The sequence below is a fragment of the Hordeum vulgare genome, chromosome 1H, assembly GCF_904849725.1.
Source record: "Hordeum vulgare subsp. vulgare chromosome 1H, MorexV3_pseudomolecules_assembly, whole genome shotgun sequence".
In the NCBI taxonomy this organism is placed as follows: Eukaryota; Viridiplantae; Streptophyta; class Magnoliopsida; order Poales; family Poaceae; genus Hordeum; species Hordeum vulgare.
This window is the reverse complement of record NC_058518.1, coordinates 379,889,546-379,961,634: the sequence shown is the minus strand read 5'-3', so window position 1 is coordinate 379,961,634 and position 72,089 is coordinate 379,889,546. Positions and strand designations below refer to the sequence as shown.

General features: G+C 45.6%; 3 pseudogenes; all 3 read left to right on the top strand.

Moving 5' to 3' along the window:
* The first annotated feature begins 37,487 nt into the window (after nt 1-37,487).
* LOC123399403 lies at nt 37,488-57,355 on the top strand (annotated as a pseudogene).
* Nucleotides 57,356-60,286: 2,931 nt separating this feature from the next.
* Nucleotides 60,287-61,547, top strand: LOC123411576 (annotated as a pseudogene).
* A 1,989-nt stretch (nt 61,548-63,536) lies between these two features.
* Nucleotides 63,537-64,787, top strand: LOC123399392 (annotated as a pseudogene).
* The last annotated feature ends 7,302 nt before the right edge of the window (nt 64,788-72,089 follow it).

Genomic DNA, 72,089 nt, shown 5'->3' with positions numbered 1-72,089 from the left:
ATCTAAGGTGTTTGATGAAATGGCCAGCCCAGATCTGGCCTCCTCTATTGCTATGCTTGATGTGTTGTGCCTCCGTAAGGTGTTTTGTTGTTCACATCTACGATAAACATAGCAAGAGATTACAAAGAAGTTAAACATTAGACAACTACAATCCAAGGGTATCTGGCATTACACTTTTCATCCGAGAACTCACAAATAAAGTACGCGGAGGGGAGAGAAGCCGAAATGAACTGGACTGCAGTTTCTCAGGGTCTTTTTTTCGTCACTGAATCTGTGGGGTAGCTAAGCTTAAGCCGTTTCTGAAGAACCTCCAACGTAAAGAAGTGTGCCCTAATTTTCTTTTTCCTTCTCACTAGTGGAAAACGGGCCTTTGGCCTGGACCCTTTAGTCCCGGCCTGCCTCTGGGCCGGGACTAAAGGCCCGGCCACGTCGCCCCAATTCCCAATGCCTCCTTCGAGGCTTTAGTCCCGGACCGTAAGGAGCCTTTAGTCCCGGTTCGTGTCCCAAACCGGGACTAAAGGGCTACGCGGTGGGCAGCCCGCATGTGCGCCACCTTTAGTCCCGGTTTGTGTCTCAAACCGGGACTAAAGTCCTCTACCTATATATAGCACAGCCCCCCTCTCCCCTCTTCCTTGCATTTTTCTTGGACGGAGGATTGTGGGTGGGTGCTTGCTCTCCACTTTTTTTCATGCACTAGAGGTGTTTGTTGAAATGTGTGTTAGAGCGATGACGCTTCAGTTCACCAAACACAACTACGATATGAGATGCCTGAGCCATGCTTAAACCTCTTCCTCTTTATTTCTACTTATTCTAAAAGGTTAGCAACTATATTTCCTCGTTTAGACCGTGCGGTACTAATTTTTAGGATCATGATTGTATTTGATATACTGTCATATAACACAGATGAGCCATCCATGGATGTACGGTGATCGACGCACAACCGCTTACAGAGAAGGCGTGCATTCTTTTCGAGATGCAGCCGATGCGAACAAGCATGGTGGTGGCTATATGTTTTGTCCATGTGTTGAATGTCGGAATGAGAAGGATTACACTTCCTCAAGAGTCAGTCAGAGCCACCTGCTTCGGTCCGGTTTTATGTCGAGCTATAATATTTGGACCAAGCACGGAGAAAGAGGGGTTATGATGGAAGACGACGATGAAGAAGAAGAGAACGATGATGACAACTACTGATCTATGTTCCCTGAGTATATATGCTGATACCGCAATGGAAGACAATGAAGAAGAAGATCAGGATGAAGAACGGGAACCAGATGAGCCCGCTGATGATCTTGGTCGGGTCATTTCTGATGCACGGCGAGGTTGCGACACAGAAAAGGAGAGGTTGCAGTTCTAGCAGATGTTACAGGACCACAACAAATTGTTGTACCCAACTTGTGAAGATGGCCAGAAGAAGCTGGGTAGCACACTGGAATTTCTGAAGTGGAAGGCAGAGACCGGTGTGACTAACTCGTCATTCGAAAAGTTGCTGGTACTGATGAAGAAGATGCTTCCAAGAAAGAACGAATTGCCCGCCAGCACATACGAAGCAAAGAAGCTTGTCTGACCTCTAGGATTAGACGTGCAGGAGATACATGCATGCCCTAATGACTGCATCCTCTACCGTGGTGAGAAGTATGAGAATATGGATAAATGCCTGGTATGCACTGCATTGCGATATAAGATCAGAAAAGATGACCCTGGTGATATTGAGGGCGAGCCACCCAGGAAGAGGGTTCCTGCCAAGGTGATGTGGTATGCTCCTATAATACCACGGTTGAAATGTCTGTTCAGAAATAAAGATCATGCGAAGTTGTTGCGATGGCACATGGAAGATCGTATGAAAGACGATAAGTTGAGGCACACCGCTGATGGTCGGCAGTGGAGAAAAATCGAGAGAGAGTTCCCGAGATTTGCAGCTGACGCAAGGAACTTATGGTTAGGTCTGAGTACAGATGGCATGAATCCTTTTGGGGAGCAGAGTTGCAGTCACAGCACCTGGCCCGTTACTCTATGTATCTACAACCTTCCTCCTTGGTTGTGCATGAAGCGGAAGTTCATTATGATGCCAGTGCTTATCCAAGGTCCAAAGCAACCCGGCAACGATATTGATGTGTACCTAAGGCCATTAGTTGATGAACTTTTACAGCTATGGGCCGAACCAGGTGTACGTGTGTGGGACGAGCACAAACAAGAGGAATTTGACCTTCGAGCGTTGCTTTTCGTAACCATCAATGATTGGCCTGCTCTTAGTAACATTTCAGGACAGTCAAACAAGGGATACAATGCATGCACACACTATTTGGATCAGATAGAAAGTATATATCTGGACAAATGTAGGAAGAATGTGTATCCTTACAATCGTCGTTTTCTTCCGCCCAAGCATCCCTTAAAGAAAAAAGGCAAGCATTTCAATGGCAAGGCAGAACCCCGGGGGAAGCCTGTCATCCGTACTGGTGCTAAAGTATTTGATATGGTCAAAGATTTAAAAGTAATATTTGGAAAGGGTCCTGGCAGCCAACCTGTTCCTAACGGCCCTGATAAGCGCATACCCATGTGGAAGAAGAAATCTATATTTTGGGAGCTATACCCTACTGGGAAGTCCATGAGGTCCACTCGGCAATCGACGTGATGCACCTGACGAAGAATCTCTGCGTGAATATTCTAGGCTTCCTGGGCTTGTATGGGAAGTCAAAAGATACACCGGAAGCACGGGAGGACCAGGAACGTCATAAAGGAAGAGATGGCATGCATCCAGGGCAGTTTCAAGGGCGTGCGAGCTACGCTCTTACTAAGGAAGAGAAGGAAATCTTCTTTGAAGTCCTTTTCAGTATCAAGGTCCCGACTGGCTTCTCGTCGAATATAAAGGGAATCGTAAATATGAAAGACAAAAAATTCCAAAACCTAAAGTCTCATGACTGCCACGTGCTTATGCCGCAATTGCTTCCGGTTGCATTGAGGGGAATTCTACCGGAAAATGTTCGCCTGGCAATTGTGAAGGTATGTGCATTCCTCAATGCAATTTCTCAGAATGTAATCGATCGAGAAAGTCTATCAGGGTTACAGATTGATGTGGTCCAATGTCTGGTCAGCTTTGAGTTGTTGTTCCCGCCATCCTTCTTCAATATAATGACACACCTCCTAGTTCACCTAGTTGAAGAGATTAGAATTCTCGGTCCTGTGTTTCTACACAATATGTTCCCCTTCGAGAGGTTCATGGGAGTCTTAAAGAAATATGTTCGTAACCGTGCTAGGCCAGAAGGAAGCATCTCCAAGGGCTATGGAACAGAGGAGGTCATTGAGTTTTGTGTGGACTTTCTTCCTGACCTTAAGCCGATTGGTGTTCCTAAATCTCGGTATGAGGGTAGGCTGACAGGAAAAGGCACACTAGGAAGGAAAGCAAAAGTATGTATGGACGGGCATTCTTTCTCTCAAGCACACTACACAGTTCTACACAATTCCATCGTGGTGGCTCCGTATATCGTGAGACACAAGAATATTCTACGCTCCGAAAACCCGGGGAAGGCTGACTCTTGGATTAAAGGGGAACACAAGAAGACTTTCGACAGTTGGTTGCAGACACATCTCATGAATGACGACACCGTTGGAGATGAGTTGTACTGTTTGGCCAGGCCACCATCTTCGACTATATGTACTTTCCAAGGGTATGAGATAAATGGTAATACATTTTACACGATTGCCCAAGATAAAAAGAGCACCAACCAAAATAGTGGTGTCCGCTTTGATGCAACAGACGAGAATGGGCACTGTTTGGAAACATATTACGGGTACATAGAGGAGATATGGGAACTTGACTATGGACCTACTTTTAAGATCCCTTTGTTTTGGTGCAAATGGGTGAAGCTGGCAGGAGGCGGGGTAGTTGTAGACCAAAAGTACGACATGACAACAGTGGATCTCAACAATCTTGCGTACATGGACGAACCATTTGTCCTAGCCAATGATGTCGCTCAGGTTTTCTATGTGAAGGACATGTCTACAAAAACGAGAAAAAGAAATCAGCAAAAGAAGATATCGTCCGATGAGCCAAAACGCCACATAGTTCTTTCAGGGAAAAGAAACATCGTGGGAGTAGATGACAAGACAGACATGTCAGAAGATTATAATAAGTTTCATGAAATTCCGCCCTTCAAAGTGAAAACTAACCCAAGCATCCTACTGAATGATGAAGATTCTCCATGGCTACGACCCAGAAGAAAACAGAAATAATAGATAGGAATATTGGTGCAATAATGTAATAATGTATTAAACCTTTTATGTAATGCATGTATGGAATGTACTAAATTTCAAACACTTTTCATTTTCATAGTATCCATGTAAGAGATGAGTTCTCGTTCGAAACCCTGATACTTCGAGAGAGATTGTCCGTTTTGTACACGAAGTGCATCCAGTTTTTGTCGTAGCCCTCTCAACTTTTTAACACATGCTATGTGGGTGAAATTATGATAGCATGCCAACTTTCAACATTTTCAGAGTTCATTTGTAGTGCTTTTCAATTTCAGGGTCAACTAGCTCAAAAAAATAAGTAAATGCACGAAATATACCAAATGAAGTGAGAAATTGTTGAAATTTTGTGATGTGCCTTTGAATGGTGCATTTTGAACACACAAAAAGTATGGAGTTCAAATAAGTTCAAAAAATGAAATCCCTTTGTAAGAGATGAGTTCTCGTTCGAAACCCTAATACTTCGAGAGAGATTGTCCGTTTTGTACACGAAGTGCATCCAGTTTTTGTCATAGCCCTCTCAACTTTTTAACACATGCTATGTGGGTGAAATGATGATAGCATGACAACTTTCAACATTTTCAGAGTTCATTTGTAGTGCTTTTCAATTTCAGGGTCAACTAGCTCAAAAAAAAAGTAAATGCACGAAATATACCAAATGAAGTCAGAAATTGTTGAAATTTTGTGATGTGCCTTTGAATGGTGCATTTTCAACACACAAAAAGTATGGAGTTCAAATAAGTTCAAAAAAATGAAATCCCTTTGTAAGAGATGAGTTCTTGTTCGAAACCCTGATACTTCGAGAGAGTTTGTCCGTTTTGTACACGAAGTGCATCCAGTTTTTGTCGTAGCCCTCTCAACTTTTTAACACATGCTATGTGGGTCAAATGATGATAGCATGCCAACTTTCAACATTTTCAGAGTTCATTTGTAGTGCTTTTCAATTTCAGGGTCAACTAGCTCAAAAAAAATAAGTAAATGCACGAAATATACCAAATGAAGTCAGAAATTGTTGAAATTTTGTGATGTGCCTTTGAATGGTGCATTTTGAACACACAAAAAGTATGGAGTTCAAATTAGTTAAAAAATGAAATCCCTTTGTAAGAGATGAGTTCTCGTTCGAAACCCTGATACTTCGAGAGAGATTGTCCGTTTTGTACACGAAGTGCATCCAGTTTTTGTCGTAGCCCTCTCAACTTTTTAACACATGCTATGTGGGTGAAATGATGATAGCATGCCAACTTTCAACATTTTCAGAGTTCATTTGTAGTGCTTTTCAATTTCAGGGTCAACTAGCTCAAAAAAAATAAGTAAATGCACGAATTATACCAAATGAAGTCAGAAATTGTTGAAATTTTGTGATGTGCCTTTGAATGGTGCATTTTGAACACACAAAAAGTATGGAGCTCAAATAAGTTTAAAAAAATGAAATCCCTTTGTAAGAGATGAGTTCTCGTTCGAAACCCTGATACATCGAGAGAGATTGTCCGTTTTGTACACGAAGTGCATCCAGTTTTTGTCGTAGCCCTCTCAACTTTTTAACACATGCTATGTGGGTGAAATGATTATAGCATGCCAACTTTCAACATTTTCAGAGTTCATTTGTAGTGCTTTTCAATTTCAGGGTCAACTAGCTCAAAAAACCATTGCAGAACATATGACCAAATTAATACAAGTTCATCATCACATTAAAGCCAAAGAATAGTAGTGATCAAATGTTATTATTGCAAAAAATAAATACATGAAGTTCTCTCATAAAACAACATACAACTATGTAAAACATTTAAATGCAACAACAAACGCGATCAAAATCGCAACTAAGGTAACAATTGACCCAACAGCATAATGATACCAAGCCTCTTTATCAATGGCATATTTTCTAATATTCCTAATCTTCAAGCGCATTTCATCCATCTTCAAGCGCATTGCATCCATCTTCAACCACATCGCATCGATCTTCATCTTGCGATCATCGATGACATCGGCGACATGCAACTCCAGTTCCATATTCTTATCCTCAATTATTTTCAATTTTTTCTTCAAGTATTTGTTTTCTTTTTCAACCTAATTTAACTTCTCGACAAGAATTTTTATGTGGGTTGGAATTTCCAGTTCACATACCTCCTAGGTTAAAAAAATATGTGTCATGTTGGTCGTCATAATTGTCATAAACACTAAATAAAACAAATAGTTATAAAAGATAATATATACCACATCCGAATCATAGACAAGACGAGGGCCGACGGAGGAGGATACCAAAACCATCGCACTATATAATAACAAAAAATAATGAAAGTGAGTAATTTATACAAGTATGTATCTAAATCTTACAAGTAAGATTTTTTTTCTTTTAAAAAGAAGATAAGAACAAGAGGCTCACCACGGTGGTGCTCGCGACGAGATCGGCACGGGGCGATCGACAATGGTGAGGACGGGCACGGGACGACACCCTACGCATGTGCAGACTCTAAGAAGTTAATTTGAGCATTTGAAATGAGGTACACTAGCAGTGACAAATGAAAGGATGAAGTAGCTAACCTTTTAAAACACTTGTGCAGTTGGTGCACGGCCAAACCTAGACAAATATTAAGGAAAATGGAGCTTGGAGGTCGAGCTTGGAGAGGAGAAAGCTTAAGTAGAGTGGCTCGGGAATTTCATCGAACACGTCATGTGCATGAACTAGAGTGGCAAGAGCATGGCATGGTCACACTTCAACAACCAAAAAACAGGGGATATGGTGGGCAGGGGCGAGGGTTTATATAGGCAACACTTTAGTATCGGTTCTTTCCATGCCTCGGGACTAAAGGCCCCTGCTTCCCGCCTTCTGGTCTGACGAAAAAGGGCCTTTAGTCCCGGGTCGTGGCTCCACCCGGGACTAAAGGGGTGTCTTTAGTCCCGGTTCGAGCCACGCCCTGGGACTAAAGGCCCCTGCTTCCTGCCTTTTGGTCTGCCGAAAAAGGGCCTTTAGTCCTGGGTCGTGGCTCCACCCGGGACTAAAGGGGTCTTTAGTCTCGGATCGAGCCCCGAACCGGGACTAAAGATCCACCTGTATAAGCGGGAGTTAGAAAATTTCGAACCCAAATCGTCCATTTCTCTTCTTCTTCCTCTCGTTCTCCTGCCCGGCGCGGCACAGCTAGCGACGAACTCGACGACGCCGTCAGGCTGCCCGCCGTCCTGCTCGCCGCGGCCTCCCGTCCTCCTCGTCGTCGCCGTCGTCCTGCTCGCCGCCGCCGTCCTCCTCGTCGTGCGCCGCCGTCCTCCTCGCCGCGCGCCGTCGAAACCTCCGGCCGGTAAGCCCCATGACCCCTCATCCCCAACACTCCGGCCAGCACAAGCAAAGAAGAAAAAGGAGAAGAAAAGAAGAAAAAGGAGAAGAAAGGAAGAAAAAGGAGAAGAAAAGAAGAAAATGGAGAAGAAAGGAAGAAAAAGGAGAAGAAAGGAAGAAAAAGGAGAAGAAAGGAAGAAAAAGGGAAGGAGAGAAGAAAAGAAGAAAAAGGAAAAGAAAAGAAGAAAAAGGAGAAGAAAATAAGAAAAAGGGAAGAAAGGAAGAAAAAGGAGAAGAAAGGAATAAAAAGGAGAAGAAAGGAAGAAAAAGGGAAGAAAAGAAGAAAAAGTTTTTTTTTTGTTATTTAATTCCTATTGTTATTAGGTTTGTGCTAGATTATTAGGGTTAGTAATATGTAGAATTAGGAAAAAGGAAAATAAGAAGAGGAGGAGAAGAAAAGAAGAAAAAGGAGAATAAGAAGAGGAGGAGAGGAGAAGAAGAGGAAAAATATAAGAAGAGGAGAGGAGAAGTAGTACAAGAAGAGGAGAAGTAGAAGTAGAAGAAGAGGAGAAATAGAAGAAGAGGAAAAATTAGTGTAGGGTTACAAGAAGAAGAAATATATTTTTTGTCATTTAATTTTGCTATTGTATAGTGTTTATGCTTAAGTGTTAATAGTGTTTCTTAGATTATTGCTTAATTTTGCTATTGTATATGCTTAAGTGTTAATAGTTTAATTTTGCTATTGTATATGCTTAAGTGTTAATAGTTTATTTTTAGCAAGAAAATTAATAGAACTAGTTTAATTTTGCTATTGTATATGCTTAAGTGTCCGGGACTGGGCTCCGCCCGGCTGGTATGTTAGAGTTTAGGTTCTAGCCAAGACCCGGGACTAAAGGTCCTCCTATATAAAACGACACTTGGAAGTTTCCAACCCCTCTTATATAGTTTGTTAGTTTATTAGTTAATAAAATTTCTTTTTTGCAGAACTATGGATCCACATATCAGGAACCTCGAAGAGGAAGAACTTCTCGAAGATATAATCAAAGACGGCCCCGACGTTGAACCAGCTGAATCTCCGCCGTCATATCTAAACGACTCCGGATATGGAACGGAGGTCGAGCGACACGAAGATGAAGCCGATGGGGCAGGAGATAGGTCCAATGACGGAGAAGGTGATAGCTCCACTGATGGAGAAGTCGGTGGAGAAGCCGGTGAAGAAATAATAAAGTCCGGCGAGGTATACATATGAAGTTCGACAATCACTTGTAATATGTAAAAAATATTGGAGATATCTCTATATTGGATACATATACATTCATTTGACGAATGTTTCTCCCTCTTAGGCCTCCACATCGAGCAAATCTACGAAACGAGGCTCGACTAGAAAGTTGGATGCACGGACCCATTACACCTTTGAGGTGATAATGCCTACGGGCGAACCCAAGCTTCCTAAGAATGCTGCTGACACATTCAAGAAGCAATGCGGAGTTCTCGTTAGGGATCACGTCCCGATCAACGTTCGGGAGTGGAACAAGCGCAAAGGGGCATCCGATAGTGACTATGTCGCCGAAAGGTACAAAGATAATCTTTCGAATGATCTCATGTCACATTTCAACCTGCCAGAATGTGAGAATGAAGACGCCGCAGACAAACTGAGGGCCAAAGTCAAGCAGTGGACTCTAAAAAAGATGGCCGAACTGTTCCGTAGCTGGAAGAAGAAGCTATGGAAAAACTATCTGAAGACAAAGAAAGTGCCAGTATTCGAGGGTATCTAGCCAAGCAGGAAAATCACTCGAAGGAATTTCAAGAGTACAAGGAGTCAGAAGATGCCCAGGCATTATCAGAAAAGAACAAGATAAATGCCGACAAGAAGAAATGTCACCACAAGCTGGGGCCAGGGGGCTATGAGACTGCCATCCCAAAGTGGGATAAGAAAGAGCAAGATCTGATAGATAAAGGCATCGTACCTGAACCACTTCGTGATGAGTGGGAATTAAGAGCAAGAAATTGGTTCCTTGCGCACGGTGGGTCGTACGACGAAACAACAGGGGACCTCATGTGCAATGACAATCTTAGGATACCCAGGGAGAATTGGAAAAGGATAGTGAAAGAAATTAAGGAGGGACAAAGAAAGTTCACTGCAGATAGAGATAAAGATTTGCTCACACTGGTCCTCGGCAATGACGAACATGGAGGACGAACGCGAGGCTTCGGTCCTTCTTACCCATGGTGGCTTGGGTTTGCCAGAGACCAAGACACTTACAGAAGCCGAGAGAGAGCAAAGAAGCGGCAGCAGGATGAGGAGAATGACAAGTTCAACCAGTTGCTTGCCAGGATTAATGAGCAACAGAAGCAGATTGATGAGCTTAGAGCAGTACCGCGCCAGGAAGATCCTGCACTTGATATTACCGGCGCCCCATCTAAGCGGAAAAGAAGCGTGGCTGAATCTGAGGCCCCGCCCGACGATGAACAAAGAATGATAGAGGGCGGTCCCGGCTACCCCGTGGATGGAATCAAGGAGTCAACATCATGTGAACTCCATCAGAAATTCAAGAACATATCCATGAAGGTGGCCGTCGGACAAGATTTACCTTCTGGCCCTGATGCACGCTGGCATGGCCGTGAGATTCTAGCTGGCTTTGCTAAAGTTAGGGTGGATGAAATCATGACGGGGTTTAATGATATGGAGCTCGACATAGCTGGACCCGAAGATGAGAGGACACTCGGAGAAGTACTCGGTGGAGTCATCCTATGGGACAAGAACTACATCAAGCTTCCAGGCTCGGCCCCAAGGACAACACCGCCTCCGAGTCGTCGCAGGTCACCTACACCTCCATTACCTCCACGCCCTCCACATGACGTCGGCGAGCACAACACGAGTCCATCTCGATCACCGCCGCCGGAATTGGGTCGTCCGTCTCTGCCGCCGCCCGCTCCGGATACAAAGCGGGAGCGTGCCACCAAGAACGCTCCACCGACGATTCCTAAGCCACAGAGCACCCCAAAGCACAAACGGTCGCCCCTCCCAAAGGTACGTCATGCTAATCTTCCTATCAGACCTGATGATCGTACCCCCGAGGAAAACGCCAGGATAGCAAAGGAACATCATGATGCGCAGATGAAAAAGAAGGAACCCGAGCCCCGCCCGGAATACACCGAGAAGCAAATAGCATTTGCAAAATACTTCACGACCCTTCCATCACAGTATGACTTACACCATAAGCCTGATGACTATACACGCACATTGCAGAAGGAAGTGAAAAAGAGCAGATCACGTGCAAGCCCTTCACATGACGTCGGCCAGCACAACACGAGTCCATCTCGATCACCGCCGCCGGACTTGGGTCGTCCGTCTCCGCCGCCGCCCGCTCCGGATACTAAGCGGGAGCGTGCCACCAAGAACGCTCCGCCGACGATTCCTAAGCCACAGAGCACCCCAAAGCGCAAACGGTCGCCCCTCCCAAAGGTACGTCATGCTAATCTTTCTATCAGACCTTATGATCGTACCCCCGAGGAAAACGCCAGGATAGCAAAGGAACATCATGATGCGCTGATGAAAAAGAAGGAACTCGAGCCCCGCCCGGAATACACCGAGAAGCAAATAACATTTGCAAAATACTTCACGACTCTTCCATCACAGTATGACTTACACCATAAGCCTGATGACTATACACGCACATTGCAGAAGGAAGTGAAAAAGAGCAGATCACGTGCAAGCCCTTCACATGACGTCGGCCAGCACAACACGAGTCCATCTCGATCACCGCCGCCGGACTTGGGTCGTCCGTCTCCGCCGCTGCCCGCTCCGGATACTAAGCGGGAGCATGCCACCAAGAACGCTCCGCCGACGATTCCTAAGCCACAGAGCACCCCAAAGCGCAAACGGTCGCCCCTCCCAAAGGTACGTCATGCTAATCTTCCTATCAGACCTTATGATCGTACCCCCGAGGAAAACGCCAGGATAGCAAAGGAACATCATGATGCGCTGATGAAAAAGAAGGAACCCGATGTCACATCCCTAACCCTTAACCAAGATAGCATTGTGCTCATGTCTTCTTTGCATTTGCATCCAAGAAGTTTCAACAAAAACAACAATGTGGCAAAGGAAAAACTAAAAACCCTAGCCACCATTTCAATTAAAGGAAATTTCAACTAGTTCAAAATCAATGAACCCAAAATGGCCTCAAGAAATGTTCAAACTTTGTGATAAATCATGAAAGTAAAAGAGCATTGGAGAAAACTATTTTCTTGACACTTTAAGCATTTTAAATAAATGCAAAACCCACTGGTTTCAAATTTAAAATTTGAAATCAGAAACTATAATTTTCCAAAAATGTTGAAAGTCTTGGAAATGAGTGGGGATATTATAACAAATATTACAGGAGGTCTAAAATAGTTTTTACTTTTTGTTTTGGAGCTGAAATAATTAGCAAAGCAATAAATAGCAAAACAGAAAAACAAAAACAGAGGAAATGGAAAAAGACTTACCTGTCGCCCAAGCCAGGCCCGGCCCATCTCCCCGCTCGTCCCCTCCCTCGCGCCAGTAGGCAGCAGGAGGTGGCCGCCGCCTCCTCCGGCGCGGCCACGCACCTGCGTGCCTGCCTGGCCGCCAGTTCGCGCTGGCGACGACGGAGATAAGCTCCCCAGAGCTTCCCCTATCCATTCCCCGCCTCGGTTCTTCCCCTCCTCCCGGATCTCCTCCTTCTCCCTGCTGCCGCCATTAGAGCCGAGCTCGAGCTCGAGCTGGCCGTGCCCCTGGCCATAGGATCCCCTCCCAGAGCACGCCATTAGCTCCGCCTCGTCGCCCTGGTCGTCTCTGCAGAAGCCGAAGCTTCCTCGAGCCCTGCAACGCCCGCAACGCCGTCGTCTTCCTCCTCCGGCCGCCGGACCTCTTCCGTCGATTCGTCGCCCCCAGGCCTTGCCCGAGCCGTCTGAGCTCTGCTCTGCACTCCCTGTGAGCATGCGGTCGTTTCCCCTAAGTTTTCCCCGTCGATCCCCTCCTCTAGCCCTAGTTTCACCGGAGCCCGACGAGGACCGCTGCTGCCGCTCGTCGCCGGTAGCCCTCCGATGTCCAGCTCGTCCTTCCGAGGGCACCAATAGCTCCAGGACGACGCGTAGATGCCGTAGCAGCTAAGAACCGAGCGTAGATCCCTCTGATTCAAAGACCCCGATGACGCCCGAGCCTTGGCCGCCGCCAAGCTCGTCGCCGGCGTCATCTCCGGCCAGATCAGCCCCGGCTAGGCGCAGAAATGAAGCTGCGGGAGACGTGTCGTTCCTCTGGTGCTCTCCGCGCAGCATTTGGCCCCCTATGCGCCGTTTCCGAGCCCCTCCGCCGTGCTGGTGGTCGCCGGAGGCTCCCCGCCGGCGAGGACGACCTCGCCGCCGGTGGAGGTCGACGTGGCAAGCTAACCCAGCCGATTAGTGACTTAATCACTCGCTGACAAGTGGGCCCAAGGCCAAGTCAAACCTCAGTTAGGGCTGGTCAGCGCGGGATTAGTCTCAGAGAGGCTGACCAGTGGGGCCCCCCTGTCAGGTTTGACCTGAACAGGTCGGCTGACCTGCTGACGTCAGCCTGATGCAATAAATGGAATTTCCAGTTTAAAACTAATTCAGGAAATTGCTAAAATTGCAAAAATCATAGAAATTAATCTGTAACTCTAATGAAAATAAATTATATATGAAAAAGTATCAGAAAAATTCAAGGATTCTGATTATGCTATTTTCAACTATCTTTGAAAAAGTTACAGGACCCTAATTTGTGAAATAAGGAATAATTCAATTCTTTTAATCACTTTATAAATGGAATTTGCAAAAATATCCAAATTTCATTATAAATGCAATGATCACACACTTCCCTAGATATAAATCAGTACCATAACATGACATTTCATGCATGTTAACATTAAGTTGATCTGAGCATCAGGTCGAATCAATTAAACCGGTATCCGAGAATACCCGTTTGAATTGCTATTCGAATGTGATTCAAATCAACTCTAAACCTAAAACATCTTGATTATAATAACTTATCACTTTGCATTCTCATGCCATGCTCATGCATCATTTTGATTGCATATGATTGTTATTGAATGTTGCCATTCATTTCGGTAGGCTCCGCACCCCCGGATTCCACCGAATATCCGTCTGACGGATATCGTTCCTCCTCTAAGCAACAAGGCAAGCAACCCTTTTGATCATCCCGACAAATCCCATGTTCTTGCTCCTGCACCTAATTATTGCATTAGGACCAAATGCTTCAACTGCTTTTGCCACGATAGTTGAACCCATTTCCTTTGCATGACTTAACATTGTCACAGTAAATAGCCAAACCTTGCAACCTAGCATACCTGGTAGTTGCCTGAGCTGTGATGTGCCTTATCCTGCTATGCATGCTATGCTTAGAGTTGTGTATGGTCTGTCATCTGGGAGATGAACAGAATTGTGAAATGTGTTTGGTGAGCAAAGGTTGTGTGTTGAACTTGATTTGGTAAAGGTACCGGTGAAAGGCTGTGTAGGAGTACATGGCGGGTTGTTTCATTGGAACCGTACTTAGGAACTAAGTTTCGTATATGTAATCCAAGACTAGATACTACCACATGCTGGGCCCTGAAATATGACCCCGCTCGGCCTATTAATCGCGTAGTACTCGGTCCAGGAGTTGCAAGTAGTTTCTGGTGTTTATAGTAATGCTGGAGGCCGTGCATGGTGCTGACCTGAGAGGTGGACCGTGATGCGGTAGGCAGTGGCACGGTGTACCAAGTGGCACCCGGATGGTGGGCTTGGGAACCCTACGCACATCGTTTGAGGCCGTGGCGGAAAACTCGGCCGGACTTCCGTACGGGTTACTCTCAGATAGGCGATAAACCTGGACTAGGTACTAGTGTGGTTAACGGTCGTGGCCGACTCCCTCGCTGGGCTTCCGCTTGAAGGTTGCCGAGGTGCATGACGTGCACATAGCGATAAGTGGCGAGAGCGTGTGTGACGAAGTACACCCCTACAGGGTTATGATCTATTCGAATAGCCGCGTCCGCGGATATGGACTACTTGGAGACATATGTTGTTCATAGATAACTTCAATGGCTACTCATAAAATTGTCAAGATAAGCGTGAGTGTCGTGGACGGCATTTCTGTATGAAGACGGAATGATTCCACGATAGTGTATTGTTGTGGTGTTAGTGGACTCGTGTGCGAGAAATCAAGTTGTCAAAACTAATTTCAAAATGCAAGTTGTCTAGCCACGAGTCAAATGTTGGCTTTCCGCATGAAACCCCACAACACCTTTTGATACCTTGCATGAGTAGTTAGTTCTCCTAAAGTCTTGCTGAGTACCTTCGTACTCATGTTTTCTTAATAAATGTTGCAGAGGTTGCTAATGACCCTAATGGAGGGTTCTTCGTAGACATCGACGACGACGAGTAGCTGGTATCCCAGCTACGATCTGGCCCTACGTCGGCTCTGTAGTATAGTCAGGCCACATGCCTACTAGTTGCCCTGTCTGTACCCAGACAGTTTATAACTCTTCCGCTGGCTTGTATTGTATGACTGCTATTATGGGTCGTGAGACCCTTAATGTGTAATATTCTGTGTGTGGCTCTTCCGAGCCTCTTAAATAAAGCTTGTATGGTTATGGTTATGTTGTGATGCCATCGATGTATCTATACATATCGGTATGCCATGCGTACGTGTGTCTTACTTGATATGTATGGGGTTCGAATAGCTAGTCGTGAACTTTAGTAGCACTCCTTACAAGGAAATGCCCCTTTGTGATCCAACGAGCCTTGGTAGTTCGCTACTACTCTGGACACATTGGTTGACCGGCATGTGTCCTTCTTAGCTGCTGTGTCTGTCCCCTTTGGGGAAATGTCACGCGACGTAATGGAGTCCTTGTAGCTTTCTATGACTCGTCTACGTTCGTTGATGACCGACACCTGCTTTGTTGGGTCATGTATGCCTGTCCTTGTGCGGAACTGCCACTTTGGTTTATGACTAGACATGTCGATCCGGGTTCTTTGACATTGGTTTGCTAGCGACACTATCGCATACGTGAGTCAAAAGACGCAAACGGTCCCGGCTAAGGTAAGGTTGCGGCCGTGGAGTTAACCGTGCGTGAGACCACAAAGGGATGCGATGTGTTACAGGCTGGATTCCTATGGCTTAGGATCGGGGTCCCGACACCCGAGCCCCGCCCGGAATACACCGAGAAGCAAATAGCATTTGCAAAATACTTCACGACCCTTCCATCACAGTATGACTTACACCATAAGCCTGATGACTATACACGCACATTGCAGAAGGAAGTGAAAAAGAGCAGATCACGTGCAAGTGCAAGTGGGAGCAAATCAAGTTCAACTACAAGCAAGAAAAAATTAGACGTTCCTCAGCTTGGACAACAGGCCAAACAGTCGATCCCACCCCTCAAGGTGTTAACCGAGAATGTTCCCCCTCCGGTGCAGGGGCTAGCTTTTGAAAGAGCAAAGGAGTTGGCGGCTGCATGTGGTGTCTCGGTTGAAGAATTGCTGTCTTCCCAAGACGACAGGATACCCAAGGCTGTGGTAGCCCCTAAGCCACAGTTTGTCATGGGTTAGCCTTTGGTCAGCAAAGATGATCTCCCAACAAACATGCGTTACTTGCATCAATGGTACTTAAGTGAATCAAAGAATGGGAGAACAATGATCGTGTTGAGTGTCCCACAGGAGTACTATGGCCGCCCCGAACAAATCCATATCGACTTTGATGAACTCTTCCAGATGTACAATGGTGACGCCCTCGACAAATCGCTTATGAGTTGCTATTGTGTGTAAGTTTTTCAATTTGTTGTCTACATATAACTTGTTTAGTTATTTCAATTCATTGTCTATATATAACTTGTACTCTATTATGCAGAATGAAGATTCTGGATTGTAAAAGTAAGAGCATCCTAAATATTGGGTTTATTAACCCAGATAAAATACATATAGCGACACTAACTAATTATCCCAAGGAGACGGAGGAAAACCTTCTAAGGTTTCTAACAGATCAAATTTTCTGTGACCACATACTGTTTCCATACAACTTCAGGTGAGGGTCTTTACTCTGTTGTGTCCATTCACTTATAAGTGTAATTGATAAGTTACTGACACACACACACACACACACACACACACACACACACACACACACATATATATATATATATATACATGTGCAGCTTCCATTGGATTCTGTTGGACATTCAAATTGATAAGGGAAGAGTTGATGCCTTCGACCCATTATCGAGACCCTTGGAACAGTTCCAAAGCCTGCAGGACATGCTCCAAGGGTAATTTCAATCATTCTTGCGCTCTATCGGTCTCTTTCGATGATTTTATGATATATCAATTAATGAAAAACTTACCAAATCATTATCCTTGTCGGGCAGGGTTTGGAAGCGGTTCAAGTGCGTGACTCCCGGTATCGAGCATGAGAAGCTGACCTTTAGAGCGGCTCAGGTAAGTGGTAGTATGATATACTTCTATTTTCAATACATTTATGATGCTAGATTATTATTTTGATTATATATATTCTATTCTCGTAAAGTGCGACTAGCAGCCACGGGGAATGCATCTATGCGGATACTATGTTTGCGAGACCATTCGCACGTTTACCTCTGAGCACAAGGATCACAGATTCGACGTAAGCAATGAACATTCACACCTCTATTTTTACCCGTCATTCTTTGTTATCCTGATTGATATTCATATTCATCTCCTCTTCTTATATAGCACACGGCCATGACGACGAAGGTCCTACTAGAGCAACGCGCGATTGCTGTTGCAGAGGAGCTTGCGACCTTTCTGAGGACGGAAGCTATAGATGACAAAGGACGATTTAGTGTAGCTAGGGGCCATTACTGATGTTCGTCCATGTAATCAAATAGACGGGCTCTAGTCCCGATAATTCAGATCTCCATATAATTGTATATATATGCTCGCTTGTAAGATAAGTTAACCTTATATATATATGCATAATTATTTCTTTTTAAATTATATGAAAACTAATTCCCGAACACCAAACGAGGCATCACGTTAATCTCCCGAACACCTAAACCCTAAAACCCTAAAACCCAAAAATAATTTCATTAAAAAAATCCGGAAATAAGCAAAATCTGAAACTCTTTAGTCCCGGCCCGTGTAACGAACCGGGACTAAAGGTCCTGCCCGTGGGGCGCTACGAGGCGCCCACGTGGAGCACCTTTAGACCCGGCTTATAATAGGGCCGCGACTAAAGGTTAGCCCTTTAGTCCTGGTTGGTGAACCAGGACTAAAGCCCCTTACGGGCCGGGGCTAAAGGCCCCGTCCCCACTAGTGTCTCTTGTGTGCAATTTATTTACGATACTTATTTCCCACCTTAGTTAAATGGGACAAGGGGAGAAAGATTCAGCTGATAATTTGGTCGCTCCATCTGATGATAGGAATGAGCTGCAGGTGGAAGGTACGTGCGTCGAATTTGTAAGATAGAGCAAAAGAATAATTGGATGCATGTTTATTCTCATCCAAAATAGAACAAAAGAAACCAGTAAATTGGAAATCCAGATCGTCAATGAAAAAATCTATTTATTTTGCAGACTTTATATCTCCATAGTACAGAGAAGTTCGTGAGTCCAATAATAAAATATTTTTTTTGTCTGTCTGACATCAATTATGGCATTCTACCTTATTAGCTGATTAACATTTTGTTTTTCCCATGTTATAGTTTTGCTCTCCTGTTATCTTGCAAACATAATGCCAGCCTTTTCTCGATCACCTTGCACCTTGCACCTTTGTATAGCTTTTCTACCAATGGGACTTGGGACCCCTTTCTATCCTACTGCATATTTAATTCCATCCATTAATTGACTTTCCCTCCTATGCTCTGAGTTCCAGTATCGATAAGAATTTGAGTTCTTATTATTCTTATGTTATACCATACCAATTCGTTATGTATGGATGATGGATGAAATTCCATGGGTAGAGAGCCAGATCAAATAGACTTATGAAACGTTCCCATTGGTGTGCATCCAGCAGGATTTGACTTATGGAACGTTCCCATTGGTGTGCATCCAGCAGGATTTGAATCCGCAAATTTACCAATTATGAGTGGGGCACTTTAACTATTCATTCATGGATGCTTAACAGGGATCATCGTACATCGTAAATAACCAATTTTCATATATAAAGACAAGTCATAGAAAAATGAAATCGAAAATATTTTGAGATGGCAAATATTCGGAGATGACTATGAAAACACCTCTCTGGACCCTCGAATTGAAACATAAATTGAGAGGGATCAAGAATCTTAATTCTCACTCTTTGGAATGGATCCAATTTTGTTGAGTCTGACTCATAGTGATCATTTCTCTTTAGCAAAAAATAACCTTAGTTGGAGTTCAGTTTTAGTATTTGGATACATTTTCATGAATTTAATAACTCCAGGAGTGACTAAAAATACCTAAAACTACGTGTCAATGTTTTGCAAAATTTTGTGTTTGCCGTGCATCCGAACTATTCCAGTTGAGCCAGCACGCTGGAATTTCTTTATTAAAAGGAATTTTTATCTTTTAAAATAGTACCACCTCAACTACTTGCATGTAATAACAGCAATTTAAATACCTTCAAAACCTGCACATATCCAGAAGTTGGCTCATGATTTCTAGGTATATGATAAAAGAATGGATGCAGCAGAGTCTCCACGAGAGATACGGTGTTATGCCGGGACAATGCAAGACTTGGCCGATTAAAAATACCCAGGCAAGAGCCGATTGTCCACACATGTGGAAGCATGTCCACGAATGATCAAGGAACCGACCTTGATGTCTACAAGAACAACATGGAAAAATTGTCGGGAGGATCTTGTACACGAATGATCAGGAGCCGACCTCGGTATCGACAAGAACAACACGGAAAAAGTGGCGGGAGCGGCCAGCTATCGACGGGAACCAGCCAATTTGATCTGCCGGTTGCGGATGAATGTACACAAATGATCAAGGAGCCAACCTTGATGTTAATAGAGGAGGGCCGTGCAAGACGACGAGCCTGTGGCATGGAGCATCCATAGGTGACGACGGAAAAAGGCGATGTTATCATGTGTGTCCGCGGCTGCGAGAAGACAGCTCAGGTGCGTATAACCGATGCCTGCTACGTATGTACACATGGCAAGATAATGTTGACACAACGTCAATTCTACCGTGTTTGTATGTTTCTATTGAATAAATAGTTTAATCAAAACTTTGCCTATTCCCGTGTGCTGTTACAATGCTGAAGATATGCACTGAAAATATGTATAAGTGTGAGGAGTTGTCTAGATGCTGACATGAATGTCTTTTGTAGGGTTTCCTACATTTAGAGGTACATTTATACTTTTCTATGTTTTCTTACCTTTAACATGATCATACTTGAATAATTTATTAGATAAAGTGCTCAACATGTCAATCTTATCAGAAAGGAAACATGAAAAATAAGGTGATGCCTAGACAGAGACCACAAACACATCGAGCAAAATAGGAGAGGGAGATGACATTGTAAACCTTGAGGTCAGGTCCATAAGGTTTTTCAACATCGCCGCCATCATGAGCAGTTTCCTCAAACATTCATGATCGGCCTCGAAAAGCTCGACAGTTTATCACAACTATTTCATAACCTCTTAGAACAGCTCATCATGTGTTTTAGCTAACGTGTAATTAAATCTACTTTTGATATGATAACGGCTAAGTTGCAATTTAGCCGATGTCAGCATATGGCTTATTTCTAGACCAATATTCTCTTTAACAATCATAATCTCATGCAACCCACCTTAGCAAACTTGATGGATAATTGTAGTGTTATTTGTAGATATCCCTTATGATGTGTGTACATCTATATCTCCCTAATAATAAAGCAAATACTGTTTCTCGTCGTCCGTCGTGGCATTTTTTGTAAAAAGGCCCCTCCATTTTCAGTTAATAAAACCGCAGTCATTTCTTTAGTGAGGAAAACGTTTCACTTTTATGAATAAGACCCTATGTTTACCGAGGAGAGGAGGCATGGCGGCAGCAGACGGCGCGCCCGCCAGATCCAATCGACGGTGGCACGCGACGCAGCTGATGACGGGCGGCGCGACGGCCGGGCGCGGGGGCTTCGGCTCGGCGTTTCTGGCTGGGGGAACGGGCGGCGCGACGAGGTGGTCGCCTGGGGCGCGGCGTGCGGCGGGGCGGCGGCGGCGCGAGAGCTTGAACGACGGGGCGACGCTCGGGAGGAAGGATTAGGCGGAGCATCTGGCGGTGGAGGAGATCCTCACCGACGAGCGCCGGCGCCGCCCAGGCCCCAAATCGAGCTCGAGTTCCTCGGGGTAAGCCCTCGACGGCATCCGCTACTTCCGGCCTCCGGGCGGCGAGTGTTTAATTGACTTTCTGTGCCGGGCGCCGACGGGTCATACCAGGTGGAAAGGTCAGCGGTGGTCAACAGCGACAAGCTCCTCCGAGACATCATGGTCGAGAACAAGATCGAGGTCTACGCGACATACGTGAGCCACCCTCCCTCACTACCCTCCGCACCTTCTCTGGCTCAATTCCTATGCAGATTTTCCTCTTCCACTATCTGTTAATTAATGGTTCCTGGGGCGCGCGCTGCAGAGGAAGCTGATGAACTGCGGCGACGGCGGCAGCTGCGGCACCTGCATCGTCGAGGTGCACCACTCCCTCTCGTCCTCAACTAACTCGCTGCATCATTTGCAGCACTGCAACTGAAAATAGCACGCTATCTCGTCGTGCACAATGGCTCCTCTGAACTGTAATTGATGCCACAAGAGTGTGAACCTTTGTGGCGCAGATAATCGATGGGAAGGAGCTACTGAGCCCGAGGACGGACGCCGAGAATCGTTACCTTAAGAAGGCACGCAACAGTTCGTTCTGAAATTCTGTGCTACTGTCTCCACTATGGTTCACAAGGAGAGGAGCTGTCGGTTAACTGTGCTCTCTCCATCGCGTTGCCTTTGCCAGAAGCCGGAGTCGTGTAGGCTGACCTGCCAGACGATCGTCGGAAACAAGGAGAACTCCGGCAAGGCATGATCTCACTAAGGCTCACGCACCGTCTCCGGCTTTCTTGTCATGACCGCCATTGTCTTCCTGAAAAAAACTGTGGTTCTTCTTGTAGGTCGTCGTCCAACGGCTGCCTGAGTGGAAGAAATGAGCGAACAATCTTGCCTGCACATTCGATGTTCTGTACTGACAGCATGTGGTCGATCCAATGCCATGTACCTCCTGCTAAGAAGTGTTGAGCGAAGACGTCTATCCTGGCAACAAGTTACTGACAATTTAAATGTGCGGTTCTTCACTCCAGGGATGAACAGAAGAACACATCTGTTACTGCTGCTCGCATCAGTTACACAAACCTCTTCTTGGCATGTAATCATCATTAGCGAGCAACGAGTGGCTTCCAAACATGAATAATTCCTCATATTTGTTTGCCAAAATCATATGAATTTTACATATTTTACTTATTCCAAATATGAAAGCAACTTACCATGGTTGATTCTTCATAGGGGGTTCCCGTGGGAGATGTCAAATGAGTTCAGTTTGATGAGCTATTTGAAAAACACACAGGAAACTACATGCTGCTTTTAAAGCTCAAAAGAAACCGTTAGAACATCATGTGAACTCCCGGTAGATAAAATTTACATAATTTTGTTTCTATATGGTTTGTTGTGCTTCGCCTACTATCAGTAGCAAAGCAAGCTGCTAATTGTTTGGGATAATGAGTACTCTGTGCACGACTACGTTGTGACTTGTGAGCACCATCCACCCAAAGCAGAGAGTCTCGCTCCTACCTTTTGTTACAAAAGTATGCTGGTCTGTTGAAGAAAGACCAGCTAGATTACCCACCAATGCCACCTATAAATAACGTTTTGCAGGGAATCCTCACATGGGCCGGCCAAAACATAGGGACCACCTATACTATGCTCTGCTCGCTGGAAAATAAACAGCACACCCATTTGGGCCAGCCCATGGGCGGGGCCTTTTTTTAATTATTATTTATCTGTTCCTTTTTATTTTTTCTAATTTAATAAATCAAAAACAACTTTCGCAATTCAAAAAAATATATTTACATAAATGTTTGATAAAACATAAAATGTTAGCGTATTTGAAAATTGTTCGGGTTTTTTTTGTAAAAATGTTTGCATATTAAAATAATCGTAATTTTGGAGAAAACATTCGTGAATAAAAAAAAGTCCATCATTTTGAGCAATTTCTTTAATGCAATTAAAAAATGTTTGATAATTCAAAAATTGAATTATTCCCCAATTCACAAGAAAATACTTGAAAACAGTTCGCGATATAAAATATTGTTTGGAATTTTAAAAAAATGTTTATAAATAGTAAAAAAAAATCTCGATTTTAAAAATGTTCACGAATGATTGAATGTATGTAGTTAAACAGTAATGCTTGTGTGTCTTTCTGATTATATACCTGAGTGAATTTTGAATAATTAATTGTCAGGGTGGATCGAAATATTATAGTATATTTTAAAAAATGTTTCTTGAAATTCAGAATAATTCTTTGAGTTACCAAGTTTTTTGACAACCATGATATTTTTAATAAAATATAAACATTGTTTCAACTTGTGAATTGTGAATAAAATTAAAACAAGAAATTTTTTCTTGCATTTGTGAACAAATTTTTAAAATCATGCGATAAGATATGAACATAATGTGGTCATCGTCATTAAAGATGGTATTTTTTTTCTCCCGTTGCAACGTATGGGCCCTTTTACTAGTTGATCACTAATACGAGTTACTGGGATAAAACTAGTATCAAAAGGTTGGAGGAGCCACACATGGCGTCCCTCACCCAGATGCAAAGCATGTATTAGCTAAGTGATGAGCTTCCATATTGGATAATCTACCTTCATGAGCAAAAGATATGTCTTGAAAGTCATTCGTGTCGTCCTTGATTTCCTTGATGTTAGGGGCAGTAACACCACAAGATCCCGAGTTGATTTCTTTTACCACATTTAGGCAATCAGACGCTACTGCTACCTTCAGCAGTAAGAGATCCCTTCCCAAAGACTGTGCTTCACGACATACTAATGTTTCCAGGATATGAGGGTCCGTTAATCCATGGAAAACAACAGCTGATGAACCCAGGTAGAGGCCTTGATCATCTCGGCATACTGCGCTAACAGCGCCTATGGGGGGATTTTTGCATACTGCGCCATCTACATTCACCTTTGTCCATCCCGCAGGTGGCGGAATCCATCTTCGAGCAGTAGATTGCACCGGTCTTGCATGTGATATAGATGTTTTTGCCTTGGTCACTTTCAATTCAGCTATGAATTTGTTGACAAAGGAGTGTGTTGTCCAAGGGCTTTGGTGTTCTCCTTCATGGATCAATCTCCGTCTCGCGAACCAGGTAGCCCATAGTGTGATCGTGATCTTGACCAACTCCTCCGTTGAAACCGGAGGAGTTGGTCAAGACCACGATCTCCTCCGGTTTCAGCCAGATCAAATACAACAGATGCAAGTGGGCTATCCTTTTTGGTTGGGCTTACGTGGACGAGAGGGGATCTTTAGCTACCTTGAGGATTGTGTGCTTCTGTAAACTAGATGATGCTTTGTGCGTTGTGGCAAACAACTTGCTAAAATAATTGTATGTGTGCTAAAAAAACAGATAAAATGAAAAAAGAAATGCAAGAGGGTTCTCTCTTGCAAGCGCACATATAACTTATGAGTCACATGCACGCTAGGGTGGCATGATTGCATGATTAAATTAATACAGAATAGTAACTTATGATTGATGTGCATAACTACTTCCTTCGTTTTAAATATAAGTATTTTATAGATTTTAATATAGACTACGTACGAATATATGTAAACATATTTTAGCATATATATTCATTCATTTTAATTTGTCTGTTGTTCATATTAAAATCTCTAAAAAAATACATTTAAAAACGGAGTAATATGCATGGCTTCATGGCTAGGAAATTAGGTAGTGAGCTGCATGCAAAAAAAGTAACTTGCGATTAACATGCATGACATGAGTACATGCTTATAAAAATTATGTAACGGGCCATAGATATTTTGGAATAGAGAACTTGATTGTTGTTAATTACCGAATTCCAGGCAGTCCATGCTATCCTAGCCAAAGTATAGGAGGTTCTTATCATAATTTAAAATACTGGACATGACCGGCGGTCGGACCGAAAAACTCGGAACTGGTACCCTATTCGGTTTTTAAGCTAAAAAGACCGACCTGCAATTGGACCGACAAAAATCCTATAAACGGTCGGTTTTTGTCTGAACCGGAGGTATAAAACCGATGGTTCAACCAGTGTCATACAAAAAAAATAGAACAATAACCTACATCAAAGGAAATTCAAATCCATGATGCTATGTGTAAGTTGCACCTTTGGACCAATAACCATCTTGGAAAGCCAACTTTCTTGTCAAATTCAAGTAAATGATTGTATTTTACATCTATTTAGTGCAACACTAGTACACAAATTATATTATTTATGAAATAAAAAATCATACATTGAACCCACTAGTCGGATTTGTCCTTAACTTCGAAGCCTGCTCAAATTTGCCCCTCTGTCGTCAAGTGCACTTACAGAATTATCCTTGTGTGTCGTCTCCGTCCGGTCAACGGGATTTGACCGTTTTATGAATAGTAACTCGGTGAACAATAAATTCAAAAAAAGAGCAAATAAATTTAAAAAATTCTTAAATTTTGTGGGATCAAAGATACTCGGGTGCGCAAGGTGCTTGCAAATGTTTGTTCTATTTGGACATTTTAGGAGCTCATAACAAAGGAAAATAAAATAAAATTGTAGTCTGTAAATAGTAAATTCGAAAAATAGCATGAAAAAATTAAAAAAAAATTGTATTTCTTTGGCATCTAAGATGATTGGGTGCGTAAGGTGGGTGCAATTTTTTGTTGCGTTTGGACATTGTAGAAGCTCTCCGAGAAAAAACAAAAAATTGGCTCCACAACAAACTTTGAAAAAATGCACTATTTTGTTTTTTAGAGCTCCTTGCATGCCGTTTGATCACAAACATTTGCACGCACCTTCCGCACGCAAGCATCTTGCAAGCCAAAAAAAATCAGAATTTCTTTTAATTTTCTTGCTATTTTTTTGAATTTACTGTTCACATGCATACAGATTTAATTTTTTTTTCCTTTGGTACGAGTGCCTGGAATGTCCAAATAGCTTAAAAATTTGCACGTACCTTGTGCACCCGAGTATATCCGATCCCTCAAAATTTCATTTTTTAAAATTATTTTGTTTTTTTCTAATTTACTGTTTATCTTGTTACCGTTCACGAGACGGTCAAAGCACGTTGACCGGATGATAACGAGACAGAATGACATTTCTATAAAGGGACTTGACAGCAGAGGGGAAAATTTAAGCATAGCTCAGAATTAAGGGTAAATCTGAGTAGATGGTACGAATTAGGGATAGAAATGCAAATGGTCCAAAAATATATCAACACCTATAGTAATAAAAATGTTTCATTCGTTTCATTACGAACTAGATATTTATATTGCATATATTTGATGGTGTGGATCTTAGTGGGGTTTTTGTATACTTGGTCAAACCTGGAAAGCCTTGTCTTACCATAACGGATAATCCTAGAATTTGAATTACTCCCTCGTAGTGATAAAAACGTCTTATAGAAGTTTACACAGTGAGTAGTTTGAAGCAGAATGGACCACATAGTCAGCCTTCTTGTTGGGCACAAGGAAATGAGATCTCTATATAGTATAGTATAATCTATGGCACACACGTACAGGATTTTTCCCGAAAGGAAGAAGAATAAGCTAAGACGATGGTGTTATAAATTAGGGTTTGTGGTCTACCCCCTATTCCTCTGCGCTTATCCATGGTGCCGCTCACAATCGTATATCTGAGGCTAGGGGGTAGGGACCTTCTTATACTGTCTTTCCAAAGAGTCCACCTCTTATACAGATAAGATTCCTAGTCTTTTTAACTAGTTTTCCGTGATAGAGTCCAGATCAAATTACCAACTACGATCATATTTGTCTGTTAACGGATTCTACCCGTTTATGTCCCCGGAGCACACGCTTGTGAGCAACGCGCCATAATAGAGTGTAAATTCCTCTAATTATGTAGATCAACATTAGGGCTGTAATCTAACTATACGATCTAGCTCCTTCCAATTATCAGCGCGTACCTGGGTAGTCTTTCCAATATATAAAATATATTGTATTCCATCGATTATTGACCAGCTTCCTTAAGTATATAACTTAAGTATTCCAACAAGTAATAATTCCATGATAATCATGTAAAGTAATTCCATGTATAAATACATGTATGATTCCATAATGAGGTATTCCGAATATTAGCAATTTTTATTATTTGAATATAGTTGCAAGACACATAATTCCAACATCTCCCACTTGTCCAAAATGATCATTCAAATATTCATAAATCCATAGCCTAAATATGCTTGCCAAATACCTCCTGACTAAGAAGCTTAGTCAAGGGACCAACAATCATATTAACACTAAGTTGAAAACTTTATAAATATATATTATGATATATTCCTTCAATATGTTTCCTTGTTGTGACCCCTAAGATCACTCGAGACCTTAGTTTTCGCCTAATTATTCCAGCATAGCTGTCTTCGGCGTCTCGAGTATTATTTCCTCGAGTGCAATTCCACCTTTATAGGCACCTTGAGTATTTAGTTTCCTCAAGTAAAAATTCCGCATCATTTATTTTCAGTCATATATATCAATAATATGAATAATTTCACATTGAGTCAAAATATATAATAACCATGATGAATAAATTTTCAAAACCACATAAATATCAAATCCAATCAGTAAATGAAGTTCCACAAGTAACCTTGTTTGAATGAAATTCCTAACTTTAGTCAGTGAACCTCTACCATATTAGTACTACAAAAAATAAAATTGAATATATGTACCTGGACTTATTTCTCATCTCGTAGATACGATAATTGCTTCCTCAATGTATTTAAAATAAAGTGACTTGTCCTGATGCACTTTCCACAATCTAATATGATGTGTGACATTCCCTTAGCTTCTTGTATTTCTTTCCACTACTTGAATGCATCATAAATTCTGGAAGCTAAGGTGCGATTGTATAACGAAGATACAGTAAATTTCAACACCATCTATTATGCCTTTTTCCTCGGGAGTTCAAACATAATTCCTCACCGAGTTTGGTTTCAGGTACTTTAACAAGTTTGCAATTTTTCATAGAAACATTTCAAAAACATGTCTTATGTGGTTCCACTCCCAAAACATAGGAAACTTCAAACGTTCCTTTCATATGAAAGTTAAAACACGACCAAGCTTTCACTTCCATCAATGTGACTCTATCATTGCAAACAACAAAATGATGTGAACATATACAATAATAATGAAAAATATTGTATACTTACATTTGTAGATGACCTCCTTGCTTCATTTAGAAAACCATATGATGACCCTTCCATTCCATTGATGTGAAGCTTGTCATAAGACCATACATATGATAATCTAATTAACAAACCATGTCTTTAGTTCCTCTTTCCCAAATTCCAAGAGAGAGAGAGTTTCCACAAAGTTTATTCCTTTGTGTGAAGAACTGAATAGCAAGAGTGACACTATAATATTCCAATAAGCCAAAACTTCCTTAAAAAACACTTTCAGACAATAGGCTTGCGGTTGTTTGGTGTGATATTAATTTCCCAAACTATGTTCGTCCTAATTTGAGTTTGTTCCTTCCCGCAATTCTTCCGCCCATAATTGTCATTGATGAGAAAACCTTATCAAGAGAATTTAATCGTTCCTCTAAAAATTTAGAGTGACTTCCCCCAAAAATAAAACACAAAACAATTATCCAGAGATGAAATTCCAAGTTAATTCCTCCCACTTATGCTTAGTGTCAGGAGTTACACTTGTAGTTTCCTTTGGGGTCAAGATTAAATTCCAGTATGATTGTCAACAATTCCACCCTTGATCATAAAAATAAGTGTGTTCCTAGTTTCCACCAGTTTCGTTTTTTATATAACAAATAAAATATCCTTTGATCCACCAGAATAACAATAAAAAAATCCTGGCGTGTGCTTTGTAGTATCTGATAATTTCCTGCTAAGATAGAATATCTCCTTCCAGTCTAAAAGACATATAGTGACTGTGCTAGATGAAGAATGATAACAACAAATGGTAGTATGCAATGGTCCTTAAAAATGGAATATAAAAGACATTCAGTTCCTCCATTCAATTATGGAGTGTACAATATATTATAATGGTGAATAATTCCATGCTCTTTTCATGTTCAATTGATATATTCCTGAAGTGTACTTTCCGCCACCAATCAGTTGTTAAAACTTTGATATCTTTTAATCAACTGATTTTCCACTTCAGTACATAATGTGAAAACACACAATAAAACATTCCGACTTGTACTTCAAATAGTATAAATATAACCATATCAAGTGCAATTATCAAGAAATGTGATAAAATAAATAATCTAGCCTCTAATGGGAGTGGGAAAAAAATACCATAACTGTAAAAAAATGATGTGAAGTTTCCTTTTGTAATCTCCTTCCACCTTAATAAAAGGTGTGCCAGTAAAAAAATGTCCAGTATATATGCTTCACAAAATACCAAAGTCATCCCACTAAAGTTTAGAATTCCTGAATCAATAACCCAATTCATCTAGTTCCAAGATATGTGACCAAGTCGTTGATGACGTGGATAATAAAATTCCAAGCATGTGTTCCCATTGTCAGTATTCCTCTATATAGAGTTCTCTTTTCCAAATAAACAATTTGTTTGCCAACTTCCAATGGGCATAAAAAATGATAGACCATTGTGTGAAAATCCATAATGCACTAATTTAACCATTGAGCAATATTTCCGCTTTTCCTTCTACAAATAGTATGTCATAATTAATATATTCCAAAGATATAACAATAAATCAAATACCTTCTCACCGAAGTTGCACAGAGCGTCCTATGACAATAAGAGTTTTCCTCCACAAGGGAGTTCCATGGCATAATTTCCAATCCAAAGTATATAAGATTTGTCAGCAATGACAAAGCACAATATATATATATATATATATATATATATATATATATATATATATATATATATATATATATATGTATATAATTTCCTTCGAAACTTTTAGCATGCCAAATACAATTTATTGTATTCCAGCAATAAGACATAGCCCCAAATAAATAAATATAGTGCAGATAAAGTATCGTCGGACATACCAACAAATGAAGAGCAATTTTCCTTGTCTTCAGAGTGACTCTCATCTTCCTCCACAAATAAGTGATGCTCAATAAAAATGCTTCTTTGAAATTCCTTTCCAGGTTATGTGTAATTTTCCGTACAATATCTTCACCAATAATAATTTCCAGTATGCAAGTATTTTCCTTGCGTAGTCCATCCACGCATTTATAATCCGGGGTCCTCTTAAATTTATTCCAAGGAGTATAGATATTTTCCTTATGACAAATGATGAGAAAATTTCCTTGTCCTTGGAGTGACTCTCATTTTCCTCCATGAACATGTGATGCTCAATAAAAAAAACTTTTCCGCAATCCCTTTCTAGTATGCATAATTTTCCGCATAATATTTCCTTCATAGCAATATTCAGTATTGTAATCATTTGCTCGGCGCAAGATCCACACGTTTATGATCCAAAGGCTTCATAAATTTCTTCCAAGGAGTAGAAATCCGTTTCTTGCTATGATTTACATAAAGTGGATTAGCAGCCAAATAGCACGCGCTTCCGTACATGTGTGTCAGTGTGTGTACTTCTTCCGGCTGCAGTTTGACAGCAGTTGCTAGTTCCGCTTGCCAAATCGTTGAGTGAAGATTGCGGATAGGCGGCAATCTCATCCGGACAGACGATTCCACGATTAGACGGATGAAGATGCGTCAGGTTTCATGTAGAGGGTTCATCGATGGGTTCCGTCGTCATCTAGATTACAAAGTAATAAGGCATCGACAGTAATGCACGTACATCTAACCTGTTTTATTCCTGTACAGCCCGTACGTAGCAAAACTAGGTTTGGCTTAATTCTTTCCTTGATCCCGAGGAGCATTGCATCCTTGTGGAAGCGTTGCATCCCGAGGACGCCCTTGCCTACATACTCCAAGTAAACATAGGGAGCCCAGAGGTGGCCGGCGGCCGAGACAGGGCGGCAATGCATGGAAGAGTTCAGCGGCAGGCGAGGCAGCTCGGACATGGTTGTGGCTTCGTGAGCGAGCCGTGTTAAACGATGTATATAGTTAGGATACGGTATTGTTATAAACCGTACCTAACTTCTAATGATGTGGTTTATCTTAAAGATAGATTGTAGTTTACTTGGAGATCAATCCTAAGATAAATCTGACTTGTAACCGCATGTAATCCTGGCTTGGTGCCCTATATAACACGAACGCGTCCCTGCGGAGGTGCATACGCTTGCATCTAGTTTTTCACATGGTATCAGATAGCTAGGCTCTTCCGCCGCGTCTAGCTCGCACCACCGCACCCTGCCCTCGCTGCCCTCCATCGCACCGCGCCCCTTGCCATGTCGTCCTCATCCTCCGCTGTCACCATGGCCGTTCCCTCCATTGCTTCCCTGGGTCACACCATCACTGAGAAGCTCACGAGGGATAACATCCTCGTATGGCGGGCGCAGGTGCTGCCGCACGTCCGTGCCGCCGGCATGCTAGGGTTCCTGGATGGGTCTCACAAAGAACCCGTTGCTGAGATCCACCTGGAGAAAGAAGTTGCTGGCAAGAAAGAAATCTCCGCCATCCCCAACCCCGAGCATGCGGCTTGGGTCACGCAGGACCAACAGGTGCTTACCTTCCTATTGGCCTCCCTCTCGTGCGATGTTCTGATGCAGGTCAGCAACTGCGAGACGGCGGCTCAGGCATGGAAGGAGCTTCTCCAAAGCTTCTCCTCGCAGTCTCGGGCTCGCATCATCCAACTCCGCTCTCTAATCACCACCACCCGCAAGGGCGATCTGTCCGCCGCCGCCTACTTCACCAAGATGAAGGGACTCGCCGACGAGCTTGCAGCCGCCGAAAAACCCCTGGATGAGGATGACGTTGTGTCACACATCCTTCAGGGACTGATGCACGAATCCGAGTACAACGGGTTCGTCTCTGCAATCTCCACTCGCACTATCACCGATCAGCCGATCGGCCTTGGGGAGTTGTACTCCCTCCTTCTTGCAGTCGAAGGACGCATCACCGCTCAGGCCCCCGCCTACTCCGCCAACCTCGCCGCCAAAGGAGGCGGCCGTGGTACCTTCGGCCGTTCTGGGAACGGCAACAACGACTCTCGTGGCTTCTCCAACAAAAACACGGGGGGCCCTCGCTTCAACGACAACTCCAATGGTGTTGGTGGCTCTGGAGGTGGTCGTGGTGATCGCGGTGCTCGCGGTGACCGCAACACCAACAGAGAAAACTGTCAGATCTGCAAGGAAAGTGGGCATGGTGCTTGGCGCTGCACGAGACGCTTGGATCGCAACTACAACAACAATGTCCGCAACCCTGCGGGTAGTGGAGGTGGAAACAGAATCGCCAACGCTGCCCACTCCTATGGAGTTGATACCAGACCATGTGACTGGTGAGCTGGAGAAGCTGGCTGTGCGTGACCGCTACACCGGCACGGAACAAATCCACACTGCGAGTGGTCAAGGTATGGATATTGCTCATGTTGGTCACTCTGTTTTATCTACCCCCTATGGCTCTTTGAAACTAAACAACATTCTTCATGCACCTAAAGCTGATAAAAGTCTCCTCTCTGGTTGGCAACTTATTAAAGATAATCATGCTTTCCTTGAGGTTTACCTTGAAATTATTTTTGTTAAGGATCGGGACACTCGGAGAACCATTCTTCAAAGCAAGAGTAAGGGTCGCCTATTCCCAGTTTCTGGTCGCCATGATGCTCCCCAACGTCAAGTCCTTGGTGTGGTTAAACCGTCTACTTCCAGATGGCACAAGCGCCTAGGTCATCCAGCACTACCGGTGGTTAAGAAAATTCTTCGTTATTTCTCCCTTCCGGTATCAAATAAAAAGGATCACCTACTAGTGTGTGATTCATGTCAAATGGCTAAAAGCCATCAACTTCCTTATTCTCGTTCCACTAGTGTGGCAAAGGCTCCCTTTGAACTTATTTTTTCCGATGTGTGGGGGCCTGGGCCTCTCTCTGTAGGCAAACAAAAATACTATGTTAGCTTTATTGATGATTTCAGCAAGTTTAGTTGGATCTATTTGCTTCAGCATAAATCCGATGTGTTTGCCAAGTTTCACCTCTTTCAACAACATGTTGAGCGTTTGTTTGACCGCAAAATATTAACCATGCAAACTGACTGGGGAGGTGAATATCACAAGCTTAATGTGTTCTTTGAACGCATAGGCATCACCCACCATGTCTCATGCCCCCATGCTCACCAACAGAATGGATCAGCTGAAAGGAAACATCGACACATTGTCGAAGTTGGTCTCTCCCTTCTTGCACATGCTTGTATGCCACTCAAATTCTGGGATGAGGCGTTTCTTACTGCTGTATATCTCATTAATCGTGTTCGTAGTAGGGTCATCCACAACCAAACCCCTCTTGAGCGTCTCTTCAAAACAAAACCCAACTGTACTTTCCTCCGTATTTTTGGGTGTGCGGTTTGGCCCAATCTACGCCCTTTCAACAAACACAAGCTTGAGTTCCGATCCAAACAGTGTGTCTTCCTCGGCTATAGCACTATGCACAAAGGTTATAAATGCCTTGATATTACTTCTGGCCGGGTATATATTTCCCGCGATGTTGTGTTTGATGAACAAGTATTTCCTTTCTCCACACTCCATCCTAATGCCGGTGCCCAGCTTAGAAAACAACTTGTGCTCCTTCCCTCACACCTCCTTCCATCGCCACTTTTTCTCCCTAGGGGGCTTGATACTGCTGATGACCACATGACTATGTCCAATAATACCGTGCTCGATGATCTTTCTACTAATGATGTGCAGGCAACAGATGAAGAAATCAGTGAAAACAGTCGTGATTTCATGTCTACTGGTGCACCAGGGATGGCCACAGAGAATCCTGCCTCGGAGTCTGGCGCAGATCCTGCCCAGGATCTCTCGGGATCGGGTTCCGCGTCACGCGTTGTTCCTGCGGGGGCTGATGGCGACAGGAGATACTCTGCGGGCCCGATGGCCAGTCCCGCTACGCCACGCGAACGCCTGCACCATCTGCGGGCCACACCGCTGTCGGGTCCCGATGCGCGTGTTGCCCCCTCTGCACCAACCGCCCCAGCAGGTGGGCCGGTTTCTTCGTCGCCTAGCGCGGTTCCTCCGTCGCATGCATGCGCTGATTGGGTGCCGAGCAGATCGCCCTCGACTCCCGTGCTGGCCCCACTCAGCGAATCAGCCTCGGTGTCCGGAACTCCCGCGTCTGCTGCTACGTCCACCCCGACATCTCCCACGACAAATCACCTCCAGCAGTGATGGGGTTATAGTCCTAGGGTAGGGTCATAGGCCTGCCCTATAAGTCCTACCCAAGGACTACCCTTCATAAGGGATAAGGCCCTTAGTCAGTTCCGACTGAATTAAGGACTTCCCATCATCCAGTCGGTAATGAATCCTCCACCATCCAGTCGAAGATGAGCATTCGGGGTGTATCAAACTAACCGACTGGATTCCACTCTGTACATCGTAACCCCCCTGGAGGGAAACGGTCATACGTTTCCATGTGCCTTTATTAGCATTTAATAAGTACGTTACCTGTAACGTAGACATTTATTCGCCACTACTCCACCCCTGTGCACCGAACCGTCGTGAAGGGCAGCGCACTCTATATAAGCCGCCCTTCCCCACTGGTGCAGGGGTTAGAAATTCACTGTAATCCATATTCCACTCGACAACAAGCTCCCAAGAGCACTGAGACGTAGGGCTATTACCTCCACCGTAGAGGGGCCTGAACTCATACATCCTCGCCGTAGCTAAGGCTCTGCCCATCCTTTCGTACCCTACACATCTACTGTCAGGCTTATACCCACGACAAGCAGCAACTTGCTCAACCGGCTTTGCCTCCACCTGCTCGGGCGCACACACGTTCCCAGGGCGGTATTATCAAACCAAAAGTGTTTACTGATGGCTGTGTGCGCTGGGGTTCTTTTTTCTCTACAGGTGAACCACAAAACCTTGGCGAAGCGCTTGGTGACCAATGATGGAAAGCAGCAATGGATGAGGAGTTTTCTGCACTCATGAAAAATCAGACGTGGCGCCTTGTTCCCCCTGCGTCTGGCAGAAATATTATCGACTGTGAGTGGGTTTATAAAGTCAAAGGAAATCCGATGGTACCATTGATAGGTATAAAGCACGTCTTGTTGCTAAGGGATTTAAGCAACGATATGGATTGGATTATGAGGACACTTTTAGCCCTGTTGTTAAAGCTGCTACTATTCAATTAATTCTCTCAGTTGCAGTCTCTCGTAACTGGTGCATGTGACAACTAGACGTGAAGAATGCGTTCTTACATGGCATTCTGGAAGAGGAAGTCTTTATGCGCCAACCTCCCGGGTATGAGAATACTCACTTACCACGTCATGTATGCCAACTGGATAAAGCTTTGTATGGACTCAAACAAGCTCCTCGAGCCTGGTACTCTCGTTTATCTTCTCGGCTACAGTCTCTAGGGTTTGTTCCATCCAAGGGGGATACATCGCTCTTCTTTTATCATAAAAATGGGATCACTATGTTCATGCTTATTTATGTTGATGATATAGTGGTTACCAGCTCATCAACTAAGGCAGTTGAGGCACTCCTCAAAGACTTAAGCAAAGATTTTTCTCTCAAGGATTTAGGTGATTTACACTTCTTCCTTGCCATTGAAGTTAAAAAGATACCCACTGGGATCATGCTGTCACAAGAAAAATATGTTCAAGAAATACTTCAGAGAGTAGGTATGAAAGTATGCAAACCCTCCTCTACACCTCTATCTACATCTGAGAAGCTGTCTCTCCATGATGGCGATGTGCTTGGAGCAGAAGATTCCACCAGGTATAGAAGTATTGTAGGAGCACTACAATATTTAACACTGACTCGACCAGATATTTCTTATTCAGTAAATAAGGTATGTAAATTTTTGCATGCTCCTACTAGTACACATTGGACAGCTGTCAAGAGAATACTCAGGTATCTACAAGGGTCAAGAAGTCATGGTCTCAAGATTAATAAGTGAGACTCTATGCTTGTTAATGCCTTTTCTGATGCAGATTGGGCAGGATGCCCTGATGACAGGAGGTCTATAGGAGGTTTTGCAGTGTTTTTAGGAGGCAACTTAGTATCATGGAGTGCTCGAAAGCAACCTACTGTGTCTAGGTCAAGCACGGAAGCAGAATACAAGGCTTTAGCTAATGCTACTGCTGAGATTATCTGGGTTCAGAACATGTTGACTGAGTTGGGAATACGCCATCCCAGAGCCACATCCCTCTGGTGTGATAATTTGGGTGCTACATACTTGTCTGCTATTCCAATATTCCATGCCAGGACAAAACATATAGAGATTGATTATCACTTCGTTCGTGAACGAGTGGCAGATAAACTGTTGAATATTAGATTTGTGCCTACAGGTGATCAAGTTGCTGATGGTTTCACTAAACCGCTTACTCTCAGGCAGCTAGAAGGATTTCGTCGCAATCTCAACTTAGATAGCTGTGATAAGTTGTGATTGAGGGGGAGTGTTAAACGATGTATATAGTTAGGATACGATATTGTTATAAACCGTACCTAACTCCTAATGATGTGGTTTATCTTAGAGATAGATTGTAGTTTACTTGGAGATCAATCCTAAGATAAACCTGACTTGTAACCGCATGTAATCCTGGTTTGGTGCCCTATATAACACGAACGCGTCCCTGCCGAGGTGCATACGCTTGCATCTAGTTTTTCACAAGCCGCAGCTCCTGGGCTCGTGGGGTCGCCGAGTACTTGCCGGGATCCAGGTGCTTAGAGAAGAGGCATAGCGAGCGGCCGTCGGGGTCAGAGCGGCGGTAGCGCTGGCGATGCCGCTGCAGCCCTTGATGGTTTCGACGGTGCACAGGGTTTCGAGGGCATCGTCGCTCCGGCCGAGGATTCGACCGGATCGCGCGATGCGGAACCGGTGCAGGCCTAGGACGCTGTCTTCGGAGATCAAAGGGAGAGTGGCGGAGAGGAGGCCGACGAGCAGCGACCAGGCGGGGCTGTCATCCGCGCCAGCCGAGATGCAGACGTAGTCCCTGCCGGGGGCGACGCGCGGGATCCGGGGAGCAGAGACGACGCCAGCAGCAGAAGCATCGGTACAGGGTGCATGCGCTGGCCACCTCCTTCTCCTTCTCCATGTCGGTTGCCGCCATCTTGCAGCTTCTCCCTCCTGATTGTGGGATTCTATTTTCTATATAAAAGCATACCAATGGGCCGTTCGGGCCTTGCCCTTTTCACAAACGGACTGTTCCGTACAGGGGCGTGCCGGAATATCCTCCAACAAATTAAGGGCATGTATAATTGGACTACTAATCTCCCCTCTTTTTTTTGCATCGAGACTACTAATCTCCTCTAATATCCCCTAATAATAAAGTGCGGAGCGCTTCTGTCGTCCGTCGCGGCGTTTTTGTGAAAAAGTCCGTGTCGTTTCGGGTAATTAACCTGCAGTCCCCAAATCAGCCAGAAACGGTACGTACGAGAGAAATAAAAACCCAACTACACCTTCGTCACCACCGATCCCATCCGGCCGCCACCTCCTTCCACGTCCCGCGCAGGCCTTTTCGCCGGCGAGGCAAGGCTGTGGGGGCGTCCCTCCTCCTCCTCCTCCTACTTCGACCTTCAATCACCTCATCCCCACCGGCGACCCCGAGGATAAGAACCCGAGTCGCGCCTCGCTCAAAATCCCGACGAATCTCGGGCGGCATCGAGGAATCCCCGAGGGTATTCATCAAGAATCCAACCAAGAAACCCCCCCGCCCGGCCCCGGTCGGTCGTCTCCAACCATGGACACGGACCCGCTGCTCCCCACCACGGCGCCGGAGCCGCTCCACCCACTGCCGGAGCACGCGCCGGTCTCCAACTTCGACGCCACGCCGCCCCCCTCCCCGGCCTCCTCCTACAAGGACCGCCTCATCTTCGGGCCCCACCACCCGCCGCCGCCGCTGCCGCCCCCTCCCCCTCCCCCGCCTTCATGACACCACCACTACCGCCGCATCTCCGTCGGCCACGCGGACCCGTTCCGCGACTACGACCACCCGTCCTGCTCCTCCTCCCCTCCCTCCGACGAGGAGGCCCCGCCCCAGCCCACCACGCCCTCGCTCTTCAATCAAATAAGCGGCCGCACCAACCTACACCGCTCCCGCACCGCGCCCGCCATGGCGCCGCTCAGCACCGCCGTCGTCTCCGCCTCCGCCGAGGCCGACCACCACAACCCGCCACCGCCACCGCGGAGGCCGGCCATCGTGCTGCACGCCTTCCCCTTCTTGCTCGCCTACCTCGCCCTCGGGGTCACCTTCTACGCCGCCTTCACGGCCAACTTCACCTCCTCCGTCGGGCCCACCCACCCCGTCGTCGACGCCCTCTACTTCTGCATCGTCACGCGGTGCACAATCGGCTACGGGGACATCACCCCGGCCAGCCCTGCCGCCAAGCTCTTCGCCATATCCTTCGTCCTCATCGGCTTCGGCTTCGGAGACATCCTACTCTCCGGCATGGTGTCCTATGTGCTCGACCTCTAGGAGCACCTCCTCATCACCGCAATCAAGAACCCCCGCTCTACACGCAAGCACAGGCACAACTACATCTTTGACATCAAGAAGGGCCGAATGCGCATCCGCATGAAGGTCGCCCTTGCCCTTGGTTGTCACATCCCTAAACCTTAAGCTAGATAGCATTGTGCTCATGTCTTCTTTGCATTTGCATCTAAGAAGTTTCAACAAAAACAACAAAGTGGCAAAGGAAAAACTCTAAACCCTAGCCACCCTTTCAATTAAAGGAAAATTCAACTAGTTCAAAATCAATGAACCCAAAATGGCCTCAAGAAATGTTGAAACTTTCTGATAAATCATGAAAGTAACTGAGCATTGGAGAAAACTATTTTCTTGACACTTTAAGCATTTTAAATAAATGCAAAAGCCACTGGTTTCAAATTTTAAAATTTGAAATCAGAAACTATAATTTTCCAAAAATGTTGAAAGTCTTGGAAATGAGTGGGGTTATTATAACAAATATTTCAGGAGGTTTAAAATAGTTTTTACTTTTTGTTTTGGAGCTGAAATAATTAGCAAAGCAATTAATAGCAAAACAGAAAAAAAAACAAAAGCAGAAGAAAAAGGAAAAGACTTACCTGACGCCCACGCCAGGCCCAGCCCACCTCGCCGCTCGTCCCCTTCCCCGCGCCAGTAGGCAGCAGGAGGTGGCCGCCGCCTCCACCGGCGCGGCCACGCACCTGCGTGCCTGCCTGGCCGCCGGTTCGCGCAGGCGACGGCGGGGATAAGCTCCCCAGAGCCTCCCCTATCCATTCCCCGCATCGGTTCTTCCCCTCCGCCCGGATCTCCTCCCCCTCCCTGCTGCCGCCATTAGAGCCGAGCTCGAGCTCGGGCTGGCCGTGCCCCTGGCCATAGGATCTCCTCCGCGAGCACGCCATTAGCTCCGCCTCGTCGCCCTGGTCGTCTCTGCAGAAGCCGAAGTCCCCTCGAGCCCTGCAACGCCCGCAACGCCGTCGTCTTCCTCCTCCGGCCGCCGGACCTCTCCCGTCGATTCGTCGCCCCCAGGCCTCCCCCGAGCCGCCTGAGCCCTGCGCTACTCTCCCTGTGAGCATGCGGTGGTTTTCCCTAAGCTTTCCCCGTCGATCCCCTCCTCTAGCCCTAGTTTCACCGGAGCCCGACGAGCACCGCCGCTGCCACTCGTCGCCGGTAGCCTTCCGATGTCCAGCTCGTCCTCCCGAGAGCACCAGCAGCTCCAGGACGACGTGTAGATGCCGTAGCAGCTAAGATATAAGCGTGGATCCCTCTGATTCAAGCCCCCGACGACGCCCGAGCTTCGGCCGCCGCTCCGGCTCGTCGTCGACGCCTCTTCTGGCGACCCTAGCCTCCCCAGTTGGTCCTGCCAGATCGGCCGCTTCGCGAGCTTGCTTTAGCTGCTAACCGCGTGCGTTTTCGTGCGGTGCAGCGCCGTCTAGGTCGCCTCCGGCGAGCCCTCTGCCGCGGGTTTGGTCGCCGGCGACCACCCTCCGGTGGTCGTCGACGTGGCCGGCCATTAGGGCCTAATCGCCCTCCTCTGAGTCGCTGACAGAGGGCCCCACGCCTGGTCAAACCCCAATTAGGGGCTGGTCAGCGCGGGATTAGTCCCAGAGAGGCTGACCAGTGGGGCCCCCCTGTCAGGTTTGACCTGCACAGGTCGGCTGACCTGCCGACGTCAGCCTGATGCAATAAATGGAATTTCCAGTATAAAAATAATTCAGGAAATTGCTAAAAATTGCAAAAATCATAGAAATTAATCTGTAACTCCAATGAAAATAATTTATATATGAAAAAGTATCAGAAAAATTCAAGGATTCTGATTATGCTATTTTCAACTATGTTTGAAAAAGTTACAGAACCCTAAATTGTGAAATAAGGATTAATTCAATTCTTTTAATCACTTTATAAATGGAATTTGCAAAATATCCAAATTTCATTATAAATGCAATGATCACACACTGCCCTAGATGTAAATCAATACCATAACATGACATTTCATGCATGTTAACATTAGGTTGATCTGAGCATCAGGTCGAATCAATTAAACCGGTATCCGGGAATACCCGTTTGAATTGCTATTCGAATGTGATTCAAATCAACTCTAAACCTAAAACATCTTGATTATAATAACTTATCACTTTGCATTCTCATGCCATGCTCATGCATCATGTTGATTGCATATGATTATTATTGAATGTTGCCGTTTATTTCGGTAGGCTACGCACCCCCGGATTCCACCGAATATCCGCCCGACGAATATCGTTCCTCCTCTGAGAAACAAGGCAAGCACCCCTTTTGATCATCCCGATAAATCCCATGTTCTTGCTTCTGCACCTATTTATTGCATTAGGATCAAATGCTTCAACTGCTTTTGCCACAATAGTTGGACCCACTTCCTTTGCATGACTTAACCTTGTCACAGTAAATAGCCGAACCTTGCAACCTAGCATACCTGGTAGTTGCTTGAGCTATGATGTGCCTTACCCTGCTATGCATGCTATGCTTAGAGTTGTGTATGGTCTGTCATCTGGGAGATGAACAGAAATGTGGAATGTGTTCGGTAAGCAAAGGTCGTGTGTTGAACTTGATTTGGTAAAGGTACCGGTGAAAGGCTGTGTAGGAGTACATGGCGGGTTGTTTCATTGGAACCGTCCTTTGGAACTGAGTTCCGTGTATGTAATCCAAGACTAGATACTACCACATGCTGGGCCCTGAAATATGACCCCGCTCGGCCTATTAATCGCGTAGTACTCGGTCCAGGAGTTGCAAGTAGTTTCTGGTGTTTATAGTAATGCTGGAGGCCGTGCATGGTGCTGACCTGAGAGGTGGACCGTGATGCGGTAGGCAGTGGCACGGTGTACCAAGTGGCACCCGGATGGTGGGCTTGGGAACCCTGCGCACATCGTTTGAGGCCGTGGCGGAAACCTCGGCCGGACTTCCGTACGGGTTACTCTCAGATAGGCGATAAACCTGGACTAGGTACTAGTGTGGTTAACGGTCGTGGCCGACTCCCTCGCTGGGCTTCCGCTTGAAGGTTGTCGAGGTGCATGACGTGCACATGGCGATAAGTGGCGGGAGCGTGTGTGACGAAGTACACCCCTGCAGGGTTATGATCTATTCGAATAGCCGCGTCCGCGGATATGGACTACTTGGAGACATATGTTGTTCATAGATAATTTCAATGGCTACTCATAAAATTTTCAAGATAAGCGTGAGTGTCGTGGACGGCATTTCCGTATGGAGACGGAATGATTCCACGATAGTGTATTGTTGTGGTGTTAGTGGACTCGTGTGCGAGAAATCAAGTTGTCAAAACTAATTTCAAAAAGCAAGTTGTCTAGCCACGAGTCAAACGCTGGCTTTCCGCATGAGACCCCACAATACCTTCTTGATACCTTGCATGAGTAGTTAGTCATCCTAAAGTCTTGCTGAGTACCTTCGTACTCATGTTTGCTTAATAAATGTTGCAGAGGTTGCTAATGACCCTAATGGAGGGTTCTTCGTAGACATCGACGACGACGAGTAGCTGGTGTCCCAGCTACGATCTGGCCCTACGTCGGCTCTGTAGTATAGTCAGGCCATGTGCCTTCTAGTTGCACTGTCTGTACCCAGACAGTTTATAACTCTTCCGCTGGCTTGTATTGTATGACTGCTATTATGGGTCGTGAGACCCTTAATGTGTAATATTATGTGTGTGGCTCTTCCGAGCCTCTGAAATAAAGCTTGTATGTTTATGGTTATGTTGTGATGCCATCGATGTATCTATACATATCGGTATGCCATGCGTACGTGTGTCTTACTGGATATGTATGGGGTTCGAATACCTAGTCGTGGACTTTAGTAGCACTCCTTACAAGGAAATGCCCCTTTGTGATCCAACGAGCCTTGGTAGTTCGCTACTGCTCCGGACACATTGGTTGACCGGCATGTGTCCTTCTTAGCTGCTGTGTCTGTCCCCATTGGGGAAATGTCACGCGACATAATGGAGTCCTTGTAGCTTGCTACGACTCGTCTACGTTCGTTGATGACCGACACCTGCTTTGTTGGGTCATGTATGCCTGTCCTTGTGCGGAACTGCCACTTTGGTTTATGACTAGTCATGTCGATCCGGGTTCTTTGACATTGGAATGCTAGCGACACTATCGCATACGTGAGTCAAAAGACGCGAACGGTCCCGGCTAAGGTAAGGCTGCAGCCGTGGAGTTAACCGTGCGTGAGACCACAAAGGGACGCGATGTGTTACAGGCTGGATTCCTATGGCTTAGGATCGGGGTCCCGACAGCGTTGGTATCAGAGCCTGACTGACTGTAGGATTACTAAGCCAAACTGGTCGAAGTTGAGTCTAGAATTGCTTTAGTTATATATAAGGGAATTGTTTGTGGAAGGGAACGTAACACTCTTGTTCTCTTCTCAAGGTATTCTATTCTGGTCATCCTCGTCTTTTCTGCGGGAATTAAGGACTAGGTTACTCATCTTCTCCTAGGCTCGGATTTTTGATCGGTAGATTATAGGACTGCGGGTCGAGAGATATTGGGTTTCTTTTATTCCTAGGAAGCAGGAAGTAAGTTTGATGATCAGAGAGTTGAACTTGATAGTTGAGTGGTGACGCTATTTCATTTTTGGGTTGTCTCAAAATTTGTTTTTGAGCATTTACAGCCGTTATGCTGCCCAATTTTGCATTCAGAGCTCTAATGCTTTTCGCATTACTCTCTATTTACAGATGCCTGGTCGTCCTTCTCGTCAGGTGGTACGTCTGACCAGGTGCATTGATGTACCGGGTCATACGGCCATGCTGGTCAGGATGATGTCGGTGTGCGGTTACCGCTGGTACCCCGAGTACACAGTGGAGGAACAGTACCGAGACTTCAACCAGAGCCAGTACATCTGCACTGTTAGGGTATTTCCAGACTACCCTGGAGCGGAGAAGCCAATGCATTGGTCCTATGGGTTGGGAGTCACTGTTGACATGGCAGTACAAGATGCTGCCTATTCAATGCTGACTATTATGAGAGCGAGACATGCACTGCTACAGAATTCAGAGTTCTGCTATGTTTCGGCCTCTCAGTCTGGTGAAGAGGGATACCTCAGTGGGGTCTATTTTGATTCTTCTATGGAGGACCCACTTCTGCAGTCCACTGTTGAGATGCTAGAGAACAGAGACAGGGATGCTCGTGCTCTCCGCATGGAGCTTTACGCTACCCGTGCCCGCCTGTGGACAGCTTTGACGCAGCTGGCACCGGTAGTCGAGACAGGGTATGGAGAGATGGAGATGCTGAACCCTGTTAGGACCCATCTTCCGGCCCACGTTGACTGGCCAGCTATAGGAGGAGTCACACCTCTTCGGGGACCCCTCTTACCACCAGTCAGGGGACCAAGGCCACATCCGTGTCCTTATGGATCCCAGGGATCTCAGGCTAGAGTGTTTCCTGATCCGCAGGTTGAGCTTCCAGGTCATGGAGGTAATCTCTATGAGATGTTCTATGCGGATGCCTGAGCTGTGAGCGGAAGGATAGTATGGTAGTAGCCGTACGTTCACAGTCCTGTGTGACTTGTGGAGTATGGTAGTAATGTGAAACGAATTCCGGAGGCCTAGATAAATAATGTATAGGAAGCTTGTAAGCCTCTGATGAGTAGTTCCACCATTTCAGTAGTTTGCTCCTCGAGTAAGTTTGTACTGAACTATGTAAGGGTGTGTATGAACCATGGTGTATATATAGCAGTTGCTTGTTACCATGTTGTTCGGATATTTATTTCCGCATTCCGTGTGTTCAGTACATTCTTAATCCATAGCTAGTAATGATATGATATTGGTCTAAGCTATGAGTTTGTTTGTCAGGATGGTGTTCACCAGGTTGAACCGTGCCCCAGCTCATGAGCAAGGTGAGGGTAGTCAAGCGTCGCAGGAAGACCTGCCTCACCCACCCTCTCTGGTAGAAGTGATGCTTGAGGCAGAAAGAAACAAAAGGGAGACCAACCGACTGCTAGAGCGTATTGAGCAGAATACGGCTCGACAGCCTAGGAATGCTGCAGTATCCCTAAATGACTTTGTGAAGCTGAATCCTCCAAAGTTTCATCATTCCGTCGATCCCCTCGACGCTGATGACTGGCTATGCAGCATTTCACACAAGATTCGCTCTGCGAATGTGTCTGAGGCCGACAAGGTGACCTTTGCTACGTATTTCCTGGAGGGACCCGCCAATCTGTGGTGGGAGAATTTTGAAGCTATGCGTCCCGCTGAACCAGTGGCCACATGGGCAGACTTCAGTGCAGCTTTTCGTCTGCACCACATCCCAGAGGGTCTGATGGACAGAAAGAGAGAGGAGTTCTGTGCCTTCACTCAGGGCAAGTTGTCTGTGGATGCCTATAGCCGCGAGTTTGGTAACCTCGCCCGCTATGCAACAGAGGAGGTGTCTACTGACGCCAAGAAGCAAGCAAGATTCCGTAAGGGTCTGAGCCCTGAGCTCCGTCGAGATCTGCGCCTCCATGAGTGTGCAAGCTTTCAAGCCCTGGTCAACAAAGCGATCAGTGCGGAGACTGGTCATACTGACTTCGAAGCCACAAGGAAGCACTCCCGTGACTTTGGCTCGTCTTCTGGTTCCGCGTTTCCAAAACGCAGGCTGTGGGTTCCAAACAGTTCTCTGCCGCCAAGATACACTCCGAGGCCATCCTACGTGGCGCCTCAGACGAATCAGGCCAACCCTCCAGCAAAAACTTATGGTGGTCCAGCTAGCAATGCTGCACCACGTGCCAACCAGGTGATATGCTACAAGTGTGGAGAACCAGGGCATTATTCCCGTGAGTGTCCTCAGAATGTGGGTGCCAAGCAACCCGGAAAGTCCGTCGGGCAGGCCAAGTCGGGCAAAGCGTTTTATGTGAAGCCAACTCCTGCACGTGGCCGTGTGAACTATGTGTCAGCAGAAGAAGCTGCAGAGGATCCCGACGTCATGCTGGGTACGCTTCTTGTTAATCATCACCCAGCGTCCATTCTCTTTGACACTGGGTCTTCTCATTCCTTCATTTCAGAAAGTTATGCACAGTTGCATAACATGTCATTTTGTGATATGCCAATCCCATTGGTTGTCCAAACCCCTGGTAGTAAATGGCAAACCTCTAGGATAACCTATGACAATGAAATTCTAGTAGACAGGCTAGTTTTTCTAGCCTCATTGATAGCATTGAAATCTTCAGATATTAATATCATCTTGGGCATGGACTGGATGTCAGCTCACTATGCCAAGATTGATACTCACTCTAGAAATGTCCAGCTTACCCATCCCTCGGGTGAGATAGTAAATGGATCTACTCGAGTTTCCAAATGCCAGCTCTATTCCCTAAATGCCACCCCTCTTCCGGAACTTGAAGACATTCCGGTAGTCCGTGACTTCCCGGATGTTTTTCCAGAGGAACTGCCAGGAATTCCACCTGACAGAGATGTAGAGTTTGTGATAGATCTTGTTCCGGGAACTGTCCCAATAGCCAGAAGACCTTATAAGATGGCACCCCTGGAGCTAGCCGAACTTAAAAAGCAATTAGATGAGGCCTTGAACAAGGGTTTCATTCGTCCTAGCTCTTCTCCTTGGGCTTGTCCCGTCCTCTTCGTCAAGAAGAAAGACGGAACGGATCAGATGGTTGTAGATTACCGACCAGTTAACCTGGTCACCATAAAGAACAAGTATCCGCTCCCCAGGATCAACGATCTGTACGATCAGCTCGCTGGATCCTCAGTCTTCTCCAAAATGGATTTGAGGTTGGGATACCATCAAATCAAGATTAAGAACGGGGACATTCCAAAAACGGCCTTTGTTACTCGTTATGGCCAATATGAGTACACCGTTATGTCCTTCGGTTTAACCAATGCCCCAGCCACCTTCTCTCGGCTGATGAATTCAATCTTTATGGAGTATTTGGATAAATTCGTCGTAGTATACCTCGATGATATTCTCATCTACTCCAAGAATGAACAAGAACATGCCGAGCATCCAAGGCTGGTATTAATGAAACTTCGAGAGCATCGCCTTTATGCCAAATTTTCAAAATGTGAATTCTGGTTACCAGAAGTGACCTATCTAGGCCACGTAATCTCTGGTAAGGGTATTGCTGTCAATGCCGAGAGAGTTCAAGCTGTCCTTGATTGGACTCAACCTGAATCGGTTAAGCAAGTTAGGAGTTTTCTTGGTCTAGCGAGCTATTGTCGCCGCTTCGTCGAGAGTTTCTCCAAGGTTGCAAAGCCTCTGACTGAACTCCTCAAGAAGGATAAAAAGTTCGAGTGGACACCATAGTGTGAGCATAGTTTTCAGGAACTGAAAAGACGCCTGACCTCCGCACCTGTGTTGCTACCACCAGATTTTTCTAAGGACTTTGTTATCTATTGCGACGCCTCGTGACAAGGATTAGGTTGCATTCTCATGCAAGATCGTCATGTGATCGCATACGCATCTCGACAGTTGCGTCCACATGAGGATAATTATCCCACACATGACCTTGAGCTTGCAGCTGTGGTCCATGCACTAAAAACCTGGCGACATTACCTTCTGGGTAATCATTGCGAAATATTCACTGATCACCAAAGTCTGAAATATATCTTCACCCAGCCGGATTTGAATCTCAGGCAAAGACGGTGGGTTGAGTTGATCTCGGATTACGACTTAGGGATAACTTACACCCCGGGGAAGGCCAATGTTATGGCCGATGCACTAAGTCGTAAATCTTATTGTAACAATCTGATGCTACAACAAGGTCAACCACTTCTCCATGAGGACTTTCGAAAGTTGAATCTTCACATTGTTCCTCAAGGATCCCTTTCTACCCTGGTGGCGAAGCCTACTCTTAAGGATCATATTATAGCTGGCCAAAAGCGTGACAAGGGTATATCACGGATCAAGGAGAATATTTTTAGCGGAAACGCTAAAGAATTTTCCATGAATGATCAAGGTGTGGTGTTCTTCCAGAATCGTTTAGTGGTTCCTAAGAACCCACATCTAAGGCAGTTAATCCTTAAGGAGGCTCATGATTCTCCTCTCACCATTCATCCCGGTAGTACTAAGATGTATCAGGACCTACGCCAGAGGTTCTGGTGGACTAGGATGAAGAGAGAAATTGCTGAGTTCGTTGCTAACTGCGACGTTTGTCGTCGAGTTAAGGCAGAACATCAAAGGCCTGCTGGCACCCTTCAACCTTTAGCTATTACTGAATGGAAATGGGATAAAGTTAGCATGGATTTCATTACCGGATTTCCCAAGACCAAGAAAGGAAATAATGCCATCTTTGTGGTCATTGACCGTCTTTCCAAAGTGGCTCATTTTCTTCCTTATCGTGAGAGTATAACAGCTAGCCAGCTAGCAGAGTTATATATCTCTCGAATAGTGTCTCTTCATGGTGTTCCCCTGGAAATTAACTCGGACCGTGGAAGTATCTTTACTTCTCGTTTCTGGGAAAGTTTTCAGAATGCCATGGGGACTCACTTATCTTTTAGCTCTCCTTTCCATCCCCAATCAAGTGGTCAAGTAGAAAGAGTGAATCAAATCCTAGAAGATATGCTCCGATCTTGTGTTATTTCGTTCGGTATGAATTGGGAGAAGTGCCTTCCATTCGCCGAATTCGCTTATAACAATAGTTATCAATCAAGCTTGGGCAAAGCCCCTTTTGAAGTTCTCTATGGACGAAGATGTCGAACACCTCTTAATTGGTCAGAAACCGGAGAGAGGCAACTCTTTGGCCCGGACATGATCCAGGATGCAGAAGAGCAGGTTCGCATTATTCGTGAAAAGTTGAAAACAGCCCAGTCTCGTCAAAAGAGCCAATATGATCGTCATCATAAGGCTGTGACCTTTGAAGTTGACGAGAAGGCTTACCTTCGGGTTACACCTTTGAAGGGTACCCATCGTTTCGGTATCAAGGGCAAGTTGGCTCCTCGTTACATTGGACCTTTTCGCATTCTTGCCAAACGAGGAGAAGTTGCCTACTAGTTGGAACTTCCTCCGCATCTTTCCAAAGTTCATGATGTTTTCCACGTCTCGCAACTCAGGCGTTGCTTTTCGGATCCTATCCGTGAAGTGGACCACGAAACGCTTGATCTGCAAGATAACCTTTCTTACCGAGAATACCCCGTGCGTATTCTTGATCAAGCTGAGCGTACCACTTGACGTCGAAACCTCAAGTTTCTTAAAGTTCAATGGTCAAATCATTCTGAAAAGGAGGCAACTTGGGAAAGAGAGGATCGTCTCCGACTTGAATATCCTGCGTTATTCCCAACGACTTCTAAATCTCGGGACGAGATTCTTTTGAGTGGGGGTGAGTTGTCACATCCCTAAACCTTAAGCTAGATAGCATTGTGCTCATGTCTTCTTTGCATTTGCATCTAAGAAGTTTCAACAAAAACAACAAAGTGGCAAAGGAAAAACTCTAAACCCTAGCCACCCTTTCAATTAAAGGAAAATTCAACTAGTTCAAAATCAATGAACCCAAAATGGCCTCAAGAAATGTTGAAACTTTCTGATAAATCATGAAAGTAACTGAGCATTGGAGAAAACTATTTTCTTGACACTTTAAGCATTTTAAATAAATGCAAAAGCCACTGGTTTCAAATTTTAAAATTTGAAATCAGAAACTATAATTTTCCAAAAATGTTGAAAGTCTTGGAAATGAGTGGGGTTATTATAACAAATATTTCAGGAGGTTTAAAATAGTTTTTACTTTTTGTTTTGGAGCTGAAATAATTAGCAAAGCAATTAATAGCAAAACAGAAAAAAAACAAAAGCAGAAGAAAAAGGAAAAGACTTACCTAACGCCCATGCCAGGCCCAGCCCACCTCGCCGCTCGTCCCCTTCCCCGCGCCAGTAGGCAGCAGGAGGTGGCCGCCGCCTCCTCCGGCGCGGCCACGCACCTGCGTGCCTGCCTGGCCGCCGGTTCGCGCAGGCGACGGCGGGGATAAGCTCCCCAGAGCCTCCCCTATCCATTCCCCGCATCGGTTCTTCCCCTCCGCCCGGATCTCCTCCCCCTCCCTGCTGCCGCCATTAGAGCCGAGCTCGAGCTCGAGCTGGCCATGCCCCTGGCCATAGGATCTCCTCCGCGAGCACGCCATTAGCTCCGCCTCGTCGCCCTGGTCGTCTCTGCAGAAGCCGAAGTCCCCTCGAGCCCTGCAACGCCCGCAACGCCGTCGTCTTCCTCCTCTGGCCGCCGGACCTCTCCCGTCGATTCGTCGCCCCCAGGCCTCCCCCGAGCCGCCTGAGCCCTGCGCTACTCTCCCTGTGAGCATGCGGTGGTTTTCCCTAAGCTTTCCCCGTCGATCCCCTCCTCTAGCCCTAGTTTCACCGGAGCCCGACGAGCACCGCCGCTGCCGCTCGTCGCCGGTAGCCTTCCGATGTCCAGCTCGTCCTCCCGAGAGCACCAGCAGCTCCAGGACGACGTGTAGATGCCATAGCAGCTAAGATATAAGCGTGGATCCCTCTGATTCAAGCCCCCGACGACGCCCGAGCTTCGGCCGCCGCTCCGGCTCGTCGCCGACGCCTCTTCCGGCGACCCTAGCCTCCAAGTTGGTCCTGCCAGATCGGCCGCTTCGCGAGCTTGCTTTAGCTGCTAACCGCGTGCGTTTTCGTGCGGTGCAGCGCCGTCTAGGTCGCCTCCGGCGAGCCCTCTGCCGCGGGTTTGGTCGCCGGCGACCACCCTCCGGTGGCCGTCGACGTGGCCGGCCATTAGGGCCTAATCGCCCTCCTCTGAGTCGCTGACAGAGGGCCCCACGCATGGTCAAACCCCAATTAGGGGCTGGTCAGCGCGGGATTAGTCCCAGAGAGGCTGACCAGTGGGGCCCCCCTGTCAGGTTTGACCTGCACAGGTCGGCTGACCTGCTGACGTCAGCCTGATGCAATAAATGGAATTTCCAGTATAAAAATAATTCAGGAAATTGCTAAAAATTGCAAAAATCATAGAAATTAATCTGTAACTCCAATGAAAATAATTTATATATGAAAAAGTATCAGAAAAATTCAAGGATTCTGATTATGCTATTTTCAACTATGTTTGAAAAAGTTACAGAACCCTAAATTGTGAAATAAGGATTAATTCAATTCTTTTAATCACTTTATAAATGGAATTTGCAAAATATCCAAATTTCATTATAAATGCAATGATCACACACTGCCCTAGATGTAAATCAATACCATAACATGACATTTCATGCATGTTAACATTAGGTTGATCTGGGCATCAGGTCGAATCAATTAAACCGGTATCCGGGAATACCCGTTTGAATTGCTATTCGAATGTGATTCAAATCAACTCTAAACCTAAAACATCTTTATTATAATAACTTATCACTTTGCATTCTCATGCCATGCTCATGCATCATGTTGATTGCATATGATTATTATTGAATGTTGCCGTTTATTTCGGTAGGCTCCGCACCCCCGGATTCCACCGAATATCCGCCCGACGGATATCGTTCCTCCTCTGAGCAACAAGGCAAGCACCCCTTTTGATCATCCCGATAAATCCCATGTTCTTGCTTCTGCACCTATTTATTGCATTAGGATCAAATGCTTCAACTGCTTTTGCCACAATAGTTGGACCCACTTCCTTTGCATGACTTAACCTTGTCACAGTAAATAGCCGAACCTTGCAACCTAGCATACCTGGTAGTTGCTTGAGCTATGATGTGCCTTACCCTGCTATGCATGCTATGCTTAGAGTTGTGTATGGTCTGTCATCTGGGAGATGAACAGAAATGTGGAATGTATTCGGTAAGCAAAGGTCGTGTGTTGAACTTGATTTGGTAAAGGTACCGGTGAAAGGCTGTGTAGGAGTACATGGCGGGTTGTTTCATTGGAACCGTCCTTAGGAACTGAGTTCCGTGTATGTAATCCAAGACTAGATACTACCACATGCTGGGCCCTGAAATATGACCCCGCTCGGCCTATTAATCGCGTAGTACTCGGTCCAGGAGTTGCAAGTAGTTTCTGGTGTTTATAGTAATGCTGGAGGCCGTGCATGGTGCTGACCTGAGAGGTGGACCGTGATGCGGTAGACAGTGGCACGGTGTACCAAGTGGCACCCGAATGGTGGGCTTGGGAACCCTGCGCACATCGTTTGAGGCCGTGGCGGAAACCTCGGCCGGACTTCCGTACGGGTTACTCTCAGATAGGCGATAAACCTGGACTAGGTACTAGTGTGGTTAACGGTCGTGGCTGACTCCCTCGCCGGGCTTCCGCTTGAAGGTTGCCGAGGTGCATGACGTGCACATGGCGATAAGTGGTGAGAGCGTGTGTGATGAAGTACACCCCTACAGGGTTATGATCTATTCGAATAGCCGCGTCCGCGGATATGGACTACTTGGAGACATATGTTGTTCATAGATAATTTCAATGGCTACTCATAAAATTGTCAAGATAAGCGTGAGTGTCGTGGACGGCATTTCCGTATGGAGACGGAATGATTCCACGATAGTGTATTGTTGTGGTGTTAGTGGACTCGTGTGCGAGAAATCAAGTTGTCAAAACTAATTTCAAAAAGCAAGTTGTCTAGCCACGAGTCAAACGCTGGCTTTCCGCATGAGACCCCACAATACCTTCTTGATACCTTGCATGAGTAGTTAGTCATCCTAAAGTCTTGCTGAGTACCTTCGTACTCATGTTTGCTTAATAAATGTTGCAGAGGTTGCTAATGACCCTAATGGAGGGTTCTTCGTAGACATCGACGACGACGAGTAGCTGGTGTCCCAGCTACGATCTGGCCCTACGTCGGCTCTGTAGTATAGTCAGGCCATGTGCCTTCTAGTTGCACTGTCTGTACCCAGACAGTTTATAACTCTTCCGCTGGCTTGTATTGTATGACTGCTATTATGGGTCGTGAGACCCTTAATGTGTAATATTATGTGTGTGGCTCTTCCGAGCCTCTGAAATAAAGCTTGTATGTTTATGGTTATGTTGTGATGCCATCGATGTATCTATACATATCGGTATGCCATGCGTACGTGTGTCTTACTGGATATGTATGGGGTTCGAATACCTAGTCGTGGACTTTAGTAGCACTCCTTACAAGGAAATGCCCCTTTGTGATCCAACGAGCCTTGGTAGTTCGCTACTGCTCCGGACACATTGGTTGACCGGCATGTGTCCTTCTTAGCTGCTGTGTCTGTCCCCATTGGGGAAATGTCACGCGACATAATGGAGTCCTTGTAGCTTGCTACGACTCGTCTACGTTCGTTGATGACCGACACCTGCTTTGTTGGGTCATGTATGCCTGTCCTTGTGCGGAACTGCCACTTTGGTTTATGACTAGTCATGTCGATCCGGGTTCTTTGACATTGGAATGCTAGCGACACTATCGCATACGTGAGTCAAAAGACGCAAACGGTCCCGGCTAAGGTAAGGATGCAGCCGTGGAGTTAACCGTGCATGAGACCACAAAGGGACGCGATGTGTTACAGGCTGGATTCCTATGGCTTAGGATCGGGGTCCCGACATTGGTGTGGTGGCCATCTGCATCGGCGTTGGGCCCACCGTGCTCAGGAAGGTGGAGAGCATGGGCTGGCATGATGTCGTTTACCTTGCAGTGATGTCGGTGAACACGGTCGGGTATGGCGATCACGCCTTCAGGACACTGCATGGACGCCTTTTTGCCTCTGCATGGCTTCTTGTGTCCACGCTAGCTGTGGCACGGGCATTCCTCTATTTGGCGGAGATGAGGATCGAAAAGAGGCACCGTGCAATGGCCAACTAGGTGCTGTCCAGAGACATGACCGTGTCAGAGTTTCTCGCTGCAGATATCGACAACAATGGCTATGTCACGTAAGTTTTCGCAGCACTAAACCTTATTTTCATGCCTGCATTGACCAATTCGTGTATCGAACTTTGTGTTGAATACCATTCACCAATTTGGCATGTACAACGATTTTGAAAGTACTATGTCCCTGCAGACTTAATTTGCACTCAAGCTATGATTATGTTATGTATCGATTAATAGTGCTAACCACTATTTGTTCAAGCATTGAATAGCTAAAACTAACTCAAATGTGTATGCTCTTTCAAAGGAACTAATGTGACTAAATAATTTGATTGATGGCACGGCATGCATTTCTTATGCACATTGAAATCAGATTCAGAATGTATGATGAACGGTTTCTTTTGTGCCCACGTTTAAAATATAGGAAGCAACTTCTCATTAGCCAATTTTTTTGGGTGTGTTGTACCCAGCAAATCTTATGGTTCCATGTGTACTGTTTGATTGTTTATATCCAAATTTTTTTTGGTGCTTACTCGAAAAAATGCTTTATTTACTTCGATTAATCCGTTGGTAGCCAAAAAAACTGTTTCTTTGTGCATAAATGTATAATGTTCATTATTCGGATGAAATGAATGAAACTGTCGTTTTGTATCCGTTTCCAGGGAGGATCATTTCTCTGTGCATGATCCATGACTTGGTAACCAATGTTTATATATTTAGTTTTATAAAATCCATGACCTAGCATTGCTTAAAGTAGGAAGTGAGGTGCTGATGGTTACTAAGTATTATGTTATTATTTTACTATGATGCTCTGTTTCTTTTTTCAAGTAGGAAGTGATGAATCGAAGAGGGAGAAATGACACTTTATCTTCGACCATTCTTGACTCTGACCCATCCACGACCAGCGCCGTCACCATCCTCGCCTCCGGACATAGATTGGTATGCCCATTGTGATATGTGCAAAGAGATGTGATCAAGTGTACTTCTATTATGCTTTGTTATAACTTTTAAACACGCACGGTATGCCATAGGTTGGTATGACCATTGTGATATGTGCAAAGAGATGTGATGTATCTTGATGTTTTTACTGAACCATTATTATTTTGGGCGCATAACGACTATATGTTACTATCATTTCTTTTATATCACTTTTTGCATCACCAGGTGTTTACGCTAAAACAAGTGGGTTGCTGCAAGCAATTTGGAAGACAAGGCCTCTGGACGGAGCTATCTATCCATGTATCTATCTATAATATAGTTTACTACTATACCATATAAAATCAGTGTAAATAAGTTAATTCATTACCAATATATCTTGGTGTGGTCATGCTATGACACTAGTGGAAAACGGGCCTTTGGCCTAGACCCTTTAGTCTCGGCCTCCATCTGGGCCGGGACTAAAGGCCCGACCACGTCGCCTTTAGGCCTGATGACTATATGCAAAATACTTCACGACCCTTCCATCACAGTATGACTTACACCATAAGCCTGATGACTATACACGCACATTGCAGAAGGAAGGGAAAAAGAGCAGATCACGTGCAAGTGCAAGTAGGAGCTAATCAAGTTCAACTACAAGCAAAAAAAGGTCAGACGTTCCTCAGCTTGGACAACAGGCCAAACAGTCGATCCCACCCCTCAGGGTGTTACCCGAGAATGTTCCTTCTCTGGTGCAGGGGCAAGATTTGGAATTAGCAAAGAAGTGGGCGGATGAATGGGGTATCCCGGTTGAAGACGTTCTGGCTTCCCAGGACGACAGGTTACCCAAGGCTGTGGTAGCCCCTAAGCCAAGTTTGTCATGGGAGCGCCTTTGGTCAGCAAAGATGATCTCCCAACAAATATGCGTTACTTGCATACATGGTACTTAAGTGAATCAAAGAATGGGAGGACGATGATCGTGGCGTGTGTCCCACGGGAGTACTACAGCCGCCCCGAAGAAATCCATATCGACTTTGATGAACTCTTCCAGATGTACAATGCCGACGCCCTCGACAAATCGCTTATGAGTTGCTATTGTTTGTAAGTTTTTCAATTCGTTATCTACATATAACTTGTTTAGTTATTTCAATTCATTGTCTACATATAAATTGTACTCTATTATGCAGAATGAAGATTCTGGAATGTGAAAGTAGGAACATCCTAAATATTGGGTTTATTGACCCAGCTAAAATACATATAGCGACACTAACAGATAAACCCAAGGAGACGGAGGAAAACCTTCTAAGGTTTCTAACAGATCAAAATTTCTATGACCACATACTGTTTCCATACAACTTCAAGTGAGGGTCTTTACTCTGTTGTGTCCATTCACTTATAAGTGTAATTGATAAGTTACTGACACATATATATATACATGTGCAGCTACCATTGGATTCTGTTGGACATTCAAATTGATAAGGGAAGAGTTGATGCCTTAGACCCATTATCGAGACCCTTGGAACAGTTCCAAAGCCTGCAGGACATGCTCCAAGGGTAATTTCAATCGTTCTTGCGCTCTATCGGTCTCTTTCGATGATTTTCTGATATATCAGTTAATGAAAAACTTAGCAAATCATTTTCCTTGTCGGGCAGGGTTTGAAAGCGGTTCAAGTGCGTGACTCCCGGTATCGAGCATGAGAAGCTGACCTTTAGAGCGGCTCAGGTAAGTAGTAGTATGATATACTTCTATTTTCAATACATTTATGATGCTAGATTATTATTTTGATTATATATATTCTATTCTCGTAAAGTGTGACCACCAGCCACGGGGGACGCATCTATGCGGATACTATGTTTGCGAAACCATTCGCACGTTTACCTCTGAGCACAAGGATTACAGATACGACGTAAGCAATGAACATTCACACCTCTATTTTTACCCGTCGTTCTTTGTTATCATGATTGATATTCATATTCATCTCCTCTTCTTATATAGTACACGGCCATGAGGGAGAAGTACCTACCAGAGAAACGCGTGATTGCTGTTGCAGAGAAGCTTGCGACCTTTCTGAGGACGGAAGCTATAGATGACAAAGGACGATTTAGTGTAGCTAGGGGCCATTAATGATGTTGGTCCATGTAATCGAATAGACGGGCTCTAGTCCCGATAATTCAGATCTCCATATAATTGTATATATATGCTCGCTTGTAAGATAAGTTAATCTTATATATATATATATATATATGCATAAACATGTATATTTAGAATTATATGAAAACTAATTTCCGAACACCAAACGAGGCATCACGTTAATCTCCCGAACACCTAAACCCTAAAACCCTAAAACCCTAAAATAAACAAAATATGCAGAAACTCTTTAGTCCCGGTCCGTGTTAAGACCCGGGACTAAAGGGCCTGCCCCTGAGGGCGCTCCGAGGCGCCCACGTGGAGCACCTTTGGTCCCGGCTTGGAACAGGGCCGAGACGCGGGTCTATAGGCCCTGTCCCCACTAGTGTGATGTTAGCGGACATGAATGTTCAGTTATATGTTGATTCAGGAAATTGGCATTTGGTTCAGCATGTAGTCACGGTCTATGCTCTTAGGAGATAAATGTCCTATGATTTTTCTTCAACTATTATTGTATTGGCATTATGAAGATTACCTTCAATGTGAAAAGTACTGAGCATGGAGCTATGTTCTTATTTATAGCTCTAAATGCATGTACCATATGGATAAAAAATAGCTATCATTTCTAATGAAATGATAAGATTTCTTGATCTTCAATAATGATGTGTACATAAATAGCATTGAACCTGATGCTGCCCTATGATAATATCATGGTGATGTTGAACTCCATAATGTCTTTCTTCTGCCACACGGGAATATTTCTCCTTCCTTTTATTTTGTTATATCTTGCTTGAGTAAGCAAGTTAAACCTGGATTTCTGCTAACTTATCATTATCTACTTGACAAAATGTTCTGACCGGCATATAGCACAAAAAATAAAATAGTACCACATCTTCCCGTATATTTAATCAGATCGGTTTAAATATATCCACGAGTAATCAAGGTAACAAACTGGCTAGAAGGTGCATGATGTTGCATAGTCTCGCGTGAAAGAAAATTACGGGCTATAAAATGAATTGCCCCCTATTAAAGGGAGGATTGATACAAGAAATTATTACGGAATGTAAGGATGGGAGGAATTGTGAGTCAGAGAAAAAATATAGGCATTGCACAATTCATTATATTTATCAGCAACTCTTTTGATCATTTCGTTTTCATATGTCCGTGTGTCTGTTTTTATATACGAATACAGTCATGTTTTCTTAAAAAATTAATAAAGCCGCAACTGCTCGTTGACCATGCACGGAGAAGGGATGAGCTGCCCGTCGACATCCATCCGACAGCCCCGCCGACGACGGTGTCGAGCCTCCTCGACAGCGAGCGCCTCCTACTTGTCTCAAGCTATCTCCCCTGTTCGTCGCTCTCCTGAATCCCACTCCCCCTACCATAATATTCCTACTATAAGATATTATAGGTATTAGTTGCTATAATAGATTGTTGTATGTTTACATATCTACTAGCACTTCATTGACGGTGCGGAGTTTAAGTAGATTTTGACGGGGGGCGTGAGAGGAGGGGAAGGGAGGCACGGGCTTTTCAAATACAAAAATCATGATCCAAAAATTGACTATCTAACCCGATGCAACGCACGGGAACATTTACTAGTTAATAATAAAACACGCAGTGCTTCTTTCGTACGTCGTCGGTCATTCAGAAACACCCCTTGCTTTTCCGGTATTCAACCCGCGGTATGTTTTTAAGTTATAAAAAATGTTTCGCTCATTTACGTAAACCCCCTCCCAGGCTTATCCATTCCCGTCCTGAGAGAGAGAGGACACACGACGCCGACTTTGACTTTGTCGGGGGAGGGGTCGGCGAGGAAGGCCTCGGTGACGCCGAGGATGGGGTCCTTGGGCGCCGGCTCGACGTGGCCGAGGAGCGACGCCATGGCCCACGCCGGGAGCATGGGCGGGGCCCCGCGCTGCCGGATAGCGGAGGCCGCGCGGTGGTACAGCGCTATGGCGGATCCGGCTTGAGGGGTAGGCGATGGGCTTCTTGGCCGGCCGATCGGTCGCCGGAGCAGGGGAGGGGAGGGGAGTGGTGGAACGAAATCTGTGTTTCTGTGTGTGTGTGTGTGTGTGTGGAAGCTCGCAGGAGATTCGGCAGGGGGAGGAGATCGCGTGGTACGTGGACGGCGAGACTGTCGTGCGTAGCGAGCACAATCCCAACATCGCTTATGCCTACGGTATGTAAAGCCGAGTGATTGATGGTGAGACTCACTAAATTTGAAGTGTTGGAGGATGAGTGGATTGCTTGAGGTCCCGAAGTAGTAACGGAAGCATAACTGCTACCTTCTGAACAATGCCACGATTCTGGTCTTCTGCACATATGCTGAGTAATATTGTAACACAGTCGATAAATTATACAGAAATGTTGATATATAATTGTGTAGGCAGATTGTTCAATGGAATTACCAAATGTTTCTGCTTAAAATCGTTGTCGCATTCATTAAGTAACAGCAAACTCTGTTTTCAATTTCAAATTTCTCTTCTAAGTGGCTAATGTGAAATTTGCAACCAGATAGTGTGTTTGGACCAACTACGGCAACACAACAGGTATATGATGTTGCCGCTCAACATGTTGTCAGTGGTGCCATGCAAGGAATAACTTGTACTGATCATGTATTCTCTTATTCCTCTGCATTCTGTTTTGTAAAGAATTCTTAATGTTTTGTGGATAGGAACGAGAAAGCAGATGGAGCAACAGAACGGAAGAGAGGAGCGGTGTAGTTTGTATTTTTTGCTTTTGATAGCAGAGAGAGCGGTGGGGATGGAGATGAATGTTAAGTTTTTAGGTGGAGGTAAAGCTCCTCTGTCCTACTTCCTCCTATGCGGCTGTAGGAGATCGAGCGAGGAAATAATCAGTTGAGACTTGAGAATGATTGGCAGAATAAAAGGCAAGGAATTGTGGTGGTGGAACTCGGGTGGAGACTGAAGAAAAGAGAAACATGAGGATTTTTGTAGCACCTTTCACAGAAGCGGTTTGGGGAGGCACTGAACGATGGAGAAAATGCAATTTTTATGTGCAAAGATCCTGTTGAAAGTAACACCACGTTGCCGACATTTTACTAAGCTGGAACCCAGATGCCGGCACTTCGCCGAAACGCGGTCATGCTCCACCCGAGGTTGCAATTTTCAGTGCCTGAATTTTTTGTTGGCCAAACTATTAGAACAAAACCTGGAAGTATTAGCTTACCATGTGCTAGAAATTTCAAACCTGCCTCGGAATGTTTTAGTCCGTTCATGTGTTTATCTTGGAATTAATAGGTAATCACATACCAGAACTTTGGTAGTATATAGCTCAAACACAAAGCTGGGTTGTTAAGCTTATCATAAGAGAAACCTGACATGTAATGGTTCCATGAAACTGGTTTACATTCTTCATTGTTGTGCTTCTGTCACAATGGGTGTGTAGAATGGACAGATTTGCGAGATATACGTGTTTACATTAATACATCAAAGTTTCTTTGCGTACTGGTAGTTCTACTTCCGATGTTTCTGCGGTATATTTCTGCGGGATATTGTTCTGTTGGTAATGGATCTGAATGTGAGGGTGCTAAGAACTACTTGATGTGTTGTGTTGTTTCCTTCATTACATGAAGTAGATTGAATAACAGTAAAGACCGGTGATTTGATATCTCACTATATGTCTATATGTCTATTTCAATCTACTCTTTCTGTTTCTAAATATAAAACCTTTTAAAGATTTGCCTTATAAATTATATACGATGTCTATAGATATATTTTAAAATATACATTAATTAGTTCATAATGAAAAATATTCTCTTCCATTTGATAAGTGACGAATACATAATTTTGTTACTTGTTGCAACACATGGATTTTTTTCGTCCGGTGCAACGCACGGGCATTTGTACTAGTATCTCCCCTAATAATAAAGCGTGGAGCGCTTCTGTCGTCCGTCGTGGCATTTTTGCAAAAACGTCCCTGTCGTTTTGGGTAATTAACCCGCAGTCCCCAAGTCAGCCAGAAACGGTACGTAGCAGAGAAAGAGAAACCCAACTACACCTCCGTCACCACCGATCCCATCCCGCCGCCACCTCCTGCCACGTCCCGCGCGGGCCTTCTCGCCGGCGAGGCGAGGCTGTGGGGGCGTCCCTCCTCCTCCTTCTTCGACCTTCAATCACCTCATCCCCACCGGCGACCCCAAGGATAAGAACCCGAGTCGCGCCTCGCTCAAAATCCCGACGAATCTCGGGTCGCATCAAGGAATCCCCGAGAGTATTCATCGAGAATCCAACCAAGAAAACCCCCGCCCGGCCCCGGTCGGTGGTCTCCGGCCATGGACACGGACCCGCTACTCCCCACCACGGCGCCGCAGCCGCTCCACCCGCTGCCGGAGCACGCGCCGGTCTTCAACTTCGACGCCGTGCCGCCCCCCTCACTGGCCTCCTCCTACAAGGACCGCCTCATCTTCAGGCCCCACCACCCGCCGCCGCCCCCTCCCCCTCCCCCGCCGCCGGGGCACCACCACTACTGCCGCATCTCCGTCGGCCACGCGGACTCGTTCCGCGACTACAACCACCCGTCCTGCTCCTCCTCCCCACCCTCCGACGAGGAGGCCCCACCCCAGCCCACCATGCCCTCGCTCTTCAATTTCATCAGCGCCCGCACCAACCTCCTCCACTCCCGCATCGCGCCCCCATGGCGCCGCTCAGCGCGCCGTCCTCGCCGCCTCCGCCGAGGCCGACCACCACAACCCGCCACCGCCGCCGCGGAGGCCGGCCATCATGCTGCACGCCTTCCTCTTCTTGCTCCCCTACCTCGCCCTCGGCGGCACTTTCTAGGCTGCCTTCCCGGCCAACTTCACCTCCTCCGCCGGGCCCACCCACCCCATCGTCGACGCCCTCTACTTCAGCATCGTCACGCTCTCACAATCGGCTACGGGGACATCACCCCGGCCAGCCCTGCCGCCAAGCTCTTCGCCATATCCTTCGTCCTCATCGGCTTCGGCTTCGGAGACATCCTACTCTCCGGCATGGTGTCCTATGTGCTCGACCTCCAGGAGAACCTCCTCATCACCGCAATCAAGAACCCCCGCTCTACACGCAAGCACAGGCACAACTACATCTTTGACATCAAGAAGGGCCGAATGCGCGTCCGCATGAAGGTCGCCCCTCGCCCTTGGTGTGGTGGCCATCTGCGTCGGCGTTGGGGCCACCGTGCTCAGGAAGGTGGAGAGCATGGGATGGCTTGATGCCGTTTACCTTGCAGTGATGTCGGTGACCACGGTCGGGTATGGCGATCATGCCTTCAGGACACTACATGGACGCCTTTTTGCCTCTGCATGGCTTCTTGTATCCACGCTAGCCGTGGCACGGGCATTCCTCTACTTGGAGGAGATGAGGATTGACAAGAGGCACCGTGCAATGGCCAACTGGGTGCTGTCCAGAGACATGACCGTGTCAGAGTTTCTCGCTGCAGATATCGACAAAAATGGCTATGTCACGTAAGTTATCGCAGCACTAAACCTTATTTTCATGCCTGCATTGACCAATTCGTGTATCGAACTTTGTGTTGAATACCATTCACCAATTTGGCATGTACAATGATTTTGAAAGTACTATGTCCGTGCAGACTTAATTTGCACTCAAGCTATGATTATGCTATGTATCGATTAATAGTGCTAACCACTATTTGTTCAAGCATTGAATAGCTAAAACTAACTCAAATGTATATGCTCTTTCAAAGGAACTAATGTGACTAAATAATTTGATTGATGGCAAGGCATGCATTTCTTATGCACATTGGAATCAGATTCAGAATGTATGATGAATGGTTTCTTTTGTGCCCACGTTTAAAATATAGGAAGCAACTTCTCATTAGCCAATTTTGTTTGGGTGTGTTGTACCCAGGAAATCTTATGGTTCCATGCGTATTGTTTGATTCTGTATATCCAAAGTTTTTTTGGTGCTTACTTGAAAAAATGCTTTATTTACTTTGATTAATCCGTTGGTAGCAAAAAAAAACCGTTTCTTCGTGCATAAATGTATATTGTTCATTATTCGGATGAAATGAGTGAAACTGTCGTTTTGTATCGGTTTCCACGGAGGATCATTTCTGTGTGCATGATCCTTGACCTGGTAACCAATGTTTATATATTTAGTTTTTATAAAATCCATGACCTAGCATTGCTTAAAGTAGGAAGTGAGGTGCTGATGGTTACTAAGTATTATGCTATTATTTAACTATGATGCTCTGTTTCTTTTTTCAAGTAGGAAGTGATGAATCGAAGAGGGAGAAATGACACTTTATCTTCGACCATTCTTGACTCTGACCCATCCACGACCAGCGTCGTCACCATCCTCGCCTCCGGACATAGATTGGTATGCCCATTGTGATATGTGCAAAGAGATCCGATCAAGTGTACTTCTATTGTGTTTTGTTATAACTTTTAAACACGAACGGTATGACATAGATTGGTATGACCATTGTGATATGTGCAAAGAGATGTGATGTATCTTGATGTTTTTACTGAACCATTATTATTTTGGACGCATAACGACTATATGTTACTATCATTTCTTTTATATCACTGTTTGCATCACCAGGTGTTTACGCTAAAACAAGTGGGTTGCTGCAAGCAATTTGGAAGACAAGGCCTCTGGACGGAGCTATCTATCCATGTATCTATCTATAATATAGTTTACTACTATACCATATAAAATCAGTGTAAATAAGTTAATTCACTACCGCTATATCTTGGTGTGGTCATGCTATGATGTTAGCGGACATGAATGTTCAATGATATGTTGATTCAGGAAATTGGCATTTGGTTCAGCATGTAGTCACGGTCTATGCTCTTAGGAGATAAATGTTCTGTGATTTTTTTTCAACTATTATTGTATTGGCGTTAGGAAGATTACCTTCAATTTGAAAAGTACTGAGCATGGAGCTATGTTCTTATTTATAGCTCTAACTGCATGTACCATATGGATTAAAAAATAGCTATCATTTCTAATGAAATGATAAGATTTCTTGATCTTCAATAATGATGTGTACATAAATAGCATTGATCCCGATGCTACCTTATGATAATATTAGAGATATTTGTGCGTTTAGTCCTGGTACTTGCTGGCGCTGTTCAATTCAGTCCTCGTACTTGTGAAGTGCTTCAATACGGTCCCGGTACACGAAAATACGTCGTCAATACAGTCCCTATGATTGAAACCACAGTCCCGGCAATACATGACCCGCGGTACCGTGTACTTCCCCCGTATTCCACATCATCCTGGCCCCGCGCGTCTGAGGGGACCCACTGTCAGCTTGAGTGGAGGAGGTGGGGGTCGCTCTCCATCTTGTACACGACGACAAGGTAGAGTTGCGCGCACGCGGAGAGGTGGGAGGTGGGCACCCCGCGGGCGTTGCCCTCGCCGCAATCGGCGGGGCCTGGCGGCGCATGGAGCACGGCGACGACGCTGATGAGGCAGATGGAGCTGCACAGCAAGCGGATCTTGGAGTCCCGCGGGGACGGGGAGGCGTTGGCGAGGCACTCGATGCTCTCGATGGCCAGCTCGAGGTCGGCCAGCAGCATGGCGTGCTTCTCCGCAGCCGCCTCCCCCGCAGGCGCAAGGAAGGCCGCGCACTTCTCTCGGAGCACCCGGCGGAACTCCGCGTCCTTGGAGAACCGCCCCGTGTACCCGGACAACATCGACACCATCGTGCCCACCGCGTCGTTGGCACCGTCCCGCTCGAGAAGGTCGCGGAGGGAGGAGGAGGACGGCGGCGGCGGCATCGCGCTTCTTTCTCTTGGGGACGCCACCGTGGAGAGGTTCCTCAAGGAGATCGCCTACGAGAAGCCCATCCGGTTCACCCCGCAGCAGCTATCGGGCTTCATCAACAACTACTTTGCCCGGCTCGGCGTTGGCGGCTTCGGCGCCGTCTACAAGGGCATGCTGCCCAACGGCCTCACGGTCGCCCTGAAGCGTCTCCACCCGGGGCACGACGATAGGACCTCGCAGGAGCAGTTCATGGCAGAGGTGGGCACCATCGGACGGACGCACGACATCAACGTCGTCAGGATCTTCGGCTTCTGCTACGACGCCGACTTCGGCCTCGCGCGGCTGCTCAACCGGGCCGACACGCACAAGACCGTCTTAGGGATGCGCGGCACGCCCGAGTACGCCGCGCCGGAGATGTGGATGCAGGCCGGCGCCAGGGACAAGTGCGACGTCTACAGCTTCGGCATCCTCCTGTTCGAGATCCTCGGCCGGAGGAGGAACTTCGACGAGGCCGCGTTGGAGAGCCGGCAGTGGTTCCCGAAGTTGGCATGGACCAAGTACGAGAGCGGCAAGCTCATGGAAGCCATGGAGAGTTGCGACGGCGCGGCGAGCAAGACGAGAAGACGGCGCGGAGGATGTGCGAGGTGGCATTCTGGTGCCTGCAGTAGCAGCCAGAGGCGAGGCCGCCGATGGGCGTGGTGGTGAAGATGCTCGAAGGCGAGATGGACATTGCTCCACCGACCAACCCGTTCCAGCATCTCATGGCAATGCCAGCGGCGGCAAACTGGTGGACCACGACGACGAGCTCCGTGAACACGGCGTTGACTCCGGCAAATTGTGGGAGGAAGAGGAGAGGACTGAGACAGCAGAGACAGGGGCGAATGCAGACGGGTGGGTCCCCTCTGACGCGCGGGGCCAGAATGACATGGAATACGGGGAAAGTACGCGGTACGTGCGGGTCATGTATTGCCGGGACTGTGGTTTTAACCTTAGGGACTGTATTGACGACGTATTTTCGTGTACCGGAACCGTATTGAAGCACTTCGCAAGTACGAGGACTGAATTGGACAGCGCTAGAAAGTACGAGGACTAAACGTGCAATTATCTCGATAATATCATGGTGATGTTGAACTCCATAATGTCTTGCTTCTGCCACACGGGAATATTTCTCCTTCCTTTTATTTTGTTATATCTTGCTTGATGTCGGGACCCCGATCCTAAGCCAAAGGAATCCAGCCTGTAACACATCGCATCTCTTTGCGGTCTCACGCATGGTTATCCCCACGGCTGCAGCCTTACCTTAGCCGGGACCATTTGCGCCTTTTGACTCGAGTATGCAATTGTGTCGCTAGCAATCCTATGACAAAGAACCCGGATCGACATGTCTAGTCATAAACCAAAGCGGCAGTTCCACACAGGTACAGGTATACATGACCCAGCAAAGCAGGTGTCGGTCACCAGCGAATGTAGACGAGTCGTAGCAAGCTACAGGGACTCCATTACATCGCGTGACATTTCCCCAAAGGGGACAGACACAACAGCTAAGAAGGACACATGCCGGTCAACCAATGTGTCCGGAGCAGTAGCGATCTACCATGGCTCGTTGGATCACAAAGGGGCATTTCCCTGTAAGGAATGCTACTAAAGCCTACGGCTAGGTAATCGAACCCCATACATATCAAGTACAACACACGTACGCATGGCATACCGATATGTATAGATACATCGATGGCATCACAACATAACCATAACATACAAACTTTACTTAGAAGGCTCGGAAGAGCCACACACATAATATTACAAGGTAGGGGTCTCACCACCCATCATCACAAGTCATACACACAGTTCTTACAAACCAGCGGAAGAGTAAAGCTGTCTGAGTACGGACAGATGGAAAGATAAAGGCACATGGCCTGACTATCTACAGACCCATCCTAGGGCCAGATCGTAGCTGGGATACCAGCTACTCGTCGTCGTCGATGTCTAGGTAGAACCCTCCATTAGGGTCATTAACAACCTCTGCAACAATTTATTAGGCAAACGTGAGTACAAAAGTACTCAGCAAGACTTTAGGGTAAGCTATCTACTCATGCAATGTATCAATAAGGAATTGTGGGGTTTCATGCGGAAAGCCAGCATTTGACTCGTGGCTAGACAACTTGCATTTTTAAATAGTATTGATAACTTTGATTTCTCGCACACGAGTCCACTAACACCACAACAATACTCCATCGTGGAATCATTCCGTCTCCATACGGAAATGCCGTCCACGACACTCACCCTTATCTTGACAATTTTATGAGTAGCCATTAAAGTTATCTATGAACAACATATGTCTCCAAGTAGTCCATATCCGCGGACGCGGCTATTTGAATAGATCATAACCCTGGAGGGGTGTACTTCTTCACACATGCTCTTGCCACTTATCACCATGTGCACGTCATGCACCTCGGCAACCTTCAAGCGGAAGCCCAGTGAGGGAGTCGGCCACGACCGTTAAACATGCTAATACTTAGTCCAGGTCTATCGCCTATCTGAGGGTAACCCGCACGGAAGTCCGGCCGAGGTTTCTTCCACGGCCCCAAACGATGTGCGCAGGGTTCCCAATCCCACCATCCGGGTGCCACTTGGTACACCGTGCCACTGCCTACCGCATCATAGCCCACCTCTCAGGTCAGCGCTACGCACGGCCTCCAGCATGACTATAAACACCAGAAACTACTTGCAACTCCTTGACCGAGTACTAGGCGGTTAATAAGTCGAGCGGGGTCATATTTCAGGGCCCAGCATGTGGTAGTATCTCGTCTTGGATTACATACACGGAACTCGGTTCCTAAGGACGGTTCCAATGAAACAACCCGCCATGTACTCCTACATAGCCTTTCACTGGTACCTTTACCAAATCAGGTTCAACACACAACCTTTACTTACTGAACACATTCTCACAATCCTGTTCATCACCCAGATGACAGACCATACGCAACTCTAAGCATAGCATGCATAGCAGGATAAGGCATATCATGGCTCAAGCATCTACCAGGTATGCTAGGTTGCAAGGTTCGGCTATTTATTGTGACAATGACAGGTCATGCAAAGGAAGTGGGTTCAACTAACGTGGCAAACACATTTGAAGCATTTGATCCTAATGCAATAAGTAAGTGAAGGAGCGAGAACATGGGATTTATCGGGATGATCAAAATGGTTGCTTGCCTAGTTGCTCAGCAGAGGGACAATATACGTCAGTCGGATATTCGGTGGAATCCGGAGGAGCGGGGCCTACCGGTAAAACAATATCAATCAATAACAATCATATGCAACAAGATGATGCATGAGCATGGCATGAAATGAAAGGTGGTAGGCTAATGTGACTACCATTTCTTAAGTTGAAGTTGATTTGAATCAAGATTCAATTATCACTTCAAACAAGGTATTTTCAAATGCCCATTTAATTGATTCGACCTAATGCTCAGGTAATCTTGTTTTAGCATGCATGATGATGGTATGTTGGGTTGCTGGTTGTTCTTGATCATGGTTTGGTCATAATATTTGAAGTGGGATTCAAATGGATTTCAAATTCCAAATATATATTATTTAATAAGGTTATACTAATCATCATTTAATTTGTTTGGTGATGTTAACATTTTCAAACATGTTTGAAAATATCAAAATCAGATTCCTTGGATTTTTCTGATACTTTTTCATATATAAATTATTTTCATTGGGGTTACAAATTATTTTCTATGATTTTTAGAAGTTTTGGGCATTTTCTGGAATTCTTTTAAATTAGAAAACTCTTTATTGCGTCATAACCACGTCAGCACTTCGTCAGCAGGTCAACTGACCTGGTCAGGTCAAACCTGACAGGTGGGGGCCACTCGTCAGCATGTCAGGAGCTAATCCCATGCTGACCAGCCCCTAAGTGGGTTTGTCCCACTGCTAGGGCCCAATGTGAATGGTTGCTTAGTGCTAATCCACCGGGATTAGGCCGACCACGTCGTCCCCCACCGGAGACTGACCGGTGGCGACCAGATCCGCGGCGTATCTTCGCCGGAGACGCACCAGAGCGTGCTGTGGTGCTCGGGATCGAGTGCCGAGAGCACTGGGATGATCCCCAGGCTCGGCCTCATCCTCTACGGGCATCAGGAGGGGCTATAGGTGGCCGAAGCATGCCGGCGACGAGCCGAGGCGGCTGCCGGAGCTCGGGTTAATGGGTCTCGGGGCTAGAGTGCCGGGGAGAGAGGGGAAACAGAGGGGAAATGCTCGCAAGCTCATGGTGGAGGCGAAGCTGGGCTCAGACTGCTCGGGGAAGGGTTGTAGCCGGCGATCCACCGTCGATTTGCCGGCGGCCGGAGGTTGAAGACAACGGCACTGGGGGTGTTGCAGGGCTCGGGGAGGACGGTTTCGTTGACGTGAGCATCAAGCTCGACGTTGCGGAGAGGATGGAGCACTCGGGGGGATTCCCTGTGGCCAGAGAGCTCGGGCTCCTCGAGCTCAAGCTTGTGTCAATGGCGGCAGGAGGAGAAGGAAGAAACCGAGAGGAGGGGAGGAATGGAGAGCGGGGATGGATAAGGACGTGCTCGGGGTAGTCATCCCCGTTGTCGCGCTGTCCTGCGGGGCACCGGAGGACGCCACGGCGAAGCAGGAGGTGGAGGAGGCCGCCGTGGTCGTTCTCTCCTCTCCCAGAAGGCAGAGGAAGAAGACGACCGTGCCCCTGGTGGGCTGGGCCTCGCAGGTAAGCGTAGGATAGCATTTTTCTATTTTTCTGTTTCTGTTTTATTTGCTGACATTGATTTCTATTTATTTTGGCTTCAAAAAGCAAACTAAAAATAATTTTAAAAATGATGGGGTGTTAGTTGGAATATTTTCAATCACCCATAAAGTTTTCAGCATTTTTGAAAATTATATTTTTTTGAATTCAAATATAAGTTTGATTTCAGAGACTTGCTAGTTTAAAAATAAAATGCCAAAAGTGATTTGAAAATAATTCTCTCCCCTGATAATTTGTTTTCAATATTTATCAGAAATATTGAACTTTTAAGAAGGCCATTTTGGGTCCATTAATTTTGACAAGATTTGAATTTCCTTTGAATAAGAAGTGGCTAGGGTTTTTGGTTGAGTTTCACCACTTCTTTGGAGTTTGTTTCAATTTCTTGAATGCAATGGAAGAAAACATGAGCACAAATACTAAACCCTAGTTAGGGATCCAGGGACGTGACACTTGAGTAAGCAAGTTAAACCTGGATTTCTACTAACTTATCATTTTCTACTTGACAAAATGTTGTGACCGGCATATAGCACAAAAAATAAAATAGTACCACATCTTCCCGTATATTTAATCAGATCGGTTTAAATATATCCGCGAGTAATCAAGGTAACAAACTTGCTAGAAGGTGCATGATGTTGCATACGTCTCGCGTGAAAGAAAATTGCGGGCTATAAAATGAATTGCCCCCTAATAAAGGGAGGATTGATACAAGAAATTATTACGGAATGTAAGGATGGAAGGAATTGTGAGTCAGAGAAAAAATATAGGCATTGCACAATTCATTATATTTATGAGCAACTATTTTGATTATTTCGTTTTCATATGTCCGTGTGTATGTTTTTATATACGAATAGAGTCATGTTTTCTGAAAAAGTTAATAAAGCCGCAACTACCCGTTGACCATGCACGGAGAAAGGATGAGCTGCCCGTCGACGTCCATCCGGCAGCCCCGCCGACGACGGTGTCCAGCCTCCTCGACAGCGAGCGCCTCCTACTTGTCGCAAGATATCTCCCCTATTCGTCGCTCTCCTCGATCCCACTCCCCCTACCATAATATTCCTACTATAAGATATTATAGGTATTAGTTGCTATAATAGATTGTTGTATGTTTACATATCTACTAGCACTTCAATGACGGTGCCGAGTTTAAGTTGATTTTGACGGGGGGCATGAGAGGAAGGGAAGGGAGGCACAGGCTTTTCAAATACAAAAATCATGATCCAAAAATTGACTATCTAAACCCATGCAACGCACGGGCACTTTTACTAGTACTAATAAAGAAAATAAGTATTCTTAGTTTGTCATGTTATTTTATAAAGAGAAACTTGATGTTTATGACATTAAACACATTGTACATATTAATTTTTTTTAAACACTTATATTTTTAAACCGTAACTCTAAATTTAACATATTATATATGGAATTTGATTAGAAAAATATGTAGAATTTAATACTTTATTAATAAAAGGAATGGGTATTCTTAGTCCGTCATGCTATTTTATAGAAAACTCTTGATATTTCTGACATTAAATCCGTAGTACATATAAAATGTTTTTTAAAATACTCATATCTTATAAACCGTAACTTCAAATTTAACATACTATATATGGAATTTGATTAGAAAAATATTTAGAATTTGAATATGATGTTATTTTACCTGTTAAATATTTAATAAAAATACTACTTAGGGTGCAATCTTAATAAATAAGTCACTATTCGTCTTTCTTTCATACCGGTACTCATCCAAATTGGGAATGAACACGTCAACAAAATCAAGTTTGGAGATGAAACTGAAGGTCACTTGCCCATTTCTTTGTACGTATTAAATCTACATGCAAGTCGTGTTAAAATAGAAGACGTGTAAAATTTTGAACTACACTTTTGTAGGATAAGACCATCTTCGTTTGTGTCGTAACTACAAATTCTTAGATTATAGACCTTTTTTATAAATTAAGATCGTGTGGTATTTTTTCTCCCCTTGCAAGACACGGGCCCTTTTGCTAGTAATTGAAAATGCTTGTGGTTCTAAAAAAGGGAAACACCTGAAATCCACCGGCCGATCTTTTCGTCTCGTTTCGTCGACCGCTTCCCCTCCACGAGGTGTGTTCTAGTGGAGCCCACTCCACCTCTATACTTATCTGAACTACATCCCCCCCTCAGTCATCTCTTATCCCAGGTTGACCGTAATGGAAGTATCATAGTGTTGGGGAACGTAGCATGGGAAACAAAAAATTTCCTACGCTCATGAAGACCTACCATGGTGATGATCATCTACGAGAGAGAGATTAGATCTACATACCCTTGTAGATCGCTAAGTGGGAAGCGTTAATAAACGCGAATGATGTAGTGGTACAGTTGTGAGATCCAAATCTCCGTCCCACGAACAGCCCCATGATCCGTCCCACGAACCGCCTTGCGATCCGTCCCGATCTAGCGCCGAACGGATGGCACCTCCGCATTCAGCACACATGCAACTCGATGACGATCTCCGCCTTCTTGATCCAGCAAGAGGGGCGGGGAGGAAGATGAGTTCACCGGCAGCCTAACGGTGCTCTGGTGGTGGTGGTGATGCTATTCCTGCACGGCTTCGCCTAAGCTCCGCAGAAACACGATCTAGAGGATAAACGGAGTAGATGTGTCTATTGCATGTGGCAAATAATTGTGTCTCAAAACACCAAAACCCTTGGTATATAAAGGGGGAGGGGAGGGGCCTTGCCTTGGGGCTCAAGAGAGCCCCAAGGGGTCGGCCGAAGCTAGGAGGAGGACTCCTCCTTCAATCCTAGTCCAACTAGGATTGGAAAGGAGGAGTCCTTCTCCACCTTCCCACCTCCTCTTTTTTTTTCTTTTTTTCTTTTCTTTGGTTTTTTCTTCTCCTTGCGCAAGGGGCCTCTTGGCTGACCCCACCAAGTGGTGCGCCACCCCTTAGGCTCCTTGGGCCCTCCCGGGTGGGTGGTCCCCCCTCCCGGTGAAGATACGGAGCCCATTCGTCATTCCGGTACATTACCGGTAATGCCCGAAAACCTTCCGGTAACCAAATGAAGTCATCCTTTATATCAATTTTCGTTTCCGGACCATTCCGGAATTCCTCGTGACGTCCTAGATCTCATCTGGGACTCCAAACAAAACTTCGGTCACCAGCACCTATAACTCAACTATACCGAAACGTCACCGAACCTTAAGTGTGCAGACCTTGCGGGTTCGAGAACTATGTAGACATGACCTGAGACACCTCTCGGTCAATACCCAATAGCGGGACCTGGATGTCCATATTGGATCCTACATATTCCACGATAATCTTATCGGTTGAACAACTATGCCAAGGATTCATATAATCCCGTATACCATTCCGTTTGTCCTTCGGTATGTTACTTGCCCGAGATACGATTGTCGGTATCCAATACCTTATTTCAATCTCGTTACCGGCAAGTCTCTTTACTCGTTCCGTAATACAAGATCCTGTGTATAACTCTTTAGCCACATTGCTTGCAAGGCTTGTATGTGATGTTGCATTACCGAGTGGGCCCTGAGATACCTCTCCGTAACAGGGAGTGACAAATCCCAGTCTTGATCCATGCCAACACCACAGACATCTTCGGAGA